Source organism: Balaenoptera borealis (genome assembly GCF_965194805.1).
Source record: "Balaenoptera borealis genome assembly, chromosome: 18".
Taxonomy (NCBI): Eukaryota; Metazoa; Chordata; class Mammalia; order Artiodactyla; family Balaenopteridae; genus Balaenoptera; species Balaenoptera borealis.
Window position 1 is genome coordinate 1760062 of NC_138877.1, and position 71661 is coordinate 1831722.

The window sequence follows — 71661 nt, forward strand, 5'->3', positions numbered from 1 at the left end:
AACTCACTTTTTAAAGCAGATTGTAAACTTCTGTGGGGATTATAAGCAGTTTAAGACTTTTTCTCATTCCCACAGCACCAGGCAGGGCCCTTACCCCACAGAAGATGCCGCTCCGTGAGGGTTTGCATCTTGACTGGCGGAGCCCGCCGGCACAGCAGCTGAGCCTGGAAATGGCTCTTGCTCTTGAGGCAGGACTGCCCACATTCCCACTCCTGCGGCGGGTTCCGCACGACACCGCCTGAGCAGTTATGCTCCGGACCAGCGGCCGCTGTTCCAGGACCACCGAGGAAAGAACTTTGCAACCAAAGCAGCCACAGAGAATGTGTTGCATTTGCTAGTGTCCAAAAAAGGGACCACCTCAACACAGGGCAAAAAACATCTCTTCTGTTCGGGTGATCTGTACCAGCCCCACAGCTGGCTTTTTATTCTGTTATTTGTTTCTAAATGTTTCCATGCTTTCCCCTAAGATCAGGAACAATGCTTTCCCCTAAGATCAGGCCCTGCATTCCAATCAACATCCTACTGGACGTACCATCTAATGTAATAACACAAGAAAAGGAAATTAAAAGGCATACAGACTTCGAAGGGAGAAATAAAACTGTCTTATTTTATACATGACAAAAAAAAAGAAAATTTCTCCTGGAACTAATAAGCAATTATAGAAAAATTACAGGACACAAGATTAAATATGCAGAAGTCAATTACTTGCCTATATATCAGCAATGAACAACTGAAATTTGAAATTAAAAACACCACACTACTTATATTAGCACCAAAAAATTAAATACTTAGGTATAAGTCTAGCAAATATGTACAAGACCTATATGAGAAAAACCACAAAACTCTGATGAAAGAAATAACAGATCTAAATAAATAGAGAGATATTTCATGTTTGAATTATTTTAGTGCTGCTGCAACCAATTATCACAAACTGAGTGAACAAAACAACAGAATTTCTTTTTTCTCTCACAGTTCTGGAGTCTAGAAGTGCAAAGTTAAGTTTTGGGCCAGGCTCTGATCCCTCTGAAAGCTCTAGGGGAGAATGCTCCCTTGCTTCTCTCCAGCCTCTGGCGGTGGCGGCGTTCCTAGGCTTCCAGCTCCTCCTTCCTGTGTCCGCCTCTGTGGTCACATGGTTTTCCTCCCTGCGTGTCTCTGAGATCACTGTCCTCTCCTCTTTAAAAGGCCATCAGTCATACTGGATTTAGAGTCCGTCCTAATCCAGTGTGGCCTCATCTTAACTAATTACATCTGCAAAACTCTGTTTTCAAATAAGGTCACATTCACAGGTACTGGGGGTTAAGGCTTCAACATGTCGTTTTGGGGGACCCCATTCAACCCACAATGGTGTTCTTGGACAGGAAGAATTAACATTATTAAGATGCCAGCTTGGGGCTTCCCTGGTGGCACAGTGGTTGAGAATCTGCCTGCCAATGCAGGGGACACGGGTTCGAGCCCTGGTCTGGGAAGATCCCACATGCCACGGAGCAACTAGGCCCGTGAGCCACAATTACTGAGCCCGCACGTCTGGAGCCTGTGCCCCGCAACAAGAGAGGCCGCGACAATGAAAGGCCCGTGCACCGCGATGAAGAGTGGCCCCCGCTTGCCACAATTAGAGAAGGCCCTCGCACAGAAACGAAGACCCAACACAGCCAAAATAAATAAATTAATTAATTAAAAAAGAAAAAAAAAAAAGATGCCAGCTTTTCCCAACTTGGTCTCTAGATTAAAGCTCTCTCAATCCACATCTCAGCAAGTTATTTGTGGATACAACAACAAGCAAGCCGATCATAAAGTTTATACCGGGCAAAAGAGCAGGAAGGCAAAAGGTAAAAGACCCAGAACAGATGACAAAATATTGAAGAAGAACAAAGTTGGAGGATGGACACTATCCAACTTCAAAACTTACTATAAAGCTACAGGAATCAGGAAGGTGTGGCGCTGGTGAAAGAACAGAAACACAGATCAGTGGAACAGAACAGAGAACCCAGAAACAGACCCACATAAATACAGTGAACTGACTTTTGGTGAAGGAGCAAAAGCAATTCAATGAAGAAAGGATAGTCTTTTCAAAAAATGGTGTTGGAACAACTGGACATTCACATGCAAAAAAAGAAAAAGAGAAAAGAAAAAGGAAGGCAGGAAGGAAGACAGAAAGAGAGATAGAAAGAAAGAAAGAATCTAGACACAGACCTTTCACAGAAATTAACTCAAAATGGGTTATATCATAGATCTAAATGTAAAATCCAAAACTTTAAAACTTTAGAAGATAGCATAGGAGATAAAATCTAGAGGTACCCTTAGGTTTGGTGATGACTTTTTAGCTACAACACCAGGGAAACGCAAAGTAAAACAGCAATGAGATACCACTACACACCTGTTAGAATGTCTAAAATCCAAAACCATGTAAAGTCCAAATACTGCAGAGGGTGTGGGCCAACAGGAACCCTCACTCACTGCTGGTGGGAATTCAAAATTTACAGCCACTTTGGAAGACAGTTTGGCTGTTTCTTACCATAGGGTCCAGCAATTGTGCTCGTTGGTATTTACCCAAAGAAACTGGAAACTTACGTCCACATAAAAACCTGCACACAAATTTTATAGCGCTTTTATTCATGACGGTCAAAACTTGGAAGCAACCAAGATGTCCTTCAGTAGGTGATGGATAAATAAACTGTGGTGCATCCAGACAATGGAATATTATTTAGTGATACAAAGAACTGAGCTATCAAGCCACGAAAAGCCATGGAGGAAACTTAGGTGCATATTACTAAGTGAAAGAAGCCAGTCTGAAAAGGCTACATACTGTATGATTCTGACTATATGATATTCTGGAGAACGCAAAACTATGGAGACAGTAAAAAGATCAGTGGTTGCCAGGAGTTGGGGGGGTGGAGGGATGAAAAGATGGAGCACAGAGGATTTTTAGGGCAAACTACTCTGTATGAGGCTAGAATGGTGGAGACACGTCTTATACGTTTGTCCAAACCCATAGGAAGTACGACATCAAGAGTGAACCCCAATGTAAACCGTGGACTCTGGGTGATGATGATGTGTGTCTCTAGGTTCACCTATTGTAACAAGGGTACCATCTCTCGGGCATGTTGATAGTGGGGAAACTGTGTAGGAGAGAGGAGGTGTGTGGGAACTCTCTATACTTTCCGCTTGTAAACCTAGCGCTGCTCTAAAAAATAAAGTCTGTTAATTAAAAAATCAGTAAAGAAAAGCCCTGGGCTCTTTAGCTTAAGGTCTGGCATTAATTCTCAGAAGAGTGCTCTGTAACTAACAGCATTTACTCACAACAAACCGCTGAAATGTTGAAACAGCTCGCTCTCTTAAGAGATGAGTTCTGTATCCCACGGAGCCCTGCGGTGATTTTCTCTCTCATTCGCTCAGCAAATAGGTGAGGACTTGCGGCGTTTTGGGCCTCACACAGCGCCAGGCAGGGGCCGAGCGAGGACGGGAGACCCGGGCTGCAGCCCTTGGCCCCCTGAGCCCCTCTGCTGTCTGTGTCCCCTCTCAGCTGCCTTATGTCAGGGGGGCTCCGGCCTCCACGCTCAGGGTCGCTCCTTTGCAGTGTCTGTGGGGAGGCTGCTTAGAAAGGGCTGTAGGGGCTTCTGGCTTTTACAGAGGACGGGAAGGGAGCAGCCCCCGTCGGCAGGTCTGGGTTCCCGAAGCGTTATTTTCTGAGCAGCAAAGAGGGTTTGGACACACCTATGGTCTACTCCTGGGGTTGTTTGCAGAATGGGAGCTGACTTCAGCGCGCTGGGCTGTCCGGCCGCGCGGCAGGACTTTGACCCAAAGCCGCAGCGGTTTTCCTCCCGAGGCTTCCTTCAGCCCACAGCGCGGGCCATCCAGGCAGGCAGCCCTCCGTCTCGGCGGAACAGGGCCGTGCCCCCCGCGGCCCTGTCTAATCTTTGACGAAAGCCTCTGCGCGGCTCGGAGGACACGCAGCCACGCTGCCCCGCAGCAGCTGGAGCCGGGACCCCTCGGTCTCACCGCCCACGGCTCGGGTCGCGTCCTGGCCTGTGCACGGCCAGCTGGTGCCGGGAGAGCAGCTTAGCGTCAGCTGGTCCACAGCTCGCATCCCTGAATCAGGTGGCACCGAAGTGCAGCATCTTCCGCGACAGGCCATTGCAACCTTGGAGCCATTTCCTCTTAATCGAGGCGAATGACCCCCCACCCCCGAGGCCCGTGGATAGTGAGGCTTTGATTTCGTTTGTCACTCGTGTGCTAGTTTCCAACAGGGCCAGGGCACGGGCGGTGGGGAAGTAGAGACTCGAAAGTGTATTATTACCGATCCTGCCAAATTTGATCACACAGAAAGTCATGGGGGGAGAGGGGAGAGCCTGGTGGGGGGAACGCCGCCCCATCCAGCCCCGCCCGGGATCCCAGCCTCCCACTCACCGGCCGTCCTCCCCTCCCCGGGCGGCACCACCTTGATTCTCTCCTCCGATTTCTCTGTTCTCTCTGTTCTCATCTTTCTGGTGACTTTATTCGGGCCGTTGTCACCTTTTCATTGGCTGATTCTTTCATTCACCTCGCTTGTTGAGGGTCCACGAATGGGGGGGGGGCCCTGAGGACCGTGCGGGGGGCCTGGACCCTCTGTCCGGGGCCTGCCGGGGGCCAGAAAGGCAGAGAGCCGGGACGCCCCCAACCCCCAGCGCGGAGTGGCCGGAGGAGGTGAGAGGCTGCGGGCTGGCGGCCCAGGCCCTCACGTGGGCACCTAGAGGAGAGCTTCCGGCCGCGGAGCTGCCCCCGAGGCGGCCCTGCCGTGCCGCCCGCCGCCCTGCCCCACCCTGGGCGCCCGCCTCCCACGTGGACCCGCACGGCCGGCCTCGGGCACATCCGTCCTCGCTGCCCCCCACGCACTTGGTGCCGGTCATTGCGCGTCTCTGGGTGACGCCGCTCCTGTGGTCTGGATTTTGCTTTCTCCAGCTGGAAAATTCATTCCTGTTCTCGGGGCTCAGCTGACAGGCTGCTTTTCTTGGTTCTTATGAATAATAGGCATTTCCGCCTGACCGTTCTGGGTGTTGTTCACACGATTACTCCGTACTGAGGTCACTCTGTGATATGTGATACTGAGAGTTTACTTGCATGTTTTCAGGATAAAAGACCCCTGAAAACAGAAATATCATTGCCTCTTCTAGCACCCAGCACCCAGCCCCATCACCAGCACCCAGCACCAAGCATCAATGCCAGCACCCAGTACCCAGCACCCGGCACCAGTACCAGCACTCAGTATCCAGCACCCAGCACCCAGCACCCAGTACCCAGCACCAGCACAAGCACCCAGCACAGCAGCCAGTAAAGTGCCTTGTCCACAGCAGGTGTGCAGGGAATTTTGTTAACTTGAATAAGCCCTCACTTCCTTAACCTGAGTAATGATTTTTTTTTTTAACTTTTTATTTTATATGGCAGTCTAGTTGATTAACACTGCTGTGTTAGTGTCAGGTGTACAGCACAGTGACTCAGTCACGCATATATATACACACACACGTCTATTCTTTTTCAGATTCTTCTCTCACGTAGGTTTTCTGAGTAAAGATTTTAAAGACTCTTCCTTTGCTAGGCAATCAGCTCTGCAGAATTAGCATCTGTAGGTGTGATGTTGCTGTAAACTTTTTCACATGTCATTAAAACCCAGTGTCCTCGATAGCTGACACCCAAGTCCACGTGGTTAAGTGTGGGGCAAGGAGCGACACTGACGTGGTCCTTACCCTGCACTGGGGGACGTGGTTCAGCCCCGCAGAGCTGCCGCCGACGTCCGGAGGCAGGTGCGGTTGAAAGGTGGACACACGCACACCTCTCGTGCTGGGTGGGCACAGGTGACATCGAGGCAAAGACCTGTCTTGCTGAGCCCAGGTCTGCCCTGTGGGTGTGACGGCTGCTGAGCTCTGCTGGCGGCCCCAGGGCCCGCCCGCTGGGAGCCCCCCTCCGCGTGGTTTCTCACGGTCCTCAGCGGGGGGTGGGGGGGTGTCCTCACACCACTCACTGTCTGTGCCCCACGGATCCTGTGGTGTTTCACACGCAGGAGCTCATTGGAAAACAATTCTCAGGTAAGGTAGATGCTTTCCCCTTTACAGAGGAAGGAGCGAGGGGTTCAGAGAGGGTCATTCATTTCTTCATTTCACAAGTATTTATTGGACAAGGCAGAGCCAGACACGCAGGCAGGCACCTGCCCAGACACGTGAGAGTGTCTGAACCCCACCTCCTGATTCCCGACCTGGGCTCTTCCCGCCACCTCATGTGCCAGGAATGAAACACCTGCAGAAATGGGGGTGGCAGGAACACCTCCGTTCTGTAAAGCAGAGGCGTGACGCTGTGAATGGGAGGTGACAGAAGAGAATGGGGATGTCGCACGGACATCTGTAGCTTCTGCAGGAGCCCCTGGAGGGACCCCAGTGCTATGGGCTCAGCCCTCCTTCCAGTTTTGCGCAAAATCAGGGCCAGCTTACCAGTGACATTGCTTCATTCCTCCTGCAGCGGAGAGTCTCCTGGAAGGACAGCGAGGCCACCTACTCACCCTTCATTCCTGTCCTCTACAACGGTTCCCGGCAGAACTGGGCTGAGCTGCTGGGGGTCCCCGACCCTGGTCCCTCCAGGTACGGTGTTGGTCTCTGATTTGCTCACAGACGTGACGGCCTGTGGCCAACAGTGACCCGGAAACCTCGTCTCTGTCCTTCAGCGGAGTCAACGCTTTCTTAGGGCTTGCAGACGAATGTCACCCGCATATTCAGGCATCATTTTCACATTTGTTTGTGTGCAGATAATGTGCTATCGGGTGTGTCTTAACTGATTTTAAGCTTCACAACAATCCTTGAAATAGTGTGTGTGATCCCCATTCTACGGTCGAGGGTTAAGTGGTGTGACCCAGATGCACAGCTAGGAAATGGCAGAGGTAGGACTTGGGCTCCCATCTCCCCGTCTCGGGGCGGGGACCCCAGGCGTCATGTGGAGGAGTCTTAGTCTGGAGCCCGTGCTCTGCCAGCAAAGCCACAAGGATGGGTTTCTGGTCCCTGAGCGCCACGCAATTGTCCACAAAGCTTGCGTCCAAGGGCTCCTGTGCGTCTTTCTAGGGGAGGTGTCGTAACATTGATTAGACTCTCAGAGAGACCCACAGCCTCAGAGGGACGGTCAGCGGGTCTTGATGCTCCGGTCTACACTGACTGCTCTTCTGTCTCTGTGCCAGCCGCGCCCTCCTGGAGAAGACCAGCTCTTTCCTGTCTAAGTTGCTGGCCTTTTTGAGGCCTTGGAAATGTAATGTCAGGTTCCATTTATCATGTGAGTAATTCCGCCCAAACAATTGACTTCTATGAGGTTGATTATAAATGTTCCTAATGATGATCCCTTTTCTCTGTCATCTGTCACGCAGTGTGGACCCAGACACAGGTGAAGGGGGCGTGAAGTTTGAGGTTAAGGCTGTAGCCGTACAAGGCTGTACCTCTTGGGGTCTTTTTACACTAGGAAGTAGCAGCTCCGCTGTTTGGAAAACTCCCCCTTGATTCTGCTTCCTAAAGCGAACCATCACAGGACGGGCACGGCCTGCCCCTGACCTCCGTCTCTTCGAGGCACCCCTCGTCCGCGACATCCTCCGGGTGCTGTTCACGGGGACCCAGCGCTGTCTTGCCCTGTCTGGGCAACGAGAGCTTGAAAAGCATCCTGACGTTCCACGTGGCACAAGGGTCACTTCCCCAGCGCCTCCTCACTAGGCCTGTGCCACGCAGCCGATGGCTGGGAGCTGATTACCTGAGGACACGGCAGGTGGGCGGCCAGCTCAGGAAGAGTGACCGGTTCGCAGACAGTCCAGGGCTGACTGGGGCAGAGGAAGGACCAGCACCCGGCACGGATCCACTGGAAGCCCGGCTGTAACACAGGGCACGGCGGCCGCCCCGGACAGAGCACGTGGGCCCAGGAAGCCACCTGCTTCCCTGGGGTGACACAGGCTCAGCTCACATCTCCAGGCCCGTTTGCCCTCCTTTTCTGCAGTACGTGGAGTGACTATTTCAGTGGAAATTTTAATTTTAAAAGGAGAAATTGAAAAGAGTAAAAATCTGCGTTTTATTTATAACAAGCCAACTGTCTGTGGGTCTTGGGGGAGGGTTGGGGAAAGCGGCTGAGCCGCCGGGTGTGAGCGGCCCTGGTGCCCCGCACGTACCAGCTGTGGGTCACTCTTCCCACCCCTGTGGACAGAGAGCTTTGCTAATTAACGTAAACCCAGAGGAGGGCTTGGTGACCCGAATGACGGCTGTCCTCTTCAGAGCTGCCTGTAGAAGGAACCGAGTTTTGGCAACGATGGAAACGTCTTTAGAACTTTTATTAGAGTTATCGCTGAAGTTATCGGTTCTGTGTAGCAAACGGCTCCAAAACTTAGTGGTTTAAAAAACCACCGGTGGGTTATTTCTCATGGTCCTGTGGGTGCTGCCCATCTCATGGAGGGGGTGTCCTGTGCAGCTTGCCCGCCGGGAGCTGGGCTGGGGCCGGCACACCCAGGACGGCCCCCCGCCCCGGGGCTCTCTCCTCGTGGGGCTCAGCCTGAGCTGAGCTGCCTTTGGGGTGCAGGACCCCCCGGCTGGGCCCAGAGTCAGGTTTGCCATGCAGTACTCGCCTGGATTGGCCATGCCCCTGCCTCCAGCCCATCACGGGTCTCTGTCTTCGGAGCCTGTGCGAATGCAGGTCGACAGTGTGCAAAGCCTGTCTGCGCAGCTACCTGACACGATCTGCAGAGCAACTGTAGCCCTCGCACCTAAGAAACCACATCTCGGAGCAGGACGGGGACGAGCCTGACGTCCCATCAGGAGCGAGAGACGGACCCAGGACCTGCCCTCCTGACCCTGGGCCCCGTTGCTACAGAAGCTGCTCTCGGACGAAGCTTCACCTGGTGAGTGGATCTGATATTTGGAAACATCCGAAAGTTGTCCTGCATCTGGGCTGCTTACAAAGAAGTGTCTGAGCTGGGGAAACACCACTCGGCCAAGGGAGAAATGGGGCCGTGTTACTTATTTTCCTGCGTGTCTCAGAGCTGACTCCGAGTGGATGTGGACACGAGTGTGGCCTGAGTGGGTGTGCGAGTCCCCCCTCGCTGCCGCGGGTGCCCCCTGGTGAGCACGACAGGCCCTGGGGGGTCCCTGCCGGGCCCCGACGGTGGTCGCCAGCTCTGCATTGGGGAATTCTGCTGCCACTTATTGGTTTGCGGTCATTTTGCTTCCTTTTCAAGCTCTATTCAGAAACATGCTGGGAAAGAGGGAAGCTTTGAAACTAAAACCTTTTATCTTTAAAATTTTTCTCCCTAATGAGTCTCTCGTTTTTCTTTCATGTCCTTCTTGTCTCGGTCGCTGTCACACTCTGTCATTTCCTTAAATGTGATCCATTTATTCATAGTTTCCTTTTCTGTGCTTTCACGGTTGGGCAGTGGGCAGGTCACTTCACCCTGTGTAGGGCTCATTATTTTCCTTCTTCCTTCTTCCTTTTTCATGCTCAGAGTCTGACAGTCACTCTTTTGATAACAATGCTTTCATGTGGCTGAGTTCAGCCTGTTACTTTCATAAGATCAGGTATTTTAGAAACATTTTCTTGGAGCCTCAAAATAGTCTATGCATTTTTCACAGCATAGAAGTTCTTGTAGGCTTAAACAGTTTGCCATTTGTTACTTACCATGGAGAATTTGTTTTTGTGGTTTTGGGTTTTTTTTTTCTGTTTTGTTTTGTTTTTATTGAGGTATAATTGACATATAACATTTTATTGGTTGCAGGTGTACAATATAGTGATTCGATATTTGTATATACTGTGAAATGGTCACCGTGATAAGTCTAGCTAACATCTGTCAACATCCACAGTTACAGAATTTTGTTTTTTCCTTGTGGGGAGAACTTTTGAGGTCTACTCTCTGAGCAACTGTGAAATATACATGCAGCATTGCTAACTATAGCCCTCACGCTGTGTGCTGCCTCTTCATGACTTACTTATTTCACAACTAGCAGTTCGTGCCCTTTGAGTCCCTTCACCCACCTCCCTCACCCTGCCACCACCTCTGAGAGCCATCAGTCTGTTCTCCGTATCTAGGCGCCTGGTTTTTGTTGGCTGTACGATGTGAGATCATACGGTACCTGCCTTTCTCTGTCTGACCTTTTTCACTGAGCATAATGCCCTTGAGGTCCATCCACATCGTTGCAAATGGCACGATTTCCTTCTTTAGGGCTGAACAAGTAACTTTACATTGTGTGGGGAACACATCTTTTTTTTAATCCATTCAAACACTCATGGACATTTAGGTTGTTTCCAGATCTCGGCTACTGTAAATGATGCTGCAGTGAACATGGGGCGCAGATGCCTATTCAAGTTAGCGCTGTTTTTTCTGATAACTACCCAGAAACGGGGTTGGAGAATTTCTTATAAGTGCGCTGGCCATTCATGCGTTTTCTCAAGGCGACAAAGGCCTATCACGCCCCTTCTGTGTCCTGAGCACTGGGGTTATAGTGACGACAAGGCAGAAGGAGACCCATGGGATTTAGTATTTAGTAGCCATGGCTTGAAATCTTGTGGTTTCTCAGAGTTTTCTGACAGTTGTGCAGATGGGTTGTCAATTGCTGTCCATTTTGCTTTAAGCTGCTGTCAGGAGCCACGACCGGGAACGACACAATTTTAGACAATGAAATGCCGCAGATCGCTGGGAACTCCAGGTAGGGGTGTGATGAAGGGCCAGCAGTTTAGTTAAATGATAGTGTTCCTTTTTTTTTAAAAATAAATTTATTTATTTATTTTTGGCCGCGTTGGGTCTTCGTTGCTGCGCACGGGCTTTCCCTAGTTGCGGCGAGCGGGGGCTACTCTTCGTTGCGGTGCGCAGGCTTCTCATTGCAGTGGCTTCTCTTGTTGCAGAGCACGGGCTCTAGGCGCACGGCCTTCAGTAGTTGTGTCACGTGGGCTCAGTAGTTGTGGCTCGCGGGCTCTAGAGCACAGGCTCAGTAGCTGTGGCTCACGGGCTTAGTTGCTCCGTGGCATGTGGGATCTTCCCGGACCAGGGCTCGAGCCCACGTTCCCTGCATTGTCAGGCGGGTTCTTAACCACTGCGCCACCAGGGAAGTCCCAATGACAGTGCTTCAAGTGAGGAATCAGGAAATGCTTTATCACGACTCCCACTTCGAGATGGGCGTTCCCTCTTCCAACAGATGGACGACAGGGTGACAGCAGGTGACTGGACAGGGAGGGGACAGCCAGCAGCAGGATATGCTGGGATGGGCAGCTGTGGGAGCTGCGGCCAGTCTGCTGGACCCGCCTGCTTCCCGAGGTCTTCGCCTGGTGGTTCCAGCAGAAAATCACCCGTCCCCTCCCCCTCCTTCCTCCTCAGGGACCTTCTCAAACTGCCTGTTCTGCAGGTTTACAGCATCCTTAGTGGGATCACGAGCTCCTCCGGGACAGGACGTCTTCCTTCCAGGCCTCTCTCCACTCTGTGCCTGTGATGACGCCCGAGGCTCCCTGGGCGTCATTCGGTCCAGGATCCCATCAGCCCCTGGGAAACGTACCGTAGCGTCGTCTGTACAGCCCAAATCGCCCATAAGTAAAGGCCTTCGGGGATGTTCATGACCACACGCTCTTGGGTGGGGCTCAAGGTCTTAAACCTCATTCACTTCTGTGAGTGGGAACAGTATTCTAACGTGTGAATAAGGAAGACGACCATTGCGCTCATGGGGAGTTGATTATCCCAACTTCCTGAGGGAAGAGAACTTAGGACAGAACCCTCCTTGTTTCCCAGAGCCGCATGTTTTAGGGCCCGTGGAAGGGAGGAGGGGGCATGGCCTAATCAATCTGGACGGCTGACCTGGGTGTTTCAGGTCATAAACGTCTCCTTGTCCTTAAGTTGTCCTAGATTCCTCTCCATCATGAAAACAGAGTTAATAGCTAAATGTTTCGTCTTCAGAGGTCTTGCATTTCAAATCCATTATTAAGTCTGAGGGGTCAGATGCCACTGGCAGTGACAACACTCCTCTGGGGCTGCCGAGGGCGGGGCCGCCGTCCCTTCAGCCGGGAGGTTCTGTTTCCCAGTTCTGTCTCACTTGGGACTAAATATTTGCTGAGTGTCCTGGTAAAACTACGTTCCATTATTTAAATTTGTGAAATACAGGTTTTAATTGTATTTCACGCCGTTTAACTAAATATTTACTGAAATACTAATTATTTTAAAATTTTTATCAAAATAATAAGTGTACACAGTTTAAAAATTCAAGTAGACCTAAAAGGCTTTCAAGAAACAGTTCAGCTCTCCGCCCACCCCTCTACTTACAGCGACACTTTGCCCCAAAGGCAACCAAAGCCCTTCATTTCTTATAGCTCTTCTGAGAGTTACCCCGCGATTTCTACACAATGTGCTTATTCTGCTATTTCCTGATTCTGGGTTTTAGACCTGCTGACATTCATGGAACTTGGAGGGTTGGCTTCTACTCACCCTCACTGCTCCCACCCGGCGCTCACCCCTTCCCTCTGTCCTCCTCAGAAATTCACGTCCCAAATCCTGGTTAAATACATACTGGTTCTTTATGTTATTTTAACTGCGTACAAAGTCACTTCTGGACCGGGCTTGCATTCTTCTCTTACGACCTCCCAGCCCCGCAGCCGCAGGGACGGCGCTTCCTTCCGCTGGGCTCTCTGTGTGTCTATTGTTCAGTTTTCCCTGCCTTTCCACACGCCTGCCACGTGCTCAGGAGGGGCTGTCCGAGCTCCGGGACGTGGCTCTGACCTCTCGGCGCGCCATTTGTTCCTTGCTGCCCCTCCACCGTCTGGACGGCCCGCCGGGCCTGTCCGCCGCCCCCTTGGGCGCCGCTGCCCCTGCTGGGGCCACGTTTCTTCTTTGCTTTATTCCCTCATTTTGCCGAAGCACATCCTCCAGTAGTTTCTTGAGAGAGGGACGGTGGCGGGCCAAGCGCTGTGTCCTCCTGTCACCTCGCCCTGCCTGTCCTCTCCTCTCCTGTTTGCTTTGGTCCTACGAGTTGCACGTTCTCTGGCTGTCATTGGATTGGCATTGAAGGTGGGCGTGGAGCTGAGGGCACGTCCAGGGTGCGAGGCAGGAACCCCGCCCCCCCAGCCCCCAGGCCCCCAGTGCTCGTAGGGTGAGCCGGGCCCTCAGTGCCTCTGGGAGGTGATGTGACGAGACTCGTGGGGTGAAGGGACGTCCCCAAGGCCACGCAGGTAATGACTGAAAATCAGGGCCTGGAAACCGAGTCTGAATCAGACCGTCCCTTTCCACCCACCAGCCGACAAGCCAGAGTCTGCGAACACGGATCAGCCCCCAGAGATGCCGGGCCGCGGGGTGACCGGGACGGGCTTCGGGGAGGAGGTGAGGACAGGAGGGGTGGCAAAGATAGCGGGGCTGTGGCTCCAGGGAGGGCGAGTCACGGCAGCGGTGCTGGTGCTGGGTGCTAGGGACGCGGAGAAGCAGTGGGTGGGAGACACAGCGACCAGCAGGGCACGGGGGTCGTCCCGGCAGGCGCGGGCGGCCCCTCCCCCGCTCTCACTGACCTCAGCCGGCGACCACCCCCCCCCTCCCCAGAAGGCTGCCTTGGCGACATGGACGGGAGCAGCGTCCTCACAGCGCTATTGGGAGGATTCAATAGTGTATCATCGGCAATCAAAGCACTTAATAAAGATCACGGGTAATTCTTCTCGGTCTAGGAAACTCAGCTGTGATTGCAAAAGACCTAGAGCGCCGGTCTGAGGAGTCCTCTTTACAGGCAAAGGAGGAACAGAAGGTCCTTCTTCCGGGAGAGTGGCAGGCGGTCCAAGGGCAGAGCTGACCCCTGGCCTCTGTGGCGGGTCCCGCAGCGTCTGCCCTGGGCGCTGTCTGTTCCCAGGAGGGAGCCCAGTGGAAAATTTTGAGCTGCAGTGAGAAACCGTGTACGGTCTTGGAAACTGAAGATGTTGCTTTAAAAGAAAAATCAGTGCTTTTTAAAGTCAAGTGACAGCATTGACCATTATCTGCTTTTCTCTCCTGCCAGCTCTAGAGTTTTCTTGGGATATTATCAGGGCAAGTATCAGAACAATGCCCACTTCTGTTTTGTTTTTAACCTGAGTAACAAATGACCAATCAGCAGATGTGGGCCAAGCAGGGAAGCTTCTCCGAACACTGGACTTCTGCAAAAATGTAGAGGTTTCGTGGTGGTCGCTGTTTTTTTCCTTCTCTTTTCCCCAGGGAAGGTCCTTTCGGTGTTTGGTTTTCGAGGGCTACCGAAGATTGTTTGGGAACTTGACTGCTGCGGCAGAGTCCTGACATTTTTTTCTTGCCAACTGTTATTTATGATCCTACAGAAATCAAACAAGTAAAAGCTATCTCTCCGAAACAAACCCCGAAACCAAAACAAAACACACAGACGCACCCACAGCTTTCCTGTGGCTGCTGCTGAAAAGCAGGGCGCTTTTTAAACTGCGCGTCGACAGTGCAGCAAACACAGCGTTAGCCTGATTATTTGTGCTGTTGTTGATACGTTTTTCTTCTTGAAAGAGGGAGTCAAATTAGAAATGAGCATTTTGGGGTCCCCTTTTATCCACTTTAGTTTTCAGGGGTCTGGCGGGGCGGGTTCGAGGGCTGGTTCCCATGTTCACTGCGTGTAGTTCACGCTCCCTCCCCTTCGACCTGTCACCTGCTTCCTGGTGATTTATGACCCTCTGGCTCCCATGCATGGGGGCTGTAGGGACTGGGCCGTGTGGTCTTCAGCTTTGTGCCGAGCTCGAGGTCGAGGCCCGAGTCTGTCAGTGGGGCCCCAAGGCCGTCCACCGACCCTCTGGTTCTGGGAGATGAAGATGGGCCAGCACCTGCCGGCTTGTGTTCTGGTTGGTGTGTGGGGTCCTGCTTGCTGTCCCCTCGTCACATGGCCATCTCCTGAAGGGCAGGGTGCCCGTCTTGTTCGTCTTTTGTCCCCGCGTCCAGCGTGTGCTCGTGGATGGGGCCAAGTTGACGGACGGGGGTAGGGGGGAGGGGAGGGGAGGGGGGAGGTGGAGGGAGAGGGGGAGGTGGGAGGTGGCAGCGAGTGGGGGCCCCCGGGGCCTGAGCAAGTCCCTCCCCTGCCGCCGGGCCTGGCCTGGGTTCTGATCCTCGGTCCCGGGGATGGGGGGTGGTGGGATCTGAGCTCTCAGTGGCCCCGGTGGCCGTCACAGCACCACGTGGAGGCTCCCAGGAGGGGGTCACTGGGGGGACGCGATGGGACCAGCCCGTGAGGCTCAGGGGCTCCTTCAAAGTGGAGAGTGGCCGCACGCTTTCACTTCATGCTCCTCTCTCCAGCTTTTATACCCCAAGGCCAAAAAATAGCGTGAAACAACCTCTGTCAGTGTGTTCCACTGTTTACTGAAAGGGTCATAACCAGTGCAAAAGACCAGAGGGCGCAGATGCTCTGAGACCGCTCTCGGGCCGCAGCCCTTTCGGAAGAAGGCTGCACGAGGAGCAAGAAAGCTGCTGCTCTAATGAAAGTTAGGCTGGAATGTCCATCAGGTTTTCGTAGGTGGATGCAATTTTACTAACGACCGCTCCCTCATCCCCCACCTGCAACGTTCAAAACAGGTAGGGCCCAGTGAGCACACGCTTGTGCGTGTGTGTGTGCACACCCGTGCACATGTTTTTACGTTGCCAGGTCAGGATGGGAGTTTTTCCTATGAAACACGGATGTTCAACAATGTATCTCAGGATACGTTTAGTTCACTTTTATTATCAAACTAGCTCTTCTAAATATAATCAACACACAACAGATTCATAGCAAAACCTAAGCGTAAGCCTGGACTTAGTCTGTTAAAAAAGGTTTGGGATTTAGTATTTTAGGAGATAAAAGTTCAGCTCTTGGTATTGTCCTCACAACAGGGTACACAGGATTTACTCTATTTTTGTAAAGACAGGTAAGTCCTGAAAGGCCTTGGCCTTTAGGAAAACATTAACGCTTTACCTGTTAATTTACTCCTTAAGCTGTGATTCTGTGCGTCCAGGTGAGATGCTGTGTGGTCCATCTCAGGTGGGCTGATCTTGCAGAGCAGAGCGTAGGTCAGACACCATGGACAGATAATTAGAAGGAACGGCCGGGCTGGTTACATCCGCAAACGCCTAAACTAAGGAGATCAGTGGAAAGAGCATGAACCTGTGGCGGGAGCCGCAGTCCTCACTTAGTGGGGGGGTAACGACAAAACCATGACGGCCAATGTTTATCGACTGTTTGCCATGTTTGGGCTGAAGCCTTGCTCTTCATTGTCTTATTTAACCCTCAGCAACCTTGTGAAGTAGGTATACCCTTAACCCCATTTACAGATAAACAAACTGAGGATCGGAGGCTAATTAACTTGCCCAAGGTCAAATGACCCAAAAGTTTGGGAGTCATTATTTAAATAAAATTCCAACTAAGTCGACATTTTCAGCCATGATATTGTACAGTCTTCCTGGTGAGACGTACATCTATGGATTCTCCTGGTTTAGCTTCCATTTCATGGATAGTTTGATGAAAAAAGATATCACTCTCATTCTCACATGTAAGAACTCTAAACTGTGTCCTTAGGAGGGTGTGTGATTGCATTTAATTGTTGATAAATATAGTCCTGTACTTAACGCAGATCTTTTTTCTGTTTTATACTTTTCTGACCTTTCCAGTGAACTGCAGGGCGGACTCCTGTTCAGGTGGAAACAAGGACTCACGGGCCCCGTCTCTCGTCCGCACCTGTGGTTCTGCATCAGCGCTGGTGAGGAAAGCAGCTTTTCTGAGCCGCTGCAGGAAACAGCCATCAGATCTGCTCTTCCTGATTCAGGAACCACTCACCACAGGTGGCCGTTTAAGTTAACTTTTAATTAGTAAAATAAAGTAAAACAGAAACCCAGTGCCCGGCCCTCCTGGCTGCATGGTGAGGCCAAATCCTGCCGTGGCCCGAGGTGTCACGTGGGGTGGCACAGATGTAGAATTTCCACCCTGACGGAGTCTGCTGGACACCTGCCCACGTGGGCTGCCCCTGCACCAGGCCCCATGGCCACAAACACAACCACTTAGTGAGCCAGGGCAGGGGCCCAGCTCCTGACGCCTGGAAGTCACATTCCCGGAGATTAGCTAATTTATATAACTTCATGTAACTAGGAATGAGACCCACTCTTTCTCCTTTCAGGGTGGAAAATCAAGTAGAAAGGTAAGATAGATATAAAATCGCTACAGCACCAAGTGGATTTTATTAAGTGTCCTAACTGGAGGATGCGGGTCCAGTTTTTCAATTTATTCATTTCTTAGAATTATTTTATTTAATAAAAGTTATTTTAGATTTTTATTTAATAAATGTTAATTTATTACAGAGGACCCTTTTTTTAAAAATTTTTATTGGAGTATAGTTGCTTTACAATGTTGTGTTAGTTTCTGCTGTACAACAAAGTGAATCCGTTACACATATACATATATCCCCTCTTTTTTGGATCCGTTTTATAACTGCTTCATTTTGTGAGCTCTATAAATCACTGATTACACTTTAAGGTTCAAGGGTAGATTGCTGCTTTTCCGAGTCTAGTGTTTATGCTAAAGGAGAAGCGTCCTTTCAGTGGGAACACAGAAGAATGACGGGGTCTGGTTACTGAGAGACTTGGTTCATTAAACCCCGGAGGGGTCTGTGGCCGGCAAGGCTGGTCCCCCCTCCTTCGCGAAGTCTATGCCCAGCCCCCCACATCTGCTCTGAAGCGCCCTGAGGCGGGAGCCCCAGAACCTGCTGGGGAGGCCCCTGCTCGGGCCCCCGAGTCTCACACGAGTGGGATGGGAAGAGGTGACGGCACTTTTCACTCACTGGGTTCTGGGGATCGGCTCTCGGGCGCATTTTTCCCCCTTGGATTAGTGATAAATGGACTTCAGGGGGAGGACGTGCGAGGAAGGACAGGGACCCGGGGAAGAGTCCAGCCCAGTGTCTGACCCGGGCGATGCGTGTGCTGGCGGAAGCAGGGGACGTTGGGGCATTCAGGCGAGGCACTGGGTCCCCACTGTGACACTGCCACCTCAATGCAGAACTCTCAAACACACACAGGATTCAATGTCCACTGCAGCCTGAAACCAGGCTGAACATAGGGTGGTGGTGCCTTTTCTTAGCTAAGATACAGACTAGTCTGGATGAGTACATACACTGAAAATCACAGTGAGGCTTCCTGCCCAAACGCCCTGGTGGAAACACTCTGGGCCTGGCAGGTCCCCCCTGAACCCTCAGCCGCCCCCAGGAGGTGGCCGGAGACATCCCTGGGCGGCGGGCAGCAACGGGCTGCCTCTGTATCAGAACCAGCTTGGCTCTCTGTGTGGAGACTGCAGGCCACCCACCAGCCGTCCAGCAGGCCCTTCCTCCTTAGTGACAGAACTCTGATTGCAGCCCGGGCCACTGCCGCCTTGAATTTGAAATGACTTTCCCCAGCCTTCCTTGCTGCTGGGTGTGGTGACTAAATTCTGGGGCAAAAAGATGAAAGTGAGTGTGTTGGGTGGGGCTTCCTGGAAGGCTCTTTAAAGAGGGCTGGCAGGTATACCCTTTTTGCTCTTTCCTTCTTTGTGCTGCTGCTTGAAATGTGGGTGTGATGGCTGGTGCAGTGCAGCCATGTTAGATCATGAAGTGACCATGAGGTTAGAAGCAATGTACTAGGATGGTAGGACCACTGATGACCTTGGAGCCATGAGAATGGTGGATTACCTTCCTCTGGACTTCTTTTAAGTGAGAAAAAAAGAACCATTTTATTTTGAGGGTGCCCATTATAGGCAGCTGAAACTAATTTTAATCACTTCAGGCTCCGAGACCAATTTTCCTTACAGGCCTCCACTAACTGTTTGTATTCCATCTCTGACCTCATCCCTCCTCCTCCTTGACCCCTGAGTGCCACTGAGTGTGTCCCTCTGCCCTCTCTTTCTCCGTTCAGGGCCCCCACTGCTCTCTGTCTTCCACCCACGTCCCAGGTCCCATGAGGCCCCATTTCAGCAGCTCTCTCTGAGCAGCACCAGCCACTCCCTCCACCCCATCCTGCTTCCTGCCCCTCCTGGCTAAGCTCAGCAGTCTTGGCCTGATTCGCCCTCTTCCACTTCTCATCCCGCCACAGGGCACCGAGGGATACAGGAAGAGAGATTCCAACAGTCCGGCTGTTTAAGGCAACCAAGCCAATGGTCCCCAGCAGCCCTTTCTTAAGGACCTGTCAGCTCCCTCTCCATCCTCTCCCTAAACCTTCATGACCCTCCTCAGGCCAGTGACCCCCTGCTCCCCAGGGGGAGCGCCTGCAAATCAGACCCAGATCCCTAACGGCAACGGAGCTGGAGAAGGAGACTCTTTTTTTTTTTTTTTAATAAATTTATTTATTTACTTATTTTTGGCTGCGTTGGGTCTTTGTTGCTGTGCATGGGCTTTCTCTAGTTGCGGCGAGCAGGGGCTACTCTTTGTTGAGGTGCGTGGGCTTCTCATTGCGGTGGCTTCTCTCATTGTGGAGCACGGGCTCTAGGTGTGCAGGCTTCAGTAGTTGTGGTATGCGAGCTCAGTAGTTGTGGCTCGTGGGCTCTAGAGTGCAGGCTCAGTAGTTGTAGCGCACAGGCTTAGTTGCTCTGCGTCATGTGGGATCTTCCCGGACCAGGGCTCGAACCCGTGTCCCTTGCATTGGCAGGCAGATTCTTAACCACTGCACCACCAGGGAAGCCAATAATAAGATTTTGAAGTAATAATAGTTATTTAAAATATCAACAGTATTTTCTTTTCTTTATTAATAAAATAAGTTATGTTTTATTTTCCCAGTGTTACATTAGCTTTTCATTTCTAGAACAAACCAGTATTTTAATGTGTTCTTATATTCTGTATATTAATATTTGATTTTAAACTTTGTCCTTTAAGGAAATTAGCCTTCTTGGGGTACTTAGAAATCTGAAGATCAAACTAAATCTGAAATTTAATTTATATCTGCCTTGAAAGAATATTAAGACTATACCTTCTTTTTATATACTTTGAAACAGTTTTTTATAATAGAGGGAATTTCTGTTCTTTTAAAAACTCAGAAAACCCTTGTGCACTATTGGCTGGGATTGTAAAATGGTACAAACACTATGGAGAACAGAATGGTGGTTCCTAAAAACGTTAAAAATAAAATTATTATATGATCCAGCAATCCCACTTCTGAGCACCTACCCAAAAGGATTGAAATCAGGATTTCTAAGATATTTGCACACCCATGTTCACAGCAGCATTATTCACAATAGTCAAGAGGTGGAAGCAACCCCGGTGTCCATCGATGGATAAAGGGAAAAACAAAGTGTGGTCTATACAGACGTGGAATATTATGTGGTCTTAAAAAGGAAGGAAATCCTGTCACAGGCCTGACACATGGATGAACCCGGAGGACGTTATGCTTGGTGAAATAGGCCAGTCACAAAACACAAGTTCGGTCTTTCGTTTTTTTTAAGACCACCGAAGCGCTGGCAGGGGTGGACAAGGCAAGTAAAAATGCCACAGTGCTTTCCTACCATTTTGAAATTGCCTTTTTCTTGGTTCAGCATTTGCTCGGTTGCTATTTTATAGCTTTATTTGCTTTTTATTTATTTTATTTGCTTTTGACTGTTTTCTAGAGTTCTGACAAAGTTGCTTTTACCCACTCCTGCTTGTTATTTGCTGTTTCTACACAAAGACAAGAGCTTGGAGCTGCCTGTCTGCCACTTTGCTGCTGTCACTCTGTCTTCCTTCTTGATACTCTGCCCTTGGAGATGCTTTGACCTTTGTCTCGAGTGTCCTTTCCTTCTCTGTCTGCAAAATTATATTCATCCTCTAGGGTCTTGCCTGAGCATCACTTCTCTGTGAGACGGTCTCTCGATAACCACGCTTTGTCTCTCTCTCTGGGTCCTCCCGGATGGTTGGTTTGAATGCACACTGTCACAGCCAGGATAACTGTTTCCTTACATGTGTGTGTTCTCCACCGGGCGGGGAGCCCTTTGAAATTCTCGTGGTATCGTGGCTACATTTCCACCCATAACCCCTAAGCTCAGAGCCTGGCATGGAGAGGACGCCCACAAACGGCGTGTGGCAGAGCTGAGGTTAAGCGGGAACACTCGGTGGGGACCAGACAAGCACAAGCGTCCTCGGACTTGGGGAGAAGCCTGGTGGTGCAAGAGTCCAGACGGGGGTCCCTTTGGAAAGCAGAAATAGGAGCGACAGTAGGAGACAGAGGTGCTTTGGATGTATCTTCAGATTCTATAGGTCTCATGCAATAACTGTCGTTTTCCAGAAAATTATCTCTGTTTAAGCCCTCAAAGGTAAACATGGGTAATAGAAAGAATTAGAATCAATCAGCACATATAAAATGTTTATGTTTTGTTACATGCAATTGACAATTGTCAATTGTCAATAATTGTTGGCAGGCAGGATACTCCATTCACTCAGTTAATTCTTACTTAAGAGGACTTTTCTTCAAATATGTAAACAGTTGAGGTCTCAGTGCTTTTCTTTTTTTAATGACTAGTTTTCCTCTTCTCCCAGGTGCAGGCTGGTCTCACCCACTTCTCTTCGGCGGTGGAGAACTCCTCCATGTTTCTGGACACCAGTAGCCTCCAAACCCTTGTTGGGGGGAGAGGGCTAGCAAATACTGTCTCTTTGATTCCACCTATGTGAGGTCTCTAAAGAAACGAAACTCATAGTAACAAGGGTGGTAGTGGAGGAGGGCTAGGCCAGCTGTGTCACGGGCATAGAGTTTCAGTTTGGGAAGGTGAAAAACTTCTGGAGGGTAGGGTTGCATAACAGTGTGAATGTAGTTGTTCCCGGCATCTGCAGGGCACTGGTTCCAGGACCCCCTCAGATACCAATATCCGAGGATGCTCAAGTCTTATAAAACGGTGTAGTATTTGCATATAACCTAGGCACACACTCCTGTATACTTTAAATCATCTCTAGATTACTTACAATACCTAATACAATGTAAATACTGTGTAAATAATTGCTGGAGCACTGCAAATTCAAGTTTTGCTTTTTGGAATTTTCTGGAACTTTTTGGGACCATTTTTGATTCACAGTTGGTTGAATTCACTGGTGGGGAACCCCGAAATAGAGAGCACCGACTGTATACTAACACTACTGAACTATACACTTAAAAATGGTGAAGATGGTCAATTTTGTTATGTGGGGTTGTTTTTTTTGCCACACACACACACACACAAAACAGAAAGATTCTCTGAAGGCCACTGGGATTAAGTACCTTTTGCTCTCATCCTCGGGAATCAAATCTGTTATCTTTTCTTTCTTGCATCTTTTCTCCAGGTGTTAGTTAATTTAACCTCAGAGCCACAGAACGTGTGGGCTAGATGGCGGGCACACACACACACACACACACACACACACACACACACACACACACACGAGGGAGGGAGGGAGCCAGCTCACAGCCTTTGGCACTTGAGCCCCTTTATATTAGACCAGAAGCTACACGAGGAGCAGGGCTGGACCAAGCTTGTTGCAGATTCGAGCCTCCAAACCCGCTGTTCTTGCTCAGCGGGTCTCCACAGGCCGTGGAGATCTCGGTGTGATGTGAAGTCTACGTCACAGCTTCATCTCTGCATGATCTTTATCTCTGATTGTTTGGGTTTTTTAAAATGTATTTTGTTGGGCTTGGTCCAGTTACTTTAACTTCTCTGCCCTTCAGTTTCTGTAAAATGGAGAGAATAGTTCCTAACTCCATGGTGGTTTTGAAGATTAAATAAATAATACTCAAAACACAGTGTCTGAACCTGAATAAGCATTTAATAAATATCAATGACTAGTATCACTATTATTATTTAAATACATCATTTAGAGCCATTATTGTGTTAAGACATTATAAATTGCTTTACATATGTTCTCTCAATTAATCCTTACAACAAAAGAGTTATTCCCTTTTTTACATATGAGGAAATTGAGGTTTGGACACGTTAATGACTCACCCAGGGCACACGGCTTGCGAGCGGGTGGCACCTGTGACACAGTGCTGAGTTCTCCTTGGATTGTTTCCTTGTTGCGTCCCTTTGCCATCGTCTTCTTTTTATAAGAATCGTCACTCGTGTATTCTTTTTTTTTAGATTTGTTATTTCTTGATTTCTTTTATTTATTTTTGGCTGCATCAGGTCTTAGTTGCGGCGCGTGGGCTTCTCTCTAGTTGTGGCGCGCAGTATCCAGAGCGCGTGGGCTCTGTAGTTTGCAGCACGTGGGCTCTCTCGTTGAGGAATGCGAGCTCAGTAGCTGTGGCACGGGGGCTTAGTTGCCCCGTGGCCTGTGGGATCTTAGTTCCCTGGCCAGGGATCGAACCCAGGGAAGTCCCAATTGCCTTTTTAATTTAACATTATAATGTGAGCATATTTCAAAATATTTTAAAAATATTATTTAGAAACACAGGCATGCCTCATTTTATTGTATTCCGCTTTACTGCACTTTGCATATATTGTATTCTTTACAAATAGAAGGCTTGTGGCAATCCTATCAGCACCATTTTTCCAACAGCATTTGCCCACTTTGAGTCTTTGTGTTACATTTTGGTACTTTTCATTTCATTTCATTTTGGTACATTTTCATACTTTTCCATTATTATTATGTGTATTATCATGATCTGTAATCAGTGAGCTTTGATATTACTACTATGGCTTGCTGAAGGCTCAGATGATGGTTAGCATTTTTTAGCAATAAAGTATTTTTTAGTTAAGATGTGTACATTTTTTTAGACACAATGCTATTACACACTTAATAGACTACAGTATAGTGTAACCATAACTTTTACATACACTGGGAAACCAAAAAATTCATGTGACTCACTTTATCGTGATATTTGCTTTATTGCAGTGGTCTGGAACTGAACCTGTATAATTTTTAGTGGCTGAATGGTATTCAATTTTATGACTGTAACACAATTTTTTAGCCATTCCCCCAATTTTAGGCATATTGAATAACTTGAATAATTTCAATATCTTGCTATTAAAATAACTGCAGTGATTTTCAATACATCTCTGATTATTTCTCTAGTGTAGAAGTCTAAAAGCAGATTTCCCAGGTCACTAGAGATGACTATTATAAGACTTTTTGTTACCCGTTGAGGAATTTCTATTTCATTAATCCCTTGCCAACCCTGAGAATTATAATTTTTTTTTTATTAATTAATTAATTAATTTATTTATTATTTTTTTTTAGCTGCGTTGGGTCTTCGTTTCTGTGCGAGGGCTTTCTCTAGTTGCGGCAAGCGGGGGCCACTCTTCATCACGGTGCGTGGGCCTCTCTCTATCGCGGCCTCTCTTGTTGCGGAGCACAGGCTCCAGACGCGCAGGCTCAGTAGTTGTGGCTCACGGGCCCAGCTGCTCCGCGGCATGTGGGATCTTCCCAGACCAGGGCTCGAACCCGTGTTCCCTGCATTGGCAGGCAGATTCTCAACCACTGCGCCACCAGGGAAGCCCGAATTATAATTTTTGAAAATCTTTGCCAATTTTAAAGGTTAAAAATGGTAACTCCTTTTAACTTGCATTTCTTTTATTTCCATGAGTTACACTTTTTTTTTTCCCATTTGTATTCGCCACTTGCCTTGTCCTTTTGCAAATTGCTGTTGATATTCTGTGCCTATTTTTAAATCTGGAAACCTGGGTGTAAGATTCTATAAATTAATAATATCAGCATCTTGTAATACATATTATAAACATTCTAGCTGTCATTTATTTTTATTTTGTTCTGAGTAGTTGTGGCACACGGGCTTAGTTGCTCCGTGGCATGTGGGATCTTCCCAGACCAGGGCTCGAACTCATCCCCTGCATTGGCAGGTGGATTCTTAACCACTGCGCCACCAGGGAAGTCCCGCGACGTATGTTTTAGATTCTCACCCACGGCCCACGCTGGGAACATTGACATCAACATTGTATTTTAACCGACTATTTTCTTTCTTTCTTTTTTTTAATTGGGGTATAGTTGCTTTACAATGTTGTGTTAGTTTCTGCTGTACAGTGAAGTGAACCAGCTATATGTATATATATATATCCCCTCCCTCTTGGACCTCCCTCCCCCCCCCAAGTCCCACCCCTCTAGGTCATCACAGAGCACCGAGCTGAGCTCCCTGTGCTATACCGCAGGTTCCCCCTAGCTATCTGTTTTACACGTGGTAGTGTATTTATGTCAATCCCAACCTCCCAATTCATCCCACCCTCCCCTTCCCCCTCTGTGCCCACAAGTCCATTCTCTACGTCTGCGTCTCTATTCCAGCCCCGCAAATAGGTTCATCTGTACCATTTTTCTAGATTCCACATATATGTGTTAATATATTTGTTTTTCTCTTTCTGTCATGGAAGCAACCTAAGTGTCCATCAACAGATGAATGGATAAAGAAGATGTGGTACATATATACAATGGAATATTACTCAGCCATAAAAAGGAACGAAACTGGGTCATTTGCAGAGACGTGGATGGACCTAGAGACTGTCATACAGAGTGAAACAGGTTAACCGACTATTTTCATCTAAGGAGGTCCTGAGGCTTAGCCGCTGGGTCCCAAACACAGCTGCTCTTCCTTTTGGACAGTGGTCGTTAAGGCATCCCGGGGGCTGTGTGCTGCCCTGCGCCTCCCTCACCAGTGAGTTAACTGTCTCATTTTCTTCGTTAAACTCCCCTAAGCTATCTGCCTCGTAAGGGTATCACTGACTCCCGGATCTTCGTCGCTATTTGCAGCTGCAGGATTTTGGGGACCCATTGTAGGGTCTCTGCCTTAAAACTGTTCTGTTGGGCTTCCTTGGTGGTGCAGTGGTTAAGAGTCCGCCTGCCAATGCAGGGGACACGGGTTCGAGCCCTGGTCCAGGAAGATCCTACATACCGCAGAGCAACTAAGCTCCTGTGCCACAACTACTGAGCCTGCGCTCTAGAGCCCGTGAGCCACAACTACTGAGCCCACGTGCCGCAACTACTGAAGTCCGCACGCCTAGAGCCCGTGCTCTGGAACAAGAGAAGCCACAGCAATGAGAAGCCCGCGCACTGCAACAAAGAGTAGCCCTCACTCGCCGCAACTAGAGAAAGCCCACGCGCAGCAACGAAGACCCAACGCAGCCAAAAATAAATAAATAAAATAAATAAATTAATTTAATTTTAAAAAACAAAACAAAACAAAAAACTGTTCTGTTGACTGCAAAGAGGAACCTGGCCTGACGGCTCGCAGGGCTGCTCCCCGAAGGCGAGGTCTGTTGCCCTGGCCTCTTCACAGCAGGCTCGCCTTTCCTCCCAGGGGCTGGTCAGAGCCTGTCTTCGTCTTTACAGTTGAAAACATGGACAGCTTAGACCCTGGGGATTCCTGGGACATGCTCCTGAGGCAGCCTGTCCCCTTTAAACATCTTTGCTGTGAGCTGATGCTGGAATCAGTTAAGGCTCTTGGGGCTGTTGGGATGGCAGGAACGGGCTCTGCCGTGAGAGGGATGTGACTCTGGGGAGACCGGGGCGGGGGGGGGACGGCTGTGGACTGAGTCTGCCCCCGAGTTCACACTTGACGCTCTAACGCCTGTGCCCCAGAATGTGACTGTGCTTGGGGACAGGGTCTTTAAAGAGGTGACTGAGTTACAACGAGGCCTTGGGGTGGGCCCTAATCCAACCCGACTGTGTCCTTCTAAGAACAGAAAGTTTGGACCAAGAGAGATGCTATGGGTGTGGGAAAACAGGAAGGGCCTTGTCCATGTTAATTGGGTTGTCATTTTTCTTATTTAGCTATAGGAGTTTTTATTTTAAAATAAAATACATAATTATTAAAATAATTATTAAAATTATTTTATATAAAATAAATATAAATTATTTTATTTTCAAAGAATATACATATATATTTTTTTTTTATTTTCTCCCACTCTGTGGCTTGCTTTTTCACTCTCTTAATGGAGTCTTTTGTTGAACTGAAGTCTTAGTTTAGATCTTAAATTAAGTAAATTTCTTAAAGTAATTTAAGTATGAAGTAGATAATTGTCAAAACAGTCCAATTTATTAATTTTTTCCTTTATAGCTAATACTTTTTGTGTTCTTTTGCCTTTCACATTTAGAACTACAATTAAACTGCAATGATTTTGCTGATGGTGTGAAGTAATGGTCAAGGTTCATTTTTTTCCATATGGATAGCTAATTGATCGAGACCATCTATCAAAAAAAGAAAATCCTTCCCTCACCGCTGTGTTTGCAGGGCTGCCTTGGTCATAAATCAAGCATCGCATCCGACTCTTCCCTTCCTGGCTATGTTCCTTCTCCGGGGGGTTTCCCTGCCCTGTCCCAGCACCACACCTTGTAGGGCACGTCTTCCTCATTACTCTTCCTCAAGAGGATCATGGTTATTCTTGACGCTTTGCGTTTCCATACACATTTTAGAATCAGCTTTTCAATTTCCATTAAAAACTGTGTTGGGATTGCATTGTGTTCCTTTGGGGAGAATTGACATTTTTACCATATTGAGTCTTCTAATCAAGAACATGGGATATTCTTCCATTTCCTTAGATCTCTTCTTCACTTCCTCTCAGGAATGTTTTTACCATGTCTTGAACACCTCTTGTTGGATCTATTCCCAGGAACAGTCAATTGTTCTTGTTTGTGGATTCTGCAATTTGCAAGTTTGCCTAGTCGCTAAAATTTATTTCTGACTCCAAAATCAATACTTGTGGTAAAAAAAATTGAGTCACCCAATGCACATTCCCAGCTGAAGTCCAACAGGGTTGGGTGCTGCTTTCTCATTTCCGGTCTCATACTGTAGACAAGTATCCTTTTCGAAATCTATTTAATGTCACCTTTCCCACATTTCTGGTTAATTTTTTTTTAAGGGGAGAAGGAGTAATTCTGCATTTAAAATAGCCACAAAGTGTAGGGCTGAAGTGCTGCCTGGTGTCCTAAATACAAGAAGGCTGTGATGTATTTACCTTATGGAGAGAATACGTGTGTCAGGTGCGGTTTATTGAGGCTGGAGTTATAGTGCTGTTGGCTATGAGTTCAGTGTTAGTGAATCAACAATATATATTAATTAGGTGTCTTTAAACAGAACACACATAAAACAAGGTTATGTACTGATCCGTTGATGAAAACGTGGCCAGAGCCTCACAGGAACCTCAGCCTTTATTTCCCCAGAAAAGATGATTCAGGATTTGCTAGTTCAGTGTTTGCGGTGACTTTATGGAACGCAACTACTGCATATAATGAGAACTATTTGACATTTTTCATACTACTGTAAACGTTACCTTTTGAAATTTTCAGTGTTTAAAATATTTGTTACTGGTATTAAGAAATCCAATTAATTTTTTTCATAACTGCAGTATGGTCTATTAAAAATATTCAGCTAAGAGATTACCTTTGAAAATTGCTGATAAATAACCCTGTAACAACTTTAGAAAATTTAAACTATTTGCCATTATTCCTTTAAAATTTTTATATTTTATATTTTATAATATTATTTTGCAAAATCATACAGCGTTTAGAAAGATTAAAATGTATCACTCTTATTTTTAAACGGGATTCAAACTTTCTAATATGTCATTATTATGGGATCAATTAAAAAGGAATATAAATAATGAATAGTTTAGAAAACTGACAAATGAGTAAAGGAAACAAACAAATAAAACCACCACTGAAGACTTATTTTTCCCCCAATGCATTGAATCGGTGGCCTTGAGAGAGCGAGTTACGATTATTGAGAGGCAGTTGTGTGTTTTTGATCGCACAGTAAGTTTGGTCTGTGGAGGCTCTGCAGTTCTGTGAACGTTAGCGCAGGAGTAGGTCTGCGTGACTTCCACCACAGGCAGGGTACAGAGTGCTAAGCCCTCTGCTACCCCCTGAAGTCACCCCAGCCCTCACCTTAGAGGTCACTCATCTGTCCCCCATGACTACAGTTTTCTCTGGTTGAGAGTGTCACATAAATACAAGAGGAAAAGCACAAAGTTTTTCACAATCTGGACTTTGCCCATCTCTCTAGCAAATCATTTGTTTTCATCTTAATCCTGTTTCTCGTTCAATACTTGGTCAAATGTCATTTCTCTGGAAAGTGTCCCTTGACCACTGCTCACTGTCATCAGGCTAATTTATATGTCCTTCCTCTGGGCGTCCATAATATCTGTGCATCTTCTATCAGTTTTCATCTCTGTTAGAGTCCAAGTTTCTTGGGGGGCACAGATTACGCCTTATTCCAATTTGTTTCCCAATTGCCTATCATAATACATATGTGTATGTATACACACATATGTATATAATTAATTACTTATTAGGTATTTGAGTAATAGATGAATAATTGAGAGAGATGCTGAAGAAGGTGACATTGATGTTCCTAATGTTGGGTGTCTGGGTGCTGGAGCTGAGAAAAAATAAAAGGAACAGCACGTAGTAACTTTGAACTGCAAGAATTTGAGAAAGTTTCTTAGAAAAAAAAATCAGATTCCATTATTTATTAGATGTTGTAACTCCACACATGTGTTCAGGTAGTCTAGGACAAGTGTCTTCATAAATATTACTGTACTTGCTGGCAGTGATGGTAGGAACCAGTGGGGGTTGGATCAGGGGAGATTTCCGAGCTATCGCCCATCTTTCTAGTTCTAAAGAGGGGCTTTGGAATCACCTCCAAAGTCAGTGGGACGGGGTAGTGGGGCTCCAGACCGCGGACCTCAGTTTTAATCAGAGCTCTGCTTTTGTTTCAATTTGAAGAAAGAGTTCTACTGCTTAAAAAAGTTGGAGCACCACGGCCTTAGAGCAAATAGCAATGCAGCCCACGTCCACGCGTGATGTGCCAGCTCCCCCAAGATGCGCTTCCGCGGGGCTGTTCTTTACTTTAGACCATTGTCTGTGGCATTTGACCCTATTAGCAGTTAGAATCCGCTCTCGTCCCGCTTTCTTGAATTTCTGCCATGTTCTAGAAACTGCCATTCATTTGCATGCTTCTCTGGAGGTCTGGCCTGGGAATGTGGTCTTCAGCCAAGTCCTGAAGCTCCTTCACTGGGCAGCAGGCACTTCATCTCCTCCCTTCAGAGCCCCTTGCAGCGAAAATCCTCAGTGGATAATTGTGTTAGTAATCAATAATCCTTTCGCTAAGACTGGTCATTTTTACTTATTTATAGTGCTCATTACGTAGCACAGAATTATGAGACTTGTAAATAGCAGAAATAATACCAAAGTCAAGTTTAGAAATAGCATTCTAATTTGATACTACGCGCAATCATGATGAACTCATCGTGTCTTTAACCATAGTTAAAGGAGTTCCCGTCCTGAGCGGGAGGGGCGGCAGGTGATTGCCTTCAAAGGAGGGTGACGGAGCAGGAGGACGGGGCGGGTTCAGGAGCAGGAGCTCCTGATCGGGAGGAAGAGCAGGTTCCGTGGCTGTGAAGGTGTGGAGATGTCAGGAGAGGCAGCTCCAGCAGGAAGTCTCCGGAGGTGGAGCAGGTCCGAGCGATGACAAGATCCAAGATGTGGCCCTGCTGGTGGGAGGGTGACGTAACGAGGAGAAGGTCAGCCTGTCGGGCAGCCGGTCGGATGGATGGCCGATGGGGCTGCTCTGGCCGGTTAGCTTTCTCCCACCCTGGGTGGAAGCTCGGCGCTTATAATCGTATCCACCAGCCCCACTTTCTTCTTGGCGATCGTCTTGCTGGAGCCTCTGTCCTCCTCTGACCTCCAGGCTTGATGCTCAGCCACCTTCCCTGCACCGTCGTGCTGGAGACTCGCTTTGCCTCTTACGTCTGTTGGGTTCCCGACTAAAGAACCCATGTCTTCCTCCTTTCTCTTTGTTGACTCCCTCGTTTTGGTGGAGAACACACTTCAGGAAGTTCCTGAGAAAAGGTGCACGGAAAGCGAATTTTTTGAGACCCTTCACGTATAACTGTCTCTAACCTCACTCTCGATTGGTGGTTGAAGGTAGTAACCGTCGTCTTCCAGATTCTAAGGTGGCTGCGGAGAAGTCTAAGGTTGTCCTGTTTACTTCCCATCAAGTTCACTGAGTCTTTCCTTGGTGTGTGTTCAGTCTGCTGATTCATCCATTAAAGGAATTCTTCAATTTGACGTCATGTTTTTTCACTTCCAGTTTTTCCACTTGATTCTTCATTACAGTTCCCATGCACGTTGTCCGCCTTGTCTAGTAGATCTTTTAACAGATTAATCACTATTTTAAAGAAGTAGTTACAACATCTGGGTCACCTCTGAGTCTCATTCTGTTGACTCTATGCCTTAACAATGCGTGTTATTTTCTTGCTCTTACATATGTCTTGTAATTTTTGATTGAATATAGGACATTGCAGGCAGAAGAATAGCAGAGACCTAGGTAAACAGAACTTATACGCAGAGATGAGCATGTGTCTGCTGTCAGGACTTGGTGTGGAGGGCTTAGCAGATCTAGAGTAGCTGAGCAGGGTCTGGGTTTCGTCGTTACCGTCATTACCGTCAGTGGACCGCTGGCCTCCAATGCCTCTGGCAACAGGACACCGTTGTGCCTGAGCTCAGAGAGGGGACCCAGCAGCCAGAGGCTTTTCTCTGGCTTTAGCTTTAGCTGTCCCTGCATTACTGCACCATAGAGGAGGGGCCTCTCTCCAGGGCGCCCCCCGACCCTCACAGTAGACCACCGTCCCCTGTTACTCAGTGTGTGGCTTGGGACGGGGGTAGGGGGGTTTCTGCCCTCCTGTTTCAGCCTCAGTCTTGGGCAGGCCCTGTGCACCTTGGCCTCAGGGATGGAGCCCCACTCCCACCCCCACCCCGTCCCCTTGGTAACCAAACTGCCTGTATCCAACGTGAATAGGCTTTTCCTGCCCCTCCCTCATCAGTTGCAGACCACTTCTTGGCAGACACGTAGGATCCTGGACCCCAAACATTTTCCTCCCCTTCCCGTGGTGGTCCAGGATTTTTGCTTCCACCTCCCCCCATGTCCTGGGAGAGGCTCTCCCTTGTCGCTCCTTGAAGCAGATGGGTCTCTCTCTTACTCCTGCCCCAGAAGCAACAGGCAAGAGGGACTGCTGCCCCTCCCCCAGCAGCTCTTGGTTCTCAGCAGAGAGGGATCTGAGGAAGGGGGACGGGGTGCCAGCAGCCGGCTGTCCTCCTGCGTCAGCGAGGGCCCTTCTGCTCTTCGGCCTTGTCCCTTGTCTTCCGAGCATGAGCCTGCTGGAGGCCCAAGGACATGAACTTGCAAGTGACGGCAAACCCCCTTGCAGCAGTGAGGTCACAGCTGTTCCCCTGCTGCTGAGACGGCGCTGGCCACTCCCTCGTCCGCTTTCCATTCCCACATTTTGTTGATTCGGTCTCACCTGCTACCGGCTTTCCTCTGATTTTATCCTTGGGGTGTTAGACATTTAAAAATATAATTTTGTGGGCTTCCCTGGTGGCGCAAGTGGTTGGGAGTCCGCCTGCCAATGCAGGGGACACGGGTTCGAGCCCTGGTCCGGGAGGATCCCACATGCCACGGAGCAACTAAGCCCGTGCGCCACAACTACTGAGCCTGAGCTCTGGAGCCCGCAAGCCACAGCTGCTGAGCTCGCATGACACAACTACTGAAGCCCACGCACTTAGAGACCGTGCTCTGCAACAAGAGAAGCCACCGCAATGAGAGGCCCGCGCACCACAACAAAGAGTAGCCCCTGCTTGCCGCAACTAGAGAAAAGCTCGCGCGCAGCAACAAAGACCCAACACAGCCAAAGATAAATAAATAAATAATTAAATAATTAAAAAAATATATATATATAATTTTGTGGTCATTTGAATGGGGCTTGGGGAAGAGTACAGATAAAACATGCATTCGATCTGCCATCTTTCCACTATTTCTTCGATATCATTAGGATGAAGGACAGCTGACGACACTGAATAGTGAGACAAAACAGGAAAGGCCCAGTAACACGGCAACAGAGCCTTGCGGCAGGCAGTGGTTGGTCAGGTCCTCCTTGTTAGAGATTATTGATGTTTTGTTTGGAAAACAGAGTATGGGGACTTCCCTGGCGGTCCAGTGGCTGGGAGTCCGCGCTTCTACTGCAAGGGGCACGGGTTCGCTCCCCGGTCGGGGAACTAAGATCCCGCAAGATGTGTGGCGTGGCAGAAAGAAAGAAAAATAAAAAGAAAACAGAGTATGAAGAGTTGAGACAGACATAACAAATTTTACAGAGGAGCTACCTGAAATGAGTCAACAAGGACCTGCTAGATGGGAAATGACCTTGATTCATTCCTTGTCTTGATGGAAACTCACTACTTACCAAAAAAAAAAAAAAAAAAAGAAAAGGAAAGTGGGAAAAGTCTCTCTTCCTTTTTATTATTATTTAATAGTTTATTTTCCATACTCTTCTTCTGATTAATATAAAAGTTATTAATTACTAAATAATTAGGATATTAGAACTCAAATCCTATGATGCTCAGCTCAGTTAAGGTCAATTTTGACTACCTATAAAGAGGGATTCTGATATAGGCAGCCTCAGGAGGATTTATTTCACTAAGTGTTATAGAAATAAATAACTGTTGTTTCAGCGCCTATCACATGTCAACTACATAAAGCATGAGCCTGCCCTGAGTGTCCAGTGTGATGGCAAGATGAACATTATTCTTCACATGGTTGAACACGGCATAAAATGAAGCTCGGTTCTGTTCAAGGAATGCTGACTGAACTCTTGCAGGCTCTGCACTGATGAAACGAAGATGAACAGATCGGTCCCTCAAGCCCTTGGGGCCAACGGGGGAGGTGGAGACGTGACGGCCGTGTGGGTGACATGCTCCCTGGTGGCAGCACACGGGCACACACGTCTGCCCTGGTGCTCGCGGGGCCAGTCCTGCACATCTGTCCCCAGCGCCACGCTCAGTATTGTTGGTGGTTTGGCTTCCCCTATGGTGGGAGTGTCTGCCCGTCAGAAATAAGCAAATGCTGCAAATCAGGGATCTCCCCACAGAGAGCCAGCTGCCCGACATTTCCCAGAACACGAACGCTGGTTCACCCTGCTGCCTTGGAAATCTCTCCACCTGAGACTGCTTCTCCCCTGGACTCGTGTCCTTCTCAGCCCCACGAGCCCCCGGGGCTTGTCTCGGGGAGGGGCCGGCTCTGTCCCAGGCGGGAGACCGGGAGCGGGTGAGGGTCAGGGCCTGATTTTCCCGGCCCGCCTGGACCGTTTCTTTCTCTTTCACACCGAACCGACCGGTCAGCAAATCCTATCAGCTCGGCCTGCAGGAAACACGGAGAAGCAGCCTCCATGTGGTCCAGGCACTGCGATCTCATCGCCCGCGTGTCCGCCTGCGGGGCCTCCAGACACCCCCCTGCGCGGCCCTTAAGAGACTTTTCTCCACACAGCAGCCAAGTGTCCTATTTGCAGTCAGATCACGTCGCTTACCTGCTCAGACTCTTCATTTGGGGGGCGGGCTGCCACCTCGCTGGGGGTCAACGCCCCCATCCCCGCCCGTGGCCTCCAGGATGCTGTGGTCCGGCCTCCTCGGCCTCCTCGCCTCCCCCAAAGGCTCAGCCCACCTGCTCCGCTGCTGCCCCTCCAGGACGCCAGGTGCCTCCTGCCCCAGGGCCTCGTCACCTGCGGAAACCGCTCCCCAGACGGTCCTCGCCTCTGTCAGATCTCTGCTCAGACGCCCCACACGGGGGCCTCCCAGGTCGCTGTGTTTAAAAGGCGCTCACAAGCCCCGGGTCGCCCGGCCGCTCGCCCACCCTGCCCTGCGGGGTCCGCACAGCCCTCGGCCCGTGTGCTCGGCGGGGTTCTGCGCACCTGCTGGTCCTCTGACGCCCCCCCGCCCCGCGGGACGTGAACGCACGAGGGCAGGGACTTCTGTTCGCTGCAGCACCCCTGGCAGCGGGCCAGGGGGAGGGGTGGGGCGGGCTAGAGGTCACCCCGATGTCCCGGGGCTCACGGGGGACGCGAGCCGAGCTCTGCGGGCGCGCTGCAGTCGCCCCCAGGACGCAGCCCCGCTGGAGCGGGTGGGGCAGGGCGGCCTCCGCTCGCGTGTGGCTCGCACGCACCCCCAGGGCGGGCCGTGCCAGGCCACTCCACTAACAGGTTCATGGCCAGCTAACGCCCTGTCAGGAACTGGCCGGGAGCAGGCGGAAGCACGGGCCGCCGGGAGGGGACAGTGGCCGACTGAGGCTGACCCTTGCTGGCCTGTGGGCGTGGCCTGCGGGCCCGGAGCGCGTCCCCCGCACGGTCTCACCGTCGGGCCTCGGGGGGTCTCTGCGCGCAGGTCACGCCTTCTTCACGGGAGAGAGAAACGAGGCTCGGAGAGGCTGAAGGAAGCCTCCGCAGGCGCAGAAGCGGCGGGAACACAGAGCCCCCCAGCGCGCTTTCCGGACCCCAGAGGAGCCAACCCTGACCTGTGCCGCTGGACACGGTCGTGCAAACTGCCTTGGGGCGCGCGGTGCGGGCCGCCCACCTCGGACCAGATCAAAGGCGCTGGGAGGGGTCACCCTCTCCCTTGGTTCACCCCTCGGGCTAATCCAACGCAGCAAGACCAAAATACGCTGAAAGGGCCGCAGTCCCAGAGACAGGGTGAAATCACAGAGGGTCGCTTGTTGGGTGCCAAGCCTGTACCAGAGGCTGTCCTAGGGGCTTCCCATGCCTTCCTTCAAGTCCTCAAGCTAACCATGCAGGGTTAGGTGGTGGATTCCCATTGTACAGACAGGGAGACCGAGGCTCAGAGGTGTCACGTCACCTGCATGGGTCCCCGGGGCGCGGCGAGGCCGGTCTCGGCACAGATCTGTCTGGCGCCGAAGCCCACATTCGCTCTGCTGGACTGGGCTGGCCCCTCACAGCACGTCCCGGGTCCCGTGCGAGGGCCCTTCTCCTGCGCTATCAATGCTCCAGAAACACAGAAGAGGGAGGTTAGGGTTCGGAGACAGGCTCTCCCAAGGCCTTCGCCAGGCTGTAGGGTTTCAAAGACAGGACGTGCATGTCTCCTGCTTGTCGGGTTCGCGTGCTCTTTTGTGTTCTTACCCACATTTGCTTATTTATATTCTCTTTATATTTGATCTATCAAGCGGAAACGTCCCTTCAGGAATAATCTTGCCATTATCTGGGTCGACGGGAGGCCGGTGAGAAGAAAATTAAAAGACACTGACGGGGGGCTTCCCTGGTGGCGCAGTGGTTGAGAATCTCCCTGCCAACGCCGGGGACACGGGTTCGAGCCCTGGTCCGGGAAGATCCCACGTGCCACGGAGCAACTGGGCCCGTGCTCCACAACTACTGAGCCTGCGCGTCTGGAGCCTGTGCTCCGCAACAAGAGAGGCCGCGACAGTGAGAGGCCCGCGCACCGCGATGAAGAGTGGCCCCCGCTTGCCGTAACTGGATAAAGCCCGTGCACAGAAACTAAGGCCCAACACAGCCATAAATAAATAAATAAATAAATAAATAAATAAATAAATAAATAAATAACTTAGCTTTAAAAAAAAAGACTGACAGCTGTACGAGAGAGCGTCGACCCCAGCTGCCTTTGGAGGAGGGGCTTCACGTTGTTTTAGTGCTGAGGGCAGCCCGGGAGATCCTGCCAGGGTCTGCCCTACACTGGGACTTCTGACATTAAGTAATTTTTCTAGCCCCATTGATGGGCTTTATGGCAGAAACATTGCTGTGTGAGTTTCAGCTGTTAGTACTCACAGGATCTGGTTTGGGAAGACGGTGACTGGGAAAACACAGGAATCGCAAGAAGGGTGTGTGTGTGACTCAGTAAGTGGTGTGATGCCTCCTAAGTCCAGGTTGAACCCAGATTTCACCGGACATGTAAAACTGCAGGGCTCACTGGGGGACCCAGCCCTTCCACAGCACCTTAGACGTGAACTTTCTTTCCTGGGCAAATACCACATGCTTCCAAATATCATACATAACACCATCGAGAGGATGTTTCTTATCAAATGGTTCCTTTTATCAGATATAACTTAAATCACTTGGATACTCTGGGAAACAGTTAATAAAAATCTAGTTAGTGTCTTAGATTCAGAACACAATGTTAGGAGCTATAAGATGATACAAACCTTTAAAGGGCTTACCTTAGGAGATGGAAGACACAGATATACAGACACACACACATGCATCAGAGCATGTGGGCTTCGAGACAAAATGCTCTCAATCACGGTGGTCCTTTGGCTTCTTTCTACAATCATTACGAAGTCGGAAAGATCCTCCTCCTTCCTCAAGGTCTCCTTGAAAAAAAATCAAGGTTCATAGTGACAAGCCTGGTGGCCTCAATGCTGAGTGTCATGTTCTCAGGAATTTCTGCCAGCACTGAGCTGGTTTTCTCCGTCCTCACCCAGGCTCTCTGAGAGGCGTTTGATTTCTTTACGCAGTCCCTAACGTCTGACCCATTCTGTATCCTTTGCGATTGGGGCAACCCCTCAAGGAATTGGGATCAGCACACTTTGTCGGTGCTGGTGGGCATGGGGACCGCCGAGCCTGGGTTGGGACCCCTGCATCCCCGGAGGACTGGCCTTCGGGTTTGTTTGAGGAGAACCTCCAGAGAGAGTACACGGGTTAAGAGGGAAACAACAAGGCCACGGATTGGGGTTTCTGCCTTTATTTCTTGTTGTCTGACGGACACACGGATGAATGCCTAAGTCAGTTCACCAAACCTCGAGTAGACCACATCATCCAAGCTCGTAAGCCACTGTCGCTGCCCCGAGAACACCATCACATTCACCGCACGAGAGGAAGAGTAATCGGAGAGCAACACGGCTGTTAGGAAGCACGTGCACTTTGATTCAGAGGACTGGAGCCCACTGATTTAGAATTACGTGCAAAAAGAGGATCACCGGTCTCAGAGCCGTGTTTACATCCACAGACACAAAGGTCGGAAGGTCAGAAATGCGGGAGATGGCGCTGGGTTTCAACGGGCCGACGGTGAGAACAGAGGATGGGGAAGCAGCAGCTCTGATGGGCCTGGGACTCGGAAGAGAGGTGAACAGCCTGGGGGCCTGAGGAACCCCGCGGACCCCACTCTGTTACAACACAGCCCATCGTGGGAACCCACGGTGGTGACCCTGGGCCATCGCAGGTGAACTATGTCGGCTGCTCTGTTTGGAAGACCTGATTCACATAATGTGTGACAAATATTTTTAACAATATGAATGTAATTACTTTAGTTATTCTTAGAGACAAACCAGAATTCTCTCCAAAATGTGCTTGGGCGGAGCAGCTGCTCGCTGAGACAGGCCGCTCCGGGGCGGGTACAGTACCCTGCTCACCGCGCGGGGCTGGGGGAGATCCCGGGCCGGGACTGAGACCCCCAGAGCTGAGCTTCCTGGAAACCTCCACGGGACCGTGCAGCGGGCAGAGGCCACGAGGAGGTTTCTGTGAGGTCCCAGGAGAGCGAACAAGCTCTGGAGCTGGGGCGGAGTGCGAACGCGGAGGAGGATGCCCGCTCATGTGGGTGCTGCTAGGACAAAGCCTGGTGACTCATTAGATGGGGGGGATCAAGGCGGTGTGGTCCAGGCGCCCGGACAAGCCGGTGGGTGGAGAGGGAGACGATGGGGCTGGTCTTGGCGGTGCTGAGTCTGGGCACCGGCATGTCGGCCTGGACAGGGACAGGTTTGGGAGGAGACAGTATGCAGCTTGTGGGTGGCTTCCTGGGCGTGGCCTGGAAGTTCCACAGCAGGGCGAGTGGGAGAGGGAGCGGGGCGGGGCGAGGGGAAAGGGGAGGAGCTTCTGAAGGAAGGTGGGAAGTGATCTGAGAGCCCTGTCCTCGGCTTGGAAACCGGAGTAAAACTCCCTACGGGCCTGAGGTCCCTGGAGCAACGATCTCTTCCCTGGCTCGTAACCAATCACCTCACATTTAAGTGTTAACTACCTTTCCTTATGCTTTTATTTTTTATTTTTAAAATTTATTTATTTATTTATTTATTTTTGGCTGCGTTGGGTCTTCGTTGCTGTGCGCGGGCTTTCTCTAGTTGCAGCGAGCAGAGGCTACTCTTTGTTGCGGTGTGCGGGCTTCTCATTGCGGTGGCTTCTCTTGTTGCGGAGCATGGGATCTAGGCACGCGGGCTTCAGTAGTTGTGGCTCGTGGGCTCTCGAGCGCAGGCTCAGTAGTTGTGGCGCACGGGTTTAGTTGCTCTGCGGCATGTGGGATCTTCCCAGACCAGGGCTCGAACCCGTGTCCCCTGCATTGGCAGGCGGATTCTTAACCACTGTGCCACCAGGGTAGTCCCTCCTTATGCTTTTTAATGTTAAGTTACACCAAATGCTTTTTGCAAATAGGTGAAGTATAAATTATAAGAGATCATTTTCTTGATTCTGGTGGATCTTAGGCCTTCATTCCTAAATATTATGACTAGAAGGGCCTTGTGTGGACTTCTGGTTATGCTGCTTTTTCATCTGTAAAAGTTTAAACTCCCCTTCATTTAGCTTATGCATAATAAGTTATCAAACAAACATCACTTCTTTAAAAAGCAAATGCAACAACATTACATAATGACTGCCTTTGTTTTCCACTCTTCCCATGTTCCATTCTAGAGCTTTTCAAATCACAGGATTCGGTAAAACTTCTTCTCTATGTGTATTTTTCATCCCAGGGTGACTACCATGTTCATAATGTCTGTTTAGCCAACAAAAGTACTCGCCCCCTGTAGTTCCATGATTTTAGGGTTTTCTCGCTTTTCTTTATTTGCAGTTTTAGATCAGGCTAATGACTGCTGTTGATCTGGAATCCAGCCACTATATGCATGAGGAATTCTATTTCTTCTGCAGGAGGTATTCAGTGTTCTGGGTCCACAGTGGAATAGGCCTTGATAATTCCTTACTGAATTGTTAAAATGTCGAAGACCCCAACCTAGCCAAGTGTTACGAGATGCTCTGGTGCAGAGCTCGGCCCTGTGGTAGACGCGCCAATGCATTCAGTTACCTGTGAAGGTCGCGCTGGCTGCTCATTCTGCTCGGAAGGAGAAACGGCCAGCTGTGTGATTATAGACTGTGCTCGATGGTTTGGCTGGACGGAAAGGGGCTCCGAAGGAACACGATTGGAAAATTGGCGACAAGGAAGTCTGGGGAAGAAGTACGTGTATAGACCTCTCTGAAGGGCAGAAACATGGAGATACGTGTGTCCCGTGTGGGTGCTCACCAGAGGGTGATGATCTCCGGAGAGGAGGTCAGTAACCAAGTGATGGGCTGACCTGATCTGAGGACAACAGTCGGCCTCTCTCCTCAGCCACCCCGGGGCTCGTGAACAAGGTGGCTGCAGTGGCAGAGATGGAGGTCACGTGTGAGCTCAGCAATGTGGACTTCCGCTCACCAGGGCTGGCCTGCCTGTGGCCACCGCCAAGAGCCCAGCCTGCCCCCAGTATGGCACCACTGACTCCTCAGGGTGACCAACCAGCTTCCTGGTGGCAGGTTGACTACATTGGGCCACTTCCATGATGGAAGGGGCAACGTTTTGTTCTTACTGGAATAGACGCTTACCCTGGATACGGATTTGCCTTCACTTCATGCAATACTTCTGCCCAAACTACGGTCCATAGACTTCCAGAAAGTCTTACCCACCGTCACGGTGTTCCAGGCAGCGTTGCTTTGGATCGGGGAAATCACTTCACAGCAAAAGAAATGCAGCAGTGGCCCATGCTCGTGGAATTCACTGGGCCTATCATGCTCCCACCTTCCTGAAGCAGCTGGCTTGCTAGAACGACACGACGGCCTTTGGAAGACAGTGACAGCGCCAGCCAGGAGGCAACAGCTTGTAGGGCTGGGCCAAGCGTCTCCAGGAGGCTCTGAGCGAGCATCAGGTATACGGTGCTGGGGCTCCCAGAGCTGGGACTGGTGAGTCCAGGGGTCAGGGGTGGAAATGGGGGTGGCACCACTCACTAGCACCCCAGTGACCCACTAGCAGAATGTTTGCTCCCTATCCCCACAACCTAATGCTCTCCGGGCCTGTGGGTCCTCGTGCCACAGGGAGAAAGTCTTCCACCAGGAGACACAAAAACGGTTCCACTGAACTGGGAGACGGCCACCTGGCCACCTTGGGCTCCTCGTGCTCCGGAATCAACCCTCAGAGAAGGGGGTTCCTTGCTGGCTGGGGCGGCTGATCCTACTGCCAAGGGGAATTTGGATGGCTGCTCCACACTGGAGATGAGAATGAGATTCTGCGGTACCGGCGATCCCTGGGGCATCTCAGCACCACCAGGCCCTGGGCTCAAGGTCAGTGGAAAACTGCAACACCCCGACGAGGCAGGACTACTGATGGCCCAGACCCTTCAGGAGCGAAGGTTTGCGTCACCCGCCAGGTGAAGACCCACGACCAGCTGAGGTGCTTGCTGAAGGCCAAGGGACTACGGAACGGGTGGGCAAAGAGGGTACTTCTAAATACCAGCTATGGCCACGTGACCAGTCACAGAACTGAGGACTGTGGTTGTCTTCAGTATATCTTTCCTGTTTTGTTATGAATATGTTTGCGTATATAAATATTAAGCAAATCTCTTTGTTTTCTTCTCTCTCCTATTCCCTTACCATGTAACACAAGATGTGTTGACTTTACATCCTAGTATTTAAGTTATGATATCAAGGAGAAGAGTGAACATCATGCAAGGACGCTGTATCCTTTTCTGGAAAAGACTTAGTGTTTTTGGTGTACAAAGGATAGCTGTACCACGTGAAGTGGCGGCATGGCCTTGCAGTTACCTTTATCCGGAGATTAAGTGTGCTCCGAGGGGACGTGTGTGGGTGTCCAGTGGACAACGGGTGTACCTGTGATGGTTAAGTTCATGTGTCAACTTGTCTGGGCCGTGGTGCCAGATATTGGGTCGAACACTCTGGATGTTTCTGGGAGGATGTTTTCAGATGAGATTAACGTTTAAATTGATGGACTTTGAGCAAAGCAGGCTGCCTTCCGTAATGTGGGTGGGCCTCATCCAATCAGTTGAAGGCCTGAAGAGAACAGAACGTCCGATCTTCTCTGAGTCAGAGGGGATTCTGGAGCAGACGCCTCCAGACTGGAATGGCGACACTGGCTCTTCTCCAAGTCTCCAGCTGCCGGTCTGCCCTGAAGATGCGGGACTCAACAGCCGCCCTAATTACATGAATCAGTTCCTTAGAATAAATCTCTGTCTCTATGTACACATCATATCCATTCTGTTTCACTGGAGAACCCTGACTGATACATTCCCCTAAACTCCCACCTGGAGATTGCTACCTTATTGCATTTAAATTATTCTTATTTAGTTCTAGATTCTCAAATGCTTCAGATGTACCCGACTGTGTGTGTGTGTGTGTGTGTGTGTGTGTGTGTGTGTGTGTTTGTATGTGTGTACATAATTATGAGGAATTGGTTTAGTTCTGTAACGTTAAAACAAGACTGGGGCCATTACACGGTAAAATGCAAAAAGCTATCTGCACTCAGCTTGGGAGCAAACACAACTCGACCTTTGTTCGATGCTGGGACAGAGACCAACCCACCTCCTAACACCCGGGCCCAGTTTACAGAAGAGTAAGCTGAACCAGCGTGTCCTCTGACCGGCACCCCAGAGGAACCCCCAACTTCACAGAATCCAAAGAATCCCAAAGGTAGACGATGAGGTGCAGCCAGGTGGGCCCCTTGTAGCAAACAAGCCCACCACCTGTCTGCAGCCGCAGTTAACTACAGAATCACGTACACACCCATTTCCTTTAATCCCCAAATATCAAAAGCCAAACTGTTTTCCTGCACTAGAAAAATGAAGCTGGTGGTCTGTGGTCCGGATGACTGTGAAGGCGCAGATCTGTGCAGTGGAGCTTGGGGGCGACCCATCCGTAGTATCGGGGCTGGGACTTGTGACCTGTGCACGGGGAGACCTGCTTCCGTGTGGAGGCTGGGCAACCATCACACACACGTCCCTCTCGATGGCACCATGCACATCCCAAAGTCCTTTCATGCCTATCATTTAGAAAGTGGTACCCCATTGCATACACACAGGGGCATATTTATAGCTAAGTTTTTAACCCAACTCCCTACCTCTGCAGCCATATTTCCTAGTTAAGGGTGCTTTATAGACAAGAAACCTTGGGGACCTGGGCTCTGCTCCCCCAGATGAGCCCCACCAGTGGGAGACATCTACGCTGAGCCGGCCCAGAGCCTGAAATGCCCAAGGCTGGGAAACAGTTCCTTAACCAGGAGCATTAAACACCAAAATAGTTCAGATAAATTCTTCCTAAAAAGTCAGTGAGGCCCCTGCCGGGTCCTGCTTCTGCAGATACGAAGCTTTGAAGCCGCTGCTACACACTCAGCGACAGGTAAAAAGCTGAGAAAATGGAAAACTCAACAACTCTTCTCAGATCCGTGAGCGAAGTGAGGTCAGAGGGGAAACCGCTGTCCCCAAATGGGAGAGACCGGCCAGAGAACCGCAGCTCAGCCACCGAGAGGAGCGTGGTGGGAACTCACGCAGAGCTAAGCGCACCCGAGCTGCGGTGGATGCGTCCAACTCCAGGCGGGCCACTCAGAGCGGGAATCACGGGGCTTTCGTGAGCTTTGCCACCAGGAACCCTGCCAGGTCCTCACGGTGAAAACCCCCCTCGTGCTCCGGAACCACTGTGAAATTAGCCGGAGCGTTTGGTTCCTCTTAACAAGGCCTGATCTCAGGGGAAACTATGTAACCAGAGCTGACCTGGGGGGAGGGAGCTCCAGCCCTCCTGTCCCAGCTGAGGGGGCAGGGACCTGACGCACGCGTGAAGGTGGCGATGCAGAGGCTCGGGCTCCCCGGAGACACAGACTCACCCTGGGCCTGCGGGGGCACCCCTCCCCACTCCCCACCACAGCACTGAAGGCTCCTTGACAGCGGGTCCTCTTACCCAGGACATCGTGCCCAGCTATCGGGAGAAAATCACAAGCCATACGAAAGGCAGAACACACAGTCTGAAGAGACAGAGCGATCATCAAAACCAGACTCAGCTATGGCAGGGATGTTGGAATTATCAGACTGGGAATTTAAGACAAATGTGGAAAATACACTAAGGAAGTGCTCCAGTGGATCAACAGACAGCAGACAGGTGCAGGTGGGCAGCGTAAGCAGAGAGATGGAGATCTCAGAACGCACCAAGAGAAATGCTACAGATAAAAAACTGCGACGGAAATGAAGAATGCTTTGATGGGCTTATGGAGTAGAAAGGAAATGACTGAGGAAAGAACCTGAGTTTCAGGATATTTCAATAGAAACCTCCCAAACTGAAGAACAACTCACCTACAGAGGAGCAAAGGTAACAATTACGTTTAGGGCTTCCCTGGTGGCGCAGTGGTTGAGAATCTGCCTGCCAATGCAGGGCACACGGGTTCGAGCCCTGGTCTGGGAAGATCCCACATGCCGTGGAGCAACTGGGCCCGTGAGCCACAACTACTGAGCCTACGCGTCTGGAGCCTGTGCTCCGCAACAAGAGAGGCCGCGATAGTGAGAGGCCCGTGCACCGCGATGAAGAGTGGCCCCCGCTCGCGGCAACTAGAGAAAGCACTCGCGCAGAAACGATGACCCAACACAGCCATAAATTAATTAATTAATTAATTAATTAATTAATTAATTAATTAAAAAAAGAATTACGTTCACTCTCTCCTCAGAAACCACGTGAGCAGGAGGAGTGCAGAGAGGAATATGTAGAGGGTCGAGAGAAAAACCACCAGCCTAGGATTCTGTGCACGTGAAATTATCCTTCAAAAGTGTAGAAGGGGGCTTCCCTGGTGGCGCAGTGGTTAAGAATCTGCCTGCCAATGCAGGGGACACGGGTTTGAGCCCTGGTCCGGGAAGATCCCACATGCCGCGGAGCAACTAAGCCCGTGCGCCACAACTACTGAGCCTGCGCTCTAGAGCCCGCGAGCCACAACTATTGAGGCCACAAGCCACAACTACGGAGCCCATGTGCTGCAACTACTGAGCCCACGTGCTGCAACTACTGAAGCCCGTGTGCCTAGAGCCCGTGCTCTGCAACAAAGAGAAGCCACCACAATGAGAAGCCCATGCACCGCAACGAAGAGTAGCCCCCGCTCGCCACAACTAGAGAAAGCCTGTGCGCAGCAATGAAGACCCAACGCAGCCAAAAATAAATAAAATAAAAATAAATAAATTTATTTTTTAAAAAAAGACCTAAAATAGCCCACACGTTGTTGAAGGAGAACAACAACACCGAGACTTCCTGTAAAGCTACAATAATCAAGACAGAGTACTATTGGCAAAACAAAAGACACACAGATCAACGGAACGGAACAGAGAGCCCAGAAACAGACCCACGTAAACTTAGTCAACATCTCTGACAAAGGACCAAAGGTAATACAACGGAGAAAAGCTAGTCTTTTCAACAAATGGTGCTGGAACAACTGGGCATCCACGTGCAAAAAAATGAATCAACACACAGACCTTACACCCTCCACACAAATTAACTCAAAATGGATCACAGGCCCAAATGTAAAACACAAAACTATAAAACTCCTAGAAGACAACACAGGAGAAAATCTGATGAGCTCGGGTTTGATGATGACATTTTAGGTGCATCACAAAAGGCAAAACCCATTAAAGAATCATAGATAACCTGGACTTCATTAAAATTCTATAATTCAGCTCCTTGAAAGACATTGTCAAGAGAATAAAAAGAGAAGCCACAGACTTGGAGAAAATACTTGCAAAATGTATATCCGATAAAAGACTGCTATACAAATTATACAAAGAACTCTTAAAACTCAACAATAAGAAAATAATCAACCTGATGTAAAATTGGGTCAAAGAACTTAAAAGACACTTCATCAAAAAAGATATGCAGATGGCAAGTACGCATATGAAAAGATGTTCCACATCACATGTCATGAGAAAAATGCAAATTGAAACATCAATGAGATGCCACTATTACTATTAGAGTGGCCAAAATCTGGAACACCGACACCACCAAATGTTGGCGAGGATGTGGAGCGACAGGAACCCTCACTCACTGATGGCGGGAATGCAGGATGGTGCAGCCCCTTTGGAAGACAGTGTGGCAGCTTCTCAAAAACTAAACCTACACTTACAATAAAATCCTGCAGTCACACTTCTTGGTATTGATATTTATCCAAAGGAGCTGAAACTTAGGTCTACACAGAAAAACTGTACACAGGTGTTTATAGCAGCTTCATTCATAACTGCCAAAACTGGGAAGCAACCTAGATGTCCTTCAGCAGGTAAATGGATAAATAAACTGTGGTGCATCCAGACAAAGGAATATTATTCAGTGCTAAAAGGAATGAGTTATCAAGCCATGAAAAGCCATGGAGGAAGCTTGAATGCATATTATGAAGTGAAAGAAGTCCATCTGAGAAGGCTACAGACTGTACAATTCCAATCATATGACATTCAGGAAAAGGCAAAACTATGGAAACAGTATAAAGACCAGTGGTTGCCAGGAGTTTGCGGGGAGGGAGGGATTAATACGTGGGGCACAGGAGGTTTGTAAGGCTGTGACTTTTCCGTATGACACTATGATAATGGACACGTCTGAACCCATAAAATGTACACCACCAAGAGTGAACTGTGATACAAACGATGGACCTTGGGTGATGATGACGTATCATCATAGGTTCATCAGTTGTAACTAACGTACCGTTAGGTGGGGGGGAAAATCTATGTACCCTCTGCCTAACTGTCTCTTTCAACCATTTGTAAGCCCCAGCGTAAGAGGACCAAGCTTCCGGGTCCAGCAGGGCCCGCCCTGTGCGGTGCTGCTGTCTCGAGGGTCCGTCTCTACGTGAGTCTGTGCACCTGCTCCTGCCCCGTTGGTCACCCAGGCTCTGAAAAGGCTTCGTATCCTGAGCTAGAGAGACTGGGGAAAGTTCCTCGGACGTGTGTGAGCTGATGCTACATTCAGATCCGCAGCCGATCAGAGACGATGAAGAAATCTAGGAGTCATAACGTTTCCAAAAAAAGCCCCACATGGAAACTGAAGAGCGAAGCAGGGAGGGTAGGGGTCTCTCGTATTCACTGCCCCGGTGAGGGAAGCCTCCTGATTTCCAAACCACTGCAGCCCAGCGGCAGGCTTTGAAATCAGTTTCATGGGTCACACCCAGAATTTTCTAAATAATTAGAATAAAAGAGAGTTAAAAATATCAGAATGCATGGCATTTTGCAAGGTATTGCTTTGTATAAATTTTGTTTTAGATACTTGCATGCGTCCTTGCGTGTGTGTGTGTGTGTGTGTGTGTGTGTGTGTGTGTGTGGTGGGTCACAATATAAAACCTATTTCTTACTGTGGGTCGTAGTCAAAAAGGTTGAGAAACAGTGGAGTTTCAGAAGTTACTGCTGACATGAGGCGACGGGAAGATGGCCAGGCTCAGAGCTTCAGGTTTTGCCTCTTGTCCTGATGCCAGTTTTATGAAGTCGAATCTTCCTTCCCGCCCTGCTTTTGTCTTTCAGGGTCTCTGCCCAGACCTGCCCCAGAAGTCAGGAAGGAGCGGGTCATGAAGCCCCTTAGACGAGAGGAGGGAAGGAGGGGAGCTGAAAGGCAGGCGGTGGGCAGTGCCTGCGGACCAGCTCCCGGGCTGAGAGCATCTTGCTGTCAGAGCACCAGCCTTGTACCTCCCGGGAGCTCCTCTCCCCCCGACCCTGTCGCCCGGCTGCAGACTTCGGGATGAAGTCAGTTTTGATGCTGGCTCAGATAGGACTCTGTCCTCATCTGCCGAAGGCCTACCTGTGGCCTAATCACTGTAATAAGCTGGGTGGGGCATGACTATAGGTCAGGTTTCCTCAGTCCCAAGTCCCAGGTTTATCTCTGGGCCAGTTGGCCATTTGACCCCTGCGAGGAAATTACCCCAGTGATTTATCTTCTGCAGTTACAACACAAGGATTTTGGCCTTTGTCTCCTCCATGTGAAAATAACTGAGATTTATTTGCGGATATAAGAGGAAAGTCATTCGACAGAGTGGATACATCACATTATTACCATATTAACAATCTGAGGGAGGTTTACTGAAGTTTATCCCAGTGTGAATTAAAACAAGTAATGTGGTTTACAAACTCCTTTTGTTATCAAATGTCAGAAGTCATCTGAAAATGATTTCTCTTCTGAGTTCTCCTACTAGGAATATATCTTTTTAAGCAGTATCACCTTTATAAGTTTTAGTGGAAACGCCAGTGGGAGGGAAAAAAAGAGAGTGAGAGAGAATAAGGGAAAAAGAAAAATACTAGTTTTAATGTTAAGGGTTAAACCTGAAAACAAAAACCACCAAAAAGGCAGGTGGGAGAGTCCAGGTACAAAAACAGGAGAAAACAATGCAAGAAAAAGACAGAATAAAAAACGCTTTCTTCTTTTCAATGATCATTTTAAACACTGAGAATTTTCTCTCTTTGTCACAGAACCCCCCAAAGCCTAGCTTGGGAATCCAGTGGAGTGAAGGCTGAGAAGTTGATCTGGGACACAAGAAAGGCCCTTCCATTCTGACGTCAGACTGATAAGAAGTGTAAACCGTTCTTCCAAGACCTCTTGTTCATCGAGGAGTTTGTGAAATTCATCAGTAAGTTCAGAGACGGACAAATCTCAATGATCCTGTATTTCCTTTCATAGTCACTCTGCGATGGCCAGTACTGAGGAGGGATGTACTGAGCTACTGACTGACATCAAAGGATGCAGTCAAATGCATCAAAGGATGTTACTCCAAAAGATGAAAAGACACACTACTGAATGGGAGAAAATACTTGGAAATCGTACATCTAGTAAGGGCTTAATATACAGAATATATAAAGAAGTCCTATGACTCAACAACAAAAGAAAAACCAATTTAAAAATGGGCAAAGAGATCAGCTCGGTGCTTTGTGTCCACCTAGAGGGGTGGGATAGGGAGGGTGGGAGGGAGATGCAAGAGGGAGGAGATATGGGGATATATGTATACGTATAGCTGATTCACTTTGTTATACAGCAGAAAATAACACACTACTGTAAAGCAATTATACTCCAATAAAGATGGCAAAAAAAAAATGGGCAAAGAACTCAAACAGATGTATCTCCAAAGAAGGTATCAAGTGCAAATAAGTACATGAAAAGATGCTCAACATCACTGGTCGTTAGGGAAATGCAAATCAAAATCACAATGTGATACCAGCTCACACCCATTAGGATGGTTATAATTTTTTTTTTTTTTTTGAGGATGTGAAAAAACCGGAACCCTTGTACATGGCTGGTGTGAAATGGTGCAGCCGCTGTGGAAAACTGCTTGGTGGTACCTCAAAAAGTTAAACAAGCTTACTACATGATCCAGGGATATCCCTAAAAGAATGGAAAACGGGAACCCAAACGATGCTTGTACACGAACGTTCACAGCAGTATCCTTCACTATAACAAGCGGTGGGAACCACCCAAGTGTCCATTTACAGATGACAGGTACACGGGGCACATGCACACAAGGGCCACAGCATGGAGTAAAGGGCAGATACACCCTACAGAGGGATGAGGCTTGAAAACAGGCCAAGTGAGACCACCCAGACACAAGAAGACAATCCCGTATGAGTCCACTTATACAGGGGCCCTGGAAGAAGCAAATTCAGAGACGGAAAGCAAAAGACGGCTGCCAGGGGCTGGCGGAGGGGAGCTGGTGTTTTCATGGTCGTAGAGTCTAGGGTGATGAAAGTGACTTGGAAATAGACAGTGGTGCTGGTTGTAAACACTGTGAAAGTATTTAATGCCACTCACTGAATCGTACACCCAAAAATGGCTAAAATAGCAAATTTTATGTTATATATATATATTTACCACAATTTTAAAAGTTAGTAATACAGTATTTTCCAAACCACGGAATTGTACACTTTAAATTGTTTGGTATGTAAGTTAATCTCAACAAAGCTGTTTTTTTAAAAGATGTGAAAGCAGAGCTTGGGTAAAACAGGCTCGCTCTTGCTGAGCTTTGTAACGTGTGGCCGGAGGGGTCCCGAGGTTGGGTGGTGGCGGAGCAGGCGTGGTGTGCGCCCCTGGGGATCCCCCGTTTCCAGCGCTGCGTTTACTTTTAAAGATACTGCTGAATCAGGCAGCATTTTCTACAGCCATTCGTATTTTGCTTGGTTTTCACTTTCTTACAAAAATGGACAATCAAGACAGAAAAACAAAAGGTCCAATTACTAGCCTTCATTTCACCCCAAAGCAAAACAAGATGAGTTTCCAATTTTTTTTTTTTTGATAGAAAGCAACGCAGGTCCAGTATTACCTCCTTTTCATAAAAGAAGTGCTGAAAATGCCCAAAAGCAAAGCATTTTCTCCGAGGGCGAGGGCCTCACCTGTGAGGTGCTGGCTTCAGTCAATGTGGCCCAGCAGGGTGTGCAGACGCACACGGGGCTGGCAGCAGGACCTCCCAGGGTGCTTGTGATTCTGGGGGCGACAGCAGGGGTCTGCGTCTCTAACCAGGGATTTCAGGCACCGCTGAGAGCCTGGCGTGAGGGCGTTTGCTCTCCCTCCGGACCAGGCGGCTGCGGTGACTTGGTGGAGTGACGCGCGAGGGTGCCCTGGCGGGAAACCTGCGGTGACATCTCCCACGTGCCTCCCACGTGCTTGGGACCCCTGGTTCCTGGTTGGGCCCGGCTAGAACACCTGGACACGGCCCAAGCCCCACTGCCCTGGGTACCTGCCCTGGGGCCTAAAGCATCTCCAGTCTCAGCTCAGGGTACCCGTGTGTCCCCCCCCACCCCGCCCCGAGCCCCGCCTGCTCCCAGGAGGCTGCGTGGGAAAGTCACTGCCAAACTGTAAGCTGGGGTCGAGCAGGATTTGAAGCAAAAGGGCTTTCGCCTCCTTCAGCCCAGCCCTGGGATGCTCTCACGTTACACTGTCCGTGACACTAGGATAGCTTTGGTCCCTGAGTCCTCGAGCGGCTCCTCGGGCCCTACGGGCTCCCTGCTCGGGGTTCCTTACAGCTTCCACCAGAGTCGCGCGCGTCTCACTCACCCTCCTCCTGCCCCCGGCTTCCTCTTCTCCTACCACCAGCCCTCCTCTGCGGCCTATCGCACAGTCTTCCTGAAATGGCATTTCCCGGCCATTTCGCAACCGGAGGGCTTATTCCGAACGCGAACGCGTGGGGAGCGCAGCCCCGGGGGAGTCGCTGCCGCCGGAGCTGAGCGCTCCAGGTACCGCTGGTGTGAATCCGCTACTGTTAAACATAATGGCACTGTGACAGACATGCCGGATTTAAAGAATGGACGTGTCACCACCAGGAGCTTCATCTGCCTGGATTCTCGCCCGTGACGACTTCCATCTTCAGGTTCCCCTCCAGGAGCTCCCAGCCCCAGGAGAAGTTTTCTGTGCCGTGAACTCAGGAAGCATCCAGGCACCTCCTGACTGGTGACAATTTCATTTCTATGAAGGTCATTCAAAACCTCATTTATCAACAGATGTTTCCGTTCCCTCCACACACAGGTACTTAGCTAAGTACTCAGTATCCTGAACGAGACAGACAAGGGCTGGCGGGTGCAGACGAGGAAGCGAGTCCCCGGCGGGTGACGGAGCCGAACCGAGCGCGGAAGGGGTGGGTGCCCGCAGCGTCCCTGGGCCGGGCCGGGCTGGGCCGGGCCGGGAGGGGTAACTGCGGCATGAGGGCTCAGGGAAGAACCGCTGGAGGAGGTGGTATCCAGACTCTGATCTGATTCAGGTTTTAATCCGGACGACCTTAGATCCAACGCATTCCCCAAACAGGAGCTCACTAAACAGCGTTCTTCAGGCCTTTCTTTGCCTTTTCTAAATGAATCATTAACTAAAGGCACAAGCCACCAAAAGGAACCTTATATACTCAAATATCACTTGGAGTAATGAAAAATATTTCAAAGATTCCGAACTCCTGGGATGCCACTGGTTTCCCGCAAAGTGGAGCTATTTCCCTTCACGGTGCCGTCATTTTTCTCATCTTTAAAGAAGCTGAACACAGTTATCTTTATAGTAATGAGTTTGTAATGTTTTGTTTTGCTCTTCAAAAAAAAAAAAAAAAAAAGAATTAGTCCTTGTAGGACATTGGACTATGCCCTGCCAGTGACATTTTCTCCGGGGAACATTTTACCCCGCAGGACAAGGAATCCCAGCAGGGAAAGTGTGTTGAGTCACACACGAACCTGCTTTCACAGCTGCTCGCTGTTTGTGAAGGGCATATAAGCAGCAGTTTCAGAGTTGAGTCCATGATGATTAAAAAACTACAAAATTAAAAAGTCCAAGACTCTCAGTGCCTTTGAAACAGCTGCTCCAAGTTGGGTATTTTACTCCTGGTGCTCAAGAAAAGTGCTAAAAACAATGAAACGGAAGAAAAACCGCCCCCTCAGAGCAGCACCTGCCCTCCTTCTATTCAACACCGACTCATCAACCCCTCCTATCACCTCTCAGACTTCAAAAGGCAAATTCAGCTCATGCCCCTGTATTAACACTGATGATTCCATGTCACGCTGAGAAAAAGTCACATCTACCGATGCACTTTCCAAGCAGAAAAACCAAACACTTAGGCCCCATCTACATAAATGACCACAAAATACTGAAAACCAGGAAAACGATGAATCAACGCCCCCAATGACACACGGGAACTCGCAGAACTAGGCGGTCACGTGGGTCCAGACACCCCCGGTCACATCACGCCACCACACGAAACACAGGGAAAGCCCGGGTGCTTGTCTTCTCACTGAATCCAGTGTTTCATCAATAATCCATTCGAAAATAATGATGAGGCGAAAATCCATTTGGCAATCAAGAACTTCAGTCAGCACGTTCTTGTTAGTGAGACAAGGTATTTTACGTCATGTTTTCAGTGGTGTCAATCTTCCTAAATTAGCTCTTTCTTAAAAAAAATATTTATTTATTTTGGCTGCACCAGGTCTTACTTGTGGCAGGCGGGCTCCTTAGTTGCGGCGTGCATGCGGGATCTAGTTCCCCAACCAGCGATCAAACCTGGGCCCCCTGCATTGGGAGTGCAGAGTCTTAGCTACTGCACCACAAGGGAAGTCCCCTAAATTAGCTCTTGGGTGAAGTGCAGGGCCTCAACCTTGGAAGTCTTTTATTTTTTTAATTTATTTATTATTTATTTATTATTTATTTTTGGTTGTGTTGGGTCTTCGTTTCTGTGCGAGGGCTTTCTCTAGTTGCGGCGAGCGGGGGCCACTCTTCATCGCGACGCGCGGGCCTCTCACTATCGTGGCCTCTCTTTGTTGCGGAGCACAGGCTCCAGACGCGCAGGCTCAGTAGTTGTGGCTCACGGGCCTAGTCGCTCCGCGGCATGTGGGATCTTCCCAGACCAGGGCTCGAACCCGTGTCCCCTGCATTGGCAGGCAGATTCTCAACCACTGTGCCACCGGGGAAGCCCTTGGAAGTCTTCTGAGAGGCAGACACGGGTCCTCCAGCGCTTCCTGGGCGGCTCTAGGGTGAGAAATAACGACCCGGCAGTCTGGCCCTGGGCATTGGCTCTGTGCCTGGCTTGGTGCTGAGCGAGGCCCACGAACCCACCTCTCCTCCACCCTGGACGCTCCTCCAGGACATGCAGTTGGCGTCACCTCTCATGGGTAAAGAGACTCCAGCCATCACTCGGGATCTGCAGGGAAGTGGGTTTCAGGCCAGGTGTGCCCCAGCTGCAGCGCTCTTAACTGGCCCCTGGGCTGCTGTTTCCCCAGGAAGTTAGCTGTTCAGTGCAGCGGAAATGGGTCTCTGACTCCTGTGTTGGTTCTGGTGCCAATCCGTCCTCTTGCTGGACGGCTGTTCGGGTGTCCTGTTCCTGTGAATTTTCTTCTCTGGTTAACTGTCTGCAGGCCACCCAAGGTTCCTCCAGCACCAGCAAGACCAAGCCCCTCTGTCACTGCCCAGGACACACACCTGTACTGCTTGAGCTGGGTACCCAGCACGGCCACACCCGGAATGCAGGAGCCTACAGGCCGTGATGAAACTGGGGCGGCGCAGGGGCACGGAGGTCCACAGTCACGGGCACGACTCCAATGGCGTTCTCTGAAAACGATCCAAAAGTGTGTTTTTCTTGGCCGTGCTGTGCTCTAATTATGCAGCTGCTTTTATGAGCGTTAAGTGTAGGAACTCACATTTGCCCTTAATAAACTGAATCCTGATAGATTCAGCACAATGTTCTGATTTACCTTAGTATTTTAAAAACCCAATTCTGTTACTCTATATATTTTCCATGTTTTTAGCTTCTGGTGTATGCAGCGTTGCCCAGTGGAAAGAACACAGCTCAAGGTCCTCCTAACCTGGGTTCAAATTCCAGCTCTGCCGCTTACTAGCTGTGCAACCTCGCAGGGCCTCCCGGTAACCTCTGGTGCGTTGTTTAAATAACGCCGCTCTTTAAGAGCAGATGAGTAAATCCACACCCCACAGGGTTGGCCCGAATCTCCCATCGCGGGGAAGCAGCACTAGAAGGGACCGGAATTTAGAAAGCAGAACGCTGAGCCCCTCGGGAGCAGTCGTCAGGGAGTAGAGCGGACCGTGCGGCGGGGTGCAGGAACACTGCACGTTCTGGAAGGGGCCTCGCCCGCCTGAAGGAAGCGGCTCTCCTCAGGGTGGACACCTTCACTGCTGCCTCGCGGGCACACTCGTCGGGCAGCTGTCCCAACACACACCAGGGTCAGGGGCATCCCGGGCCCCAGTGGACACCGCAGAGCTGGTGTCTGGCGTACACGCTTCAGTCTCGAGTGGGTCTAACCGGCGGGTGTGGCCCCCCAGTGGAACGGCTCTGGGACGGCCGGGACCCTCCCCACCCACCCCAGAGGGAGGTCTCCTGTGGGACCCCGCTTCCCGTGTGGACGCCTCACCTCATCTGCCTCTCCTTCCCACCTGCAGTTAGCTGCCCTTTTCTCAAAGATGCCAAACAGGAACACAACGCCCGGTGTACAGCTCTGCCATGAGGAGGGGCCGAGGCCACAGGTGTCCTGGGCCCACTGCCGCCCCCCCCACTCCCCGGCACCAGCTGCACCCCCGGGGGCGAGGGGGGCAGCCCCTCCCGACTGCTCCACCCCGCCGCTCCCTGCCCTGTGGACACAGAACTTTAAAGCTCTTACTCACCCAGTCTATGCTGTTGTCAAGGGCAGCACGCTGGAGTCCTGACTGGGCGGATTTACACATTCCTCTGATTTTTCTCACAAGCCTGTCAAAACTACAGACCTGTTCCTCGGTCTCCAGGCCAGCCCAGTGCCCTCGGGTGCCCTCGGGTGCCCGGTGCTGTCCCAGCGTCTGTGGCACTGGTGTTGCTGTCGGGATGGCAGAGATCACACTGATTTTGGTGGGGGGCTTGTATGTGTTTTGATGTTTCTGCCTGATGTCTGAAGGATCCATTCTTTACCTTGACATTCATGAGTGTTCTATACCAGAATTTCCTGAAATGTTGTATTTACTTCGTAATCTCATTGCATGATTTTCTTGGAGTTGGAGGAACGACCATGAGGAATTTACTCCTGCTCGCTGAGTTGAGTGGCCGGGCTGTGCACGCAGGTGGTGTTTTACTGGCATGTCGGGGCTGTTTAGGGCAGGCGAGCCTCTCCACACACCGTGGAAGTGGCTGACAACGAGGTCCTGGACACGGGGAACGGCACAGCCACGGGATGCGGAGCTTCGTGGCCGAATCCTCTTGTGCTGACCTGGAAGGCACGTTTAGGACTTGGCATGAGGGAGAAATCAACTCTGTAGCCTAAATCCACACCCAGGTCCCACCCCAGGGAGAAGGACAAGGGGAAGGGAGGTAATAGAGAGAATTTGAACTTTTTCTGGAAGGACAATTCATATTATTTTTATGAACAGAAAACTCAGTGGTGATGGCGGGTCTCCCGCGTCTCTCGCAGTTCCCGGTCCTGAAGGTTCCCACTAGCTTATGGGGGGGCTCCTCATCCTCCTGTGACCCCACCTGATGGCGACCACGTCCCGGCCTGGCCTCCCCTCGACGATGCAGGGGACCCCACCCCGGACACGGGCGGCCCGGGCCCAGGTCTTGCACGACCCCAGGGGATGGCCTCCCCGCTGAAAGGACGGTGGCCCTTAGCGGGGACGCCCCTTTGCCGGCAGCCTTATCTTTAGCCCGGGCCCACGGTCTGCTTCTCCTCTGCTGGGTCTCCGGTCTGTACTTGGGGACCAACTCACGCAACCAAGCAGACTGTCAGCCGCGGGTGGAGGTCAGCCCTTCGCCCCCGAGCCGAGGGAGCGGGGCCATCTGACAGCCGGTGGGGGGCACCCAGGGGCTGGACGCCCCGTCAACGCAAGACTCCTCCTGGGCCTTTTCTCAGACAGGAACTTAACACCTTCCTGGCCTCCTGCTTCTCCACTATGGCAGGGGCCGGGCCATCGAGTTAGAACTTTTTAACGGATTCAGTATAAATCCTGACTTCATGAATTCCTGGGCCAGCAACTCAACAACAAGAAAAAACAAATACCCTGAATGAAAAATGCGCGATGGAAGTGAACAGATATTTCTCCGAAGAAGAAACACAAGTGGGCAACAACCACGTGGACGGCGGGTGGGGGGGGAAATGAAGAGACCGCACCCCCCCACCACCACCACCGCGGGACCGGGGCTTGTGGGAGAGAGGGGATGGCGGGGTCTGGGAAGAGCACGCGGGGGGCTCGGGTCTGGGCGGGGCTTGGGCTGACGGCCTGGCAGCTCTGCGAGCCCATCCCCCCATGAGCGGGGTCTGCCCCCTGGTAAGCAGGGGCCACGAGAGCGCCCTCGAGAGGTGCCCTTCGCAGTGCGGGCCATAGGTCCCGACCCACCGGAGGCCGTACGATGGACACTCAGGCTGCAGCCAGCACCTCGCTCCCGTGAAGGAGGGCGGGCGAGGAAGCCTCCAAGTTCACGGCCCCTAGGGCACTGTCTTTTGTTTCTCACACACACCCCTTTAAGAAGTTTTCGAGCCGCTGCTGTAGCGCCGCTGTCCACCCGCAAGGCCCGGAGGGGAGACCGCGCCCAGGCCGGCTCTGCGGCAGCCCCGCACCCCGGCCCGGGGCGGGAGGCATGGCGGCCACTGTAAGCGCAGGCGTGAGGCGCAGACCCCCAAAGGGTCAGGGCGATGGCGCCAGGGGTCCCTGGGGGTCTCCGGGTGCCGGGGGCCAGCCAGGTGCAGAGGGAGGCTGCTGACCAACTTGGTGTGCGTTTCCATGTCTTCCTCCGGCCTTTTCCTGGGCAAGACCTGTGCCTGGGCCGTGACCTTCCCAGCCCTTTAAGAGGCCGCTGCGGGCCGTTCTGAGGGGCTGCTACACGGCCATTCCACTGGAAGGCATGCTTGCCGGAAGTGGCAGCGCGTGCGCGTGCGTGCGCGTGCGTGCGTGCCTTGCGCGTGTGTGCGTGCGTGCGTGCGCGCGCGTGTGGACTGGCCCTAAACAAGGCGGGCGCAGGTGGAAACAGTTCCTAGCGTGCGTCGCGGGGGAGCGGGCCGGCCTGGAGCGCGCAGACGGCGTCCAAGCAGAGGCACTGCGCACAGCAAGCACTTCGTCCTCATTCCTGCAGCCAGAAGACCTGCCGGGAGGCAGCCTCCGCCTCGGAGAGCCCGGGACGCGGTGTGTGCGGGTCCTGACCACATCAGCGCCCCACGGAGAACAGAGGCTCCCCCGAAGCCGCTTTCTCGCTGGGTGACCTGGAGCGAGTTACTTCACTTCCCTGAGCCTTGGATTTCTCATCTTTATTGGAGTAATTATAACTGCCCCACTCACCTCTCAGAGGTGCTGTGAGAGAGTGCTGCAAATGGTAAGGCACCATAGCGGTGCGGCTGTTATTATTATCGTTAATCTTAATAGCGGCCTTACAAGGCAGGCAGCGCACTAAGTCACTTTGCAAATGGGGAGAGAGGGTCAGCAGTATTGGGGTGAGGCCCGCGGTGTCGCAAGCTGCCCGGGGAAAACAGAACCAGAACCCGGGCTTCTTCTGAAACTTAGTCCAGTGCTGTCTTCCCTATAACACAGTTGACTTTTAACTGACATTTTATTTAGGTTGATGATTTAAATGTAACCAAGATGGTTAGATCTTTTTTCTCTCCTAAACCGTGATACGAGACTTGGAGCAATGTATTCATTTTACTGCCATAATAGTTTTTCCATCAAAACTACATATAGTCATGTTCTAGATATAGATTTTTATAGCTCAATGGCCAGGAAGAGACCAGAAGAAGAAACAAAAAACTCACAAACAAGACTGCTAGTAGTCGGGAGTGATCACGGACTATCTTATTACTATTAACTTTGCAAACTTCTTTTTGAGAAGTTTAAAAGCCCTGGGAAAAGTGACACCATAATATCTATCCTCTCCCTCTCTAGTTGAATTTTGATCCAGCCGATGCTGAGTGGACAAAGGGCCAGTGGTTTATGAACTCCTGCCTGGCTGGCTGAGGGCACAGTGCCTGGCGCACAGTAGGCTCTCAGTACCTGCTTATGAATAAGGGATTAGTAGACTGGGTCTCGTTAGCCCTAAAGGAGTGAGAAGGACGTGGACGTGGGGCTGAAAGTCAGAGGCCTAGACCTCAGGGCTGGCTCTGCCACCGACCGGCTGTGAGGTCCCGGCTCCATTCTGGTCTCACTATTTCACCTCTCCAGGCGTCCACTTCTTCTCTAAAAGAAAAGGGTAGGATTCGATCAGGGATGGCTGATAGGTTTCCATTCCGATGCCAGCTGCAGTCAGTTGGGGTGCTGGTGGAGGTGCCAGCTGAGAAGGCCGCTGAGGCGCCGTGGAATGGTGGTCTCTCTGGGGACTGGACACAGGGCAGACACCTGCCATCACCGGACTGAGCCGTCTCTAAGACCTTTCAGTTTTATGAATCTGTAACCAACAGGGTGCTTGGATTTGGTAGAAACTGAATTTTAGAATTAACTCGGGTAGCGCTGTGTAATTGCTGTGTTTTGTGTCGGAAAGCTTCTTTTCCTGTGGTCTGAGATGCAAGAAATAAAGACTCAGAGGACTGTACTGGGGGCATAACCGGGATTATGGGTTAAGATAGCTTCTGCAAGTTCTCCCAGCGTCTCCAGGATGTAAAGGGAGTGCAGTATTGTTTGTCCCATTTTATAGGGAGAGGATTTGAGTCATAAGCGGTAGAATGATCGCCCTGGGTCATTTGTAGGTGTAGGCGTATGTTTGGGCCACTTAACTCACTCATGCTTTCCCTCCCAGAAAAACTGGTTCTAGCTAATTCAGCATGCACCCCGCCTCAGCACCGCTGGGTGGGTTCGCGTTACTCTCCCCTGGACCCTTCATCACGGCCGAGGTAATGACCTGCGGCTGCTCCCTAGAAAGGCCTGGGTTTGTCTCGTCACCACCCAGGACTCCACCCCATCGAAACTCGATTCTGCTCAGGAGCTTTGGGGATCAAACCCAACAACCTCCTACCTTGCTCGACCTTTTTCCTTTTATGCCACAACTCGTGAGGGAACATCTACTAAGTATGTCATAAATGCTAACTGGCCACTTGGTATGTCAAAGGGGTGCTCAGCCCCCGGGGAGTGACTGTCACTTGGACAAACTACACTTTAGAATGCGCGAAGACTTTAAGATAACACTCCTGGAAGCAGCAGCGTTCACAGAAAACATATTAGAGTTAGATTTGAATTTCAACCTTGGTTTGACTGTTTACCTATATGATTGGGTTTCCTCATGAGTAAAACGGGGATAATAAGGATGGTTGTGAGAAAGAAAGGACCGAATTACATAAAGTACCTGTTACAACACCTGTGCATCACAGGGATCCAATAGGTGCTAGTTTCCTTCTCATTACAAAATAACTTCAAAATGTCACACACCAAAAAGTCCCAAAGTTAAAAATACTTGGGGGGACTTCCCTGGTAGTCCAGTAGTTAAGAATCCACCTTCCAATGCAGGGGACGCGGATTCGATCCCTGGTTGGGGAGCTAAGATCCCACATGCCATGGGGCAGCTAAGCCCGTGCGCCACACCTACTGAGCCCGTGCGCCACAACGAAAGAGCCTGTGTGCTGCAACTAAGACCCAACACAGCCAAAAAAAAAAAAACAAAAAACTCAAGGATTATGTGAATACTTTCTTACTGTAAAATATCCAAGGAGTATGAATATAGAAAGCGTCAAAAAATAATTAATTAATTTTTTAAATGCTTGGGGTCCTTGTGTCTGGCGATTCCAGCTGCCGTGGCAGTAAGCTGGCCCCAGAGCCCTTTAGAGCTGGCCCGGAAGCCAGGTGGACGCCAGGGATGCCGTCAGAGGAAACCATTTAAATAAACCCCCTTAAGTGGAAATCAGCCCCTCGAACAGGCGGGAGGGGTGCTGAAAAGTCGTGTCGCTTTAACACTCTGCTGAGGTGTCACCGGTGGAACGGGGAACCAGGAGGACAGTTTTTGGGGCGCCCTCAGCCTGGGTGGCCGCCTGAGCCCAGCAGAGGGACATTCTGAGGGTCAGGCTGCCTTTCTGATGCAGGCCCGTCTGTCCTGGTACAGGGACAGGTCCAGCTGCCCCAGGAGCCGGTCTGGGTGACGTTGGAGGTGTGTCCCCGAGAGTACAGGGGCCCTGCCTGAGGATGGAGGGAAAGGTGGAAACAACACTGGCCTCGGCCAGGCCGCCCACCGCTCATGGCCACCTGGTCCCTGTGTGGCTCTGTCCTCTGAAGGGAAGGCTTGGACTGGGTGGGCTGTGAGGTGCTCCTGCATGAAGCTCAGTGGTCTTCTCAGTCAGCGTGGATTCATGTTCCACCAAATGTGCCAGAGCGTTGTCTGTGGTTATCACTGGTGCAGGACTATGTGAGATTGTATCATTTTCTTCATGTATCTTTATTTTTAAAAATTTTCTATCCTGCACTTAAATTGCTTATATGACTATAAAAAATTAAAATTTGCCTGTCTTTCTCAACTCTATGTATGTTGATTTCCTAAACCGATATGTAATTTGTGTTTGAGAGAAAGAGATTGTATCTTATCTTTCTCAACTATTTCCACAAAGAAAGCTTATGCAAGACAAGGCCAAATGCCCACGGTTTCTGCCGCGACCCTAAACCTCTAAGCATTTTAGCGAGTTCTGGGGTTAGTGCGTGTAGGGGTAATAATTGCGTTATTTCAGACACACTGTGTCCCTTTGTTGACATGGATCATTAATGACTGATTTACTCCAGCGATTTATTCTAGCTGTGTTTCCTCTGAAAAAGAAACCTGTGCTTGGGAGTCAGACGCTTGAGCTTGAATCACAGAGTTTTCACCCAGAACCATGAGATCTGAGTCACCTCACCTGACAGTGTTTTATCAATAAGCCTTGGCTTGCTTGATGGTAACAGGAATAATAATGTATTGTAAGAAGAATCATTAATGTGAATTACGATGCAAATTATTAGTCATTTTTTCTGTATCTTCCATTTACAATCTTCACTAAGAATATATCAGTATTATACGTATGTTTCTATAGCCCCAACTCCAGGAAAACGCCCACACTCGAGCGTTCAGGATGTAAATATTTGCAGCATCGGTCCTGAGTGTTCTGTGCGCAGCCCCGCCGTGGGCAGCAGGTGCTCCGAGGCGGCCGCGGTACAAGCGCGAGGTTCGGACTCGCTGGCTGCTGCTTCCAGCGGGAAGTGAGCGCATCCCGTGCGGGCGGCGGGGGGAGGACGCAGGTGGTCCCGCACTGAGAGCGTCAGATGGGGACAGAGTGCGGGCCGTGCGGCTGCGGGGACACGAGGACATGCGGGGTGGGGGGAGGGGACTGTCGGAGGCCCTGGTGGACGGGTGTCCTGAGAGGCTGCAGCCTGGGCGCAAGGGACCCCCCGACAGACGGAGAAAGGAGACCAGCACCCACTGGGCGGGGCCCGCTAGGCGCTGAAGGGCAGGGAAGAGGGTGCTCAGGGCACAGGGCGGGCAGCTCACCTTCAGCTCTCTCTCCTCCTCCTCCTCCTTTTCTTTAAGGTGGTAAAATGTACATAAAACCTGCCGTTTTAACCGCCTTAAGTGCACAGCTCAGGGCGTTCAGTGCATTCACATGGCTGTGCAACCATCACCGCCTTCCCTCTCCAAAGCCCTTTCACCAGCTTCTGTTAAAAGCTCTTCCTGTCTTTTTCTTGCCCCTTTCTAGGCACTCAAGTAATCTTAATGGAATTGGTTTGCAATCATATTGTTGAATGTACCTAATAAAATTCTTGGCAATCCTTCACTTTGAAACCTTTCCCAAAAAGCCCACCAGTGAATTCATTGTAAGTTGCCTGGTTGGCTCTTCCCCCCCCCCCCCCGGGAGAAGGGCCAGCCTCTCCCTAAATGTAAATCCAGCTGTTGGAGGGTGGACATTTATCCACTGTACCCCACGGGCTCAAAAAGGAGTCTTTCAGAGGACACAACTCCCCCGCAGGTGACACAAGCTTTCCTGGACAAGATGCAGGGCCCCGGGCGTATTTAGCAGGTGGACGGATGGGGGCCGATGCCCAGAAGACACGTTACTCCTTCTTAGACACTGAAGTCCCCTGGCTGTGCAAGACCACGGAGCTGGCGGACGCACAGGCAGACGCGTTGCGCTGTGTGCCGAGAACACCTAGACCGCACACGTGCCCCCCCATTCGGGTGACTTGTTTTCCAAACGACCAATCAGTTATTCCAACACCACTTACAGTGTGACCATTATAATAACTGAATTACCACATACACCTAGTTTTGTTTCTAAATTGCCTCCTCTGGTCTGTTGATCTAGCTGTTCCTACATGAGCACCATCTATTTTATTATTACAGTTTCACTATATGATTGCAAATATGATTCTTCATTTAAAAATTTGATGGAATTTAAATCTAGATTCACGTTACAAAAGCATCCCATTGGGACTGCGTTAAACATTTATAGTTTAATGTGGAACGTTTCTGTTTTTGCAAAATTAAGGTTTTTCATCTAGGACCATGAAATACGGCTCTCCAGTTACTCAAGTCTTCTTAAGGTTTTTGTTTTTTTTTTTTTTTAATATTTATTCATTTATATTTATTTTAGCTGCGCCGGGCCTTAGTTGGGGCACGCGGGATCTTTTAGTTGTGGCATGAGGGATCTAGTAACCCAGCCAGGGACCGAACCCGGGCCCCCTGCGTTAGGAGCGTGGAGCCTTACCCACTGGACCACCAGGGAAGTCCCCAAAGTCTTCTTAAGGTGGATGAAATAGATACGACTTGTACAATCTAGTGAGAAGACTGACAGTTTAGAAAATAACTCAATAAACTGTGATGAGCGTCTGTAGAGGACTGTCCACAGGGCTTTGCAGGTGGATGACCAGTCACTCGTGTGGCTACCCACGGGCATCACTGAGCTCACTCAACGCCAGCGCATCTCCCGGCTGCACCTGGGCCCTTGCCCGTCCTGTGCCTTCGACTTGGGGTTGCCGCCCCTCCCTCCCCAGTCCTCTTCCCTGCCCCTGTGCTGTCCCGGAGTGACTTCTGGCCCTTTAAAAACCGACCAAGTCACCCCTGTGGCGCTCCCCGCCACCTCCCTGCACGCGGTTCATGGCCTCTCAGGTCATTCCTGGACTGGCTGCACCTGCACCACGTGTGCATCGGGCCCGGCCGTGCTTTCCCCGCTCGGACCCTCTGCTGTCTGTGGGCGGGAGGTGCCCAGGCTCAGCCCAGGCCCACTGCCTGCCCGAGCATTGCCACCCTGGGTGAGGCATCAGAAGAGCCGGCTAAGAGGGGCTGGACCGAGTGAGCTCTGTTTGCTTCCTCACTCTCTCCGCAGCGAGAGCTCCGTGTGGTCCAGGCTCGTGGGCCAGTGTTGTCCTTGGCCGAGCCTGAAGGAATCGGCCATCCTGGGTGGAGAAACAGAGGATCTCTAGGGCAGACACCCCACGCTCTGCTTTAACCGCTCCCTTTGCAAAACTCTGCCTAAAACAAGAAGAGCACTATCAGGCTGGCCCTGCCCTCCCTCAGCCAAACGCCCCTCTTCCCAGGTGCCCAGCGAGAGCCCTTTGTCTCTGGTGGGACCGGCCCAGGCCTCCGCAGCAGAAAGACGCCTGCGGGCCCATCCAAATATTAGCTGTGGACACGTTCCTACTTTGAAAACAGGAGACGCTGTGCTGGGAGCCTCGGCTTCCAGAGAACACAATCACCTCTGTTTTCCCTTTTCCAGTGGACTGAAGCTGACACCGGCAGTGACCTTCTCTTCACTCTGCCCAAGGTTTGGAGGTCGGGGCTTTTCCCTGCCTGGGCCCAACAGCAGGAGTGAAACCTGAGAAACAGGAGAACACCCGGAGGGTCCACAGGGGTCCCTGGAAGGCTGACGAACTTCATCACGTCTTTGAGGGGAAACTTGCCCTAAACCGATGTTAATGTTTTACCTCCTGCACACCTGGCCTGAAGAAGGTTCCAAGATGCAGCTGCAGCCTGTAACCAAAACGAATATTTTTCATCTCACTATCTGATCGTACAACGAAGCTCAATTTATCAAATTAGAAAAATGTTGCACAACGGGGCAACGTTGAGTCACGGCTTTTAAAAAAATACTAGACCCCGGTTGAAGCTAGTCTGTGGCCTGTCGGGACGGAGTTTCTCAGGGTAGACATTAAAGCAAATCGACAAGTGTGTCAAGAACAATGAGGCTGACTTTGAGCTGTGCGCGGCGTTCCTTGGGCATGATTCCCGACGGCCGGCGCTGCTGGGGCCTGCGGTCGCAGGGAGGAGCACTCGCCACGAGCCCAGGCTTGAACCACATGAGTCTGCCGAGCTTACCCCCACGGGACACTGAGCGCAGAGACTGTGTTTTGAGTGGTTTTAAAAAGCTCTGTAATCTGGGACTTCCCTGGTGGTCCGGGGGTTAAGACTCCGTGCTTCCACCGCAGGGGGCACGGGTTCGATCCCCGGTCTGGGAACTAAGATCCTGCGTGCCACGTGGCCAAAATAAATAAATAAATAAAAATTATAAGAAAAAAAAATAAGCTCTATAATCTGAAAGCGGAAACAACCCAAATGACCATCAACTGATGAAAAAGTAAAATGTGACCCATCTGTACAGTGGACTATTATGAGGCTACGAGAAGGAATGGGGTGCTGACACACATGGATGAGCCTCGGAAACGTTACACTAAGTGAAAGAAGTCAGGAAAAAGGCCGAATGTTGTACAAGTCCGTTTATACGAAGTATCCAGACTAGGCAAATCCACAGAGACGGGAAGTAGATTGGGCTTGCCAGGGGGCAATGGGAGCTTGAGGAGGGGAGAGGGAGAAAGGGGAGGGGAGAGGGAGAAAGGGGAGGGGCTTCTAATGGCCGTGGGGCTTCTTTATGGACGGATAGAAACGTTCTCAAGTTTACTGTGGCAATGGTTGCCAACCCTGTGAATAAACTAAGAATGCTGAATTTCACACTTTAAACGGGTGAACTGTTTGGTATGTGAACTATATCTCAATAAAGCTGTTTTTTAAAAAACCTGTAGTTTTTGTTGTCTATGCAGACCCACTTAAAACAACCCATTTAATGTAATTGAGGGTACCTTTTTAAGTGAACTCTCTTACTTTTGGTTTGTGGAAAGGCAAACATCTCACCATCCTGTCTCGGACACACCCACTTGGTCAGAAGTGGAGGTGTTGGTGTCCCAGAATTCCACCTCTCCTCAGGGGGCCAAGGGCCAAGACAGAGGATGGCCGGTGGCCTTCCCAGCAGCGTGGGGCCCCCCTTGGCTCCCCGGGCCGCCCCAGGGAGCGGCTGGTGTTCCGGGGCTAGCACAGGCCCCTGAGTGCCCGCAGAGAAGCCAACCCAGCCCCGCTTCTCCCAGACCCGGGAATATGGCAGGAGCAAGAGTGTCTCAGTTTCATGGGGAGAGTCACTGAAGTCACCGCCGTCACCCACTCTACAAGTGGCCATTTCAGAGCTGGCCTTTCCTCACTCTCCCAAGCCTTCTGGACCTGCGTCCTCTCAGCAATGACCTGGACTCACCTCTGTCGACCGGAACTCCCGGTTGGTCCACTTCAGTCTGTCAATCCCCCTGTTGCGGTGGGTGACGCGTCCGGTCTGAGGACCCCTCGGTCCCACACCCTCCGGACCCCGCACCTGAGGGTTACGCCTAACAGCACGGAGCGAGCTCTGGTGCGGAGCACCTCCTTTACATCTAACCTCCCCCGACCCCCGTCCTCCACCTCCCCTTCCTCATTTCTCTGTCCGCTTCACAGACGGTCTCCACTGGACCTCTGTAATCACTGCCTCCATGCCGCCCCCCGTCCCTGCTGCGTCACTTCCCTGTCCTCACGTACTTGACCTCTTTTTAGAACCTGCCACTTTTGGCCACTCCTGTTTCTCACCACACTCTTCTCTGTTTCTGTCCCATCACAGTCTCTTTACCACTCCTCCGCGGCCACTTTTACTTTCTTCCTTTTCCAGCCTGACCTTTAAACGCTGGTGACCCCTGGTCTTGGTCCCTAAGGCCCCCTCAGGCTTCAGGATTTATATTCTCATTGCTAATCTGGGTGGGCTGGGAGGTGGGTGAGGTTTCTTGGTGTTCAGGGTAATCTTGGTAATCTTACGTTTCAGTATTCAAGTGGGGAAAGGCTTAGAGGCCATGGGCCCAGATAAGACAGGACGTTAACACTTTATGCGGCTGCCAGCAGAGCAGTGTCCTGATTAACCCCGTGTTTGGGAGATGGCCGGCCAGGACGGTAGATGGTGAGGGACGTGGCCACGGTCAGGCCTGGAGAGCCAAGGGGGGCCCAGCGAGGGCAGTGCTGGTGGCAGATCAGCAAACACCCAGAACCCAGTGCGCAACGTGGGCGACCTCGCGGAGGATGGCGCCCCTGCTCCCGGGCTGCAGACCGGCTCTGAGGGTCGTGCTTCCCCCTCAGACCCGTTGCTCACACACCCAGTAACCATGTGCCGGGACTGTGCAGGACAGCGCTCGCCTGCCCTTATGTTCTCTTCTCCCTCTCGGGCTGGAGGCTTGTTCACTGGGCGACACAGAGGAAGGATGCCAGACAACCAGCTTGTCTTTGGAAATCGACTGTGCCCCCTGCCCAGAGTCCCAAACAGAGTGACCCAGGCTCTGATGATGGGAGAGCAAGAGAACCGTCTCCCTTTGGTGGTTAAATTAGATGCAAAAGACATGATGAATTATCAGATAGAGATTCATCTTGCCTCTCTCCTAGGAGCTTGCTTTCTGGGAAGCATTTAATTGTCTTGGCACCAAGCAAACCGTAAGAAACCACAAGTGGGAGGCTCATTGTGCTGATTCTACAGACGCTCCCGGTTACACACCCAGGGGCTGGCGGGGTGGCCGTGGTTCTGGCCCAGCTTTGCTAGCTCTCAGCTCCCAGGATGAATTCTGTTAGGAGCCGTCTTAATAGAACCTCTTTCTCTTTCCCAAGGGGAGCAACACGCTTCGTGTATGACTTCATTCATCCTCAGTCGCTGAAGATCCTCACTGCTGTTTGTGTGTGTGAGACCAGGGTTAGGCTGTGTCAGGAGGGCTCAGGTCCAGAGCAAGCCACTTGCAGCTGAGTTTTAGCAGGAGATTTATTGTAGGATACTCAACAGTTTACAGTGTTACTTGTGTAAGGGCTGAAGAAACAGACGCAGGTTCAGGAGTGATTCCCAAAGCCACACCTCAGAATCTGGCTGCCAAGGAAGCTGCTGCCTCTCCTTGGATCTGGAAGCCTCCATCGGGCCCGGAAGCCACACCTGCTCTCCCGGCTCCAGCCCAAGTCGCACTGTTGGGATTGGCAGCTGCGTGCGGGCACCCGCCTCCCCACCTCCTCCCAGCCGCTGGCTTGTCCTGGGCTCCCTGTGGAGTGGGCACCCCAGAGACCGTGGCTGCCTGGCACAGAGGCGTGTCCAGCTCACCAAGGCCCCAGCGCCTGCGAATCAGACCCAGAGCCCTAACGGCAACGGGGCTGGAGAAGGGGACTCTTTTTTTTTTTTTTTTTTTTTTAATAAATTTATTTATTTATTTATTTTTGGCTGCGTTGGGTCTTTGTTGCTGTGCACTGGCTTTCTCTAGTTGCGGCGAGCGGGGGCTACTCTTTGTTGAGGTGCACGGGCTTCTCATTGCGGTGGCTTCTCTCGTTGTGGAGCACGGGCTCTAGGCGTGTGGGCTTCAGTACTTGTGGCACGTGGGCTCAGTAGTTGTGGCTCGCGGGCTCTAGAGCGCAAGCTCAGTAGTTGTGGCGCACAGGCTTAGTTGCTCCGCGGCATGTGGGATCTTCCTGGACCAGGGCTGGAACCCGTGTGCCCTGCATTGGCAGGTGGATTCTTAACCACTGCGCCACCAGGGAAGTCCCAAGAAGGAGGCTCTTGCATTCATTTTGTGAAGATGGGGAACGAATGCCAGGAGCCAGGCCCCATCCCCACACAGAGGCCCTGGGGTCAGGAGAGGACCCGTTCGACACTTGGGAAGGAAGGGACCCTGACTCACCACACGCTGCCTTGGCTTTGGTCTGGGCAGGTGGTCCTCCCTGCGTCTCACGCAGCTCGGCGCCCGTCCCGCACCCAGCCTGGACCCTCCCAGCCTTCACAAGAGGCCACGTCTTCGGCCCCTCTGTCCTCCTGAGGCCCCTCCCACGTGCTGTGCCCCACAGGCTCCTCCAAACCACTGGGCATGTGCGTCACCCGAGCCTGTGAGGACACCGGTCACCCTCTTGTTGTTTCCTGTGTGATAATCTCGAGTCTCTGACTGGGTCACAAAGTCCTGGAGGAGGAATGGGGACCCGGCCTGTGGTCGTCTCGTCTCCCTGACACTTCACAGCTCAGGGCTGAAACAGAAAAGCCCCTCGACCCCCATGCTCAGGAGAGCCTGTTTCCTACACTGCGGACGGGTGGTCACAGCAGCCCCTCTCCGTGTGTGTGGTGGGTCAGGACCGAGACATGAGCTGCAGGAAGAGGCACCGAGGTCTCCGCCACCCGCTGCCGAGGGGAACCTGCCTCTTCCCAAATCCCACTGCAGGCGAGCCCGAGACCTTGGCCCACGAGGCTTGGCCTTGGGTCTTCCTCTCGGGCTCCCTGCCCCGCGGACACGGGAAGCGAGCAGAGCAGGAGACAGGAGACGCGGCACGAGGTACAGGCCCCACTGCAGGAATTAGTTAACAGCTGGCGGGAACCCAGCCCCTCCTTCCCGCCTTCTCCGAAACACACAGGCGGGGGAGAGGCCTCCCTCCAGACTTTGAAGCCCGGCTCTCCCTTCTCCGCCCCAGGGAGGTCCCACGGCCGCCACAGGGGCCCATCCCCGCTCAGCAGACGCAGGAGGAGGGCCGGGGGTGGGTTCAGACGGGAGAGAAGGGAAAACATCAGGAGACTTCGCCCTCTCCCCAGATTGCTCTCCGCACCCCCGGGCAGAGGAAAAGAAGGCAAGCTGACTTTTGATAGATTGGCACATCTGTCTCAAACATAAGCCCCAATTCATTCAAAGTCCTTTAAATCTGCTCTGCATTCTCCACGTGAAGCATTTTACTGTACGTAAACTACACGTCCGTGAACCTCATGGAAACAAGAGCGGCGCCTTCACGACTGGTCGTCTGGGGAAGGCGCCCCCTCCTGCACATCTGTGGACGTGACAGAAATTGGTTCTGAGTTTAGTAACCTTCATAAAAATATTGAACAGGACCCTTTTTTACCTGGTTGTAGTATATATTCATACTGGGAGTCAGGGAGTTGTTTTGATTTTTCAGCAGATCCCAGATTTAACCTCAGAAGCACTTTTCAGCCTGACTTTAAATGTTCCGTGTAGCGCTGCTCTGCCTTGGAGGAACTACCGATTCTGTGTTAGAGTTCTCCAGAAAAGGCCACTTTAAAAAGGGAAAAAGGAAGGAACATTCAGGACATTGCATCGCAGAGTTGTATGTGTTGAAAACTTGCCTCGATTTACATTGTATTTTCTACTAGGAACAGTGTTTCGAAAATATCTACAAATGCCATGTTATCCGTCTGCCATAAATATGTTTTAAAAAAGAAAGAACTCAGAGCACCAGCCAGTTCTCCCTATCACGCCCTGGGCACATCAGCCCTGCGCACACCTGCCGTCTCTTCCCCTTCTTTTCCTCTTTTCACCCCTAAACAAGGAGATAGTCAGTCCAGAAAGGGTGGAACTTGTTTTTTTAAAACTTCATCTTATTACTTTATCAACCCTCACAGATCAGTCCAAGGATAAATATGGCAAGGGATTATGAAAAGGTAACAATGGCAAGGAAACTCAGGGGGCTTAAGGGAGGCCTGCCGTGGCTGACTCAGCCTCAGCTGCAGATGCACCTGCTTGATCCAGGACAGGAGTGCTCACGCCGCGGACACAGACACCCTCCACTCTCTTCTCGCCGCCACTGTCCCACCAGGAAGCCCGCGCACATTCCAACGGGCAGATGTGAAGGTCAGTACATTTAAGGTCATTACCAGAAATATGTACTAGAAGTCAAATTTCCCAGTCCAGATGGCCGGGTTAAAATAAAAACAATCCTATTATTTATTTCCCAGTGAAAAATATACCCACAGCTCTGGCATACCCAGCATTCAGGTACACTGTTGGCGGTATCTAGCAGAATGTACCAAGATTTTTCAACATTTCTATCTATTGACAACCTGATTCCTCTTCTGATAATTTATCCTAAGTAAACAATTAGAGACGCACTTAGCTTTAGGTACAAAATATTCTATGGAGAATACTTTACAAGGGGAAAAATGTTGACAACATCATGACTCTCCTACAATAGGGGAAATTCCAAAGTCAGTGATGGCAACGTGATGGAGTCCTATTCATTCAAAACTAAACTTTCGGTCTCCTGTGAGCCTGCCCTCCTCACGCACCGCGGTGAAGCGTGGAGTTAACTTGCAGGTCTGAGGTGGGGCTGGCTACGTCAAGCCCTGGCTCTGGAACGTTCGGTGTGACCTTGGAATGTTTGCACATCTAACTCTTAGTTCCCTTGTATGAAAACAATGAGGCTACCATAGAACTAAGAAAAATAATTCATGAAAAGTGCTGAGACATACGAGGGCTCAATAAACGTTTCCAGTAACTTTGGTTACACAGAAATCACTGGGTGCTTTAAAAGATACCGACGGTGGGTTCCACACCCAGAAACTCCGATGTAGGTGGTCTGGGGTGTAGACACAACATCCAGACTTTTCGAAGCTGCTCAGGTGGGTTCTGATCCCAGCCGCGGGAGGGGAGCTCGTACTGGACTAACCATCCTCATAACCACGACAAAGTGGTCAGAGTACGAAGACCAGTGGCTAGAAGGGAGGACGGCACCCCGGCCGGCTCCACACCGACCAGCTGTCCTGTCGCCAAATAGCAAAACAGGTGCTCGAGCAGAAAGCGGCCACCGAACTGGGCTGAAGACAGAGGTGAAACGTCCCAGGAAGCCTGGCGGATGGAGGGGAAGCGCCGAATCAGCGTGCGGTTCCCCTGTGACCTCGGCAGTGGCAGCCCGAGCGCGGGGAGACGCACGAAGCCAAGGTGGAGGCCTAGGCCCCCAGAGCCTGAGCTCAGGGCTCAGTGAACCCGCAGGCTGTTCCTGAAAAACCGGATGGACCACAGCTCAGCAGTGGCTGAAGGCTGTGCCCTGGGACAGTGACAGCCGGAGCCCACAGGCCTGAGGCCCAGCCGGGAACTGACCGCCCCCCAGAGCAGAAGGCAACCCACAGGAGAGGAAGATGATCCAACTCAAAGTCTCCACAACACATCATCCACAATTCCCAAAACAATAGTCATTTTTAAAAAGGCACTAGACAAGCAAAAAAGAACAACAGAAAATGTGACCCATAATCAAGATAATAGAAATAGACTTATAGATAACTTACATTTTGAATTTAGCAGATGAACCATTTAAAACAGCTATGACAAATATGTAAAGGATTCACAAGAAAGGGGAAGAAGAGGGCAGCGAGATAGAGGATCTTGGAAGAGAACTAGAAATGTCAAAAAGAAAACAAATGGAATTCTAGAATTGAAAAAAACAGGGCCGAAATTAAAAATTCAGTGGCTAGGCCTCACTAAAGACTACACAGCTGAGAAAAGGATC

General features: G+C 50.6%; 1 long non-coding RNA gene across 1 annotated transcript; it reads left to right on the plus strand.

Moving 5' to 3' along the window:
- The first annotated feature begins 13002 nt into the window (after nt 1–13002).
- On the plus strand, nt 13003–21123 carry LOC309615419. The gene is made up of 3 exons (XR_014236810.1): nt 13003–13015; nt 13242–13324; nt 16607–21123. It is a non-coding gene; the product is annotated as an uncharacterized lncRNA (long non-coding RNA).
- Nucleotides 21124–71661: the final 50538 nt, after the last annotated feature.